Source organism: Heterodontus francisci, chromosome 35 (genome assembly GCF_036365525.1).
Source record: "Heterodontus francisci isolate sHetFra1 chromosome 35, sHetFra1.hap1, whole genome shotgun sequence".
Lineage (NCBI taxonomy): Eukaryota > Metazoa > Chordata > Chondrichthyes > Heterodontiformes > Heterodontidae > Heterodontus > Heterodontus francisci.
The window spans coordinates 26,018,557-26,090,645 of NC_090405.1; the positions used below are offsets into that span (position 1 = coordinate 26,018,557).

Genomic DNA, 72,089 nt, shown 5'->3' on the forward strand with positions numbered 1-72,089 from the left:
GTACAATGTCTTTGACCCTGAAATTGATTCCACAATCGCAGTCCCTCAGACAATTTCGGCTCAGTTCTGATGAAAGGTCACAGATCTGAAACGTTAACTCTGTCTCTCTCTCCACAGATGCTCCCAGACCTGCTGAGTATTTCCAGCATTTTCTGTTTTTATTTCAGATTTCCAGTATCTGCAGTATTTTGCTCCTGTGTTACTTTGAAAGTTAAAACTGACCCACCTGTTTACAATTCACACTGGGGTCTCCCATGAAATGATTCTGTATAATGTTGATGGAAGGAATACAGACTCCAAGCACAGAGCTTCCTGTGGGGAATTGGGGATACGAAAACCAGCAGACTCTGCAGGAATTTCCACTGGGAGCACAAATTCACAAAATCTACCTTTTATATATCGATTCATTTTGATTGTCCTTCTGGAAAATTATTTTGAAACAATTTAAACATCAACCCACAGCTCCATGACTGGGTCAATTATGAGGTCATCCCCTGACAGGTCATGTGACAGCTGGAGCCAGAAGACATCAGAACCAGATTTGTGACTGGATAAAAACCCGGAATCCTGTCCCAATGGCTTTTCAAATAAAGCTGTTGCTGTTTGAAAACACAGCAGTTAAACTTTCTGCCTGACCATGAGGGGAGCGAGGGAGAAATTTACAAAACTAAATCCTTTTACAAAATAGTTCAAAAAACATTCACTGAGAAATCATGTGAGGACTCAGATGCAGTAGAGAAACAAGCAGAATACAGAAAGAGCAGAGGAGAGTTGAAAAAGGAAAAGAGATCAGCAAGATGTATGAGAAAAGATTAGCAGGTCACATAACTGGGAACACTGAAGTCTTTTACCAAACATATGGACAGTCAATGAAAGGGTGGGTCAATTAGGAGATCCTGTGGAGGCAGAGGGTGTGGCTGAGGTACTAATTAAGTACATTTCATCTGTCATCACAAAACAAACGGATGATGCAAATGTCACAGTAAAGGAGGAGGAAGTGGAGAATTTGGAGGGGATGAAAATAGATAAAGAGGAGACAATTACAAGGTTAGCAGTGCTCACAGTAGAAAGGTCACCCGGTCTGGATGGGCTGCATCCTGGGTTGCTGAGGGAAGTCAGGGTGGAAATAGCAGAGACTCGAACCACAATCTTTCAATCCTCCTTGAATATGGGAATGATGCCAGAGGACTGGAGGATGGAGGGAAGCTTGGGTAGTTCGATCTCAGTTTAACTTGACCATTTTTATAATGTATCCATTGTCATAACTAACAACGTTAAGAAAGCCATTTTATAATGAACACATGACCAAAGGAACCATTTTGTGTTCAGTACTAACGTTTATATCCTGTATAATTAATGAGTAGCTACCCATCCTGAAACAGATGATTGTAAAAGTAATGAACCTTGATTGAGTTATAATTAATGAATCAATAAACATTTTAGAGAGAATGGGTTTTCATTTAAAGTTTGTTCAATCTAATTACTGTGAGTTTCTGTGTCTTTGTGGGAAAGGGCAGTTTCAGCTAAATTTATTCAAACAATGGACCTTTCTCGGACCCCTGATAAAACCCATGGTCTGGTACATCATGACCTTCAAGAGTCTCGATTTAATGAACAGGAAACTTGTTTCAGATCAGATTGGGAGACAGTGTGAAACCACTCCATTGTACTCATGTCTGAGATTCTGAGGACAGGTGACTGTTAGTGGAAGACATTATTAAGAACTAATTAAATGTACCTCGCAATAGCTAGGACCAATTATTATTTTACAAGGTGGTGTGATGGCCATCCAGGGGTTAAAAGTAGGGATCTTGTAAGGTTTCAGTGTGCAGGAACACTAGAAGGCCTCATGGGTAAAGGCTCAGATCATCAACCAAGTTCTCCACCTGATGAGGGATCTAGACTGGACAAAGAGGACCGTGACACTCTGAGACCAAGCTCGACCAGTCCCCAGAGCTGTAAAGTTATATTCCCCAAGTTTGTTAAGTATAATTTTACTTTCAGTTATGAAGTACTATTTTACTCTCAATAAAAGTTCTGGACTTATTAATCAAGTATCCTGTTGCTTTAATTGGTTAAAGTCATGCCCAAAGTGATTGTCTGCAATAGACTTTCCAGAATTAAAAGATAAGTCTGCAAGGGTTGTGAATATTACAGCCCTGTTTAAAAAGAGAGATAAACCCAGGAACTACAGACCAATTAGTCTAATGTCGGTGGTGGGGACACTTTTAGAGACAATTATCCAGGAGGAAATTAACTGTCACTTGGTAGAACATGGGCTAATAAATGACAGCCAGTACAGATTGGTTAACAGAAGATTGTGTCTGAAATAATTAATGAATTAATTTCTTTGATGAAGTTTCAGAGAGAGTTGACGAGGGTGGTGAGGTTGATGGTACGTGTCTGGACATCAAAATTGTGTTTGAAAAGCTCCCATAAACTAGACTTGGGGCAGCACAATGGCACAGTAGTTGGCATTGCAACCTCACAGCTCTCGCAACCCAGGTTCAGTTCTGGGTACTGCCTGTGCAGAGTTTGCAAGTTCTCCCTGTGACTGTGTGTGTTTCTGCTGGGTGCTCTGGTTTCCTCCCACGAGCAAAGACTGCAGGTTGATAGGTAAATTGGCTGTTGCAAATTGCCCCTAGTGTAGGTAAGAGAATGGTGGGGATGTGGTAGGGAATATGGGATTATGGTGTAGGATTACTATAAATGGGTGGTGGTTGGTCAGCACAGACTCAGTGGGCCGGATGGCCTGTTTCAGTTTTGCATCTCTCTATGACTTGCTAACAAAATTCAAGCAGATGGGATTAAAGGGGCAGTGGCAGTGTGGATCCAAAATTGGCTGCAGGGTAAAAAGTAGGGTGAATGCTTGTTTTTCAGAATGGAGGGAGTTATACAGTAATGTCCTTGTTGTTGCAATGTGTTCAATGTCAGACCCTGAGCTGTCCTAGGGATGGGGCAATTTGTGATGTTCCTGTGGTTGCAATATTTGCAGTGTCTGACCTTGATCTGTCACAGGGACGTGGCATTTATGAGGTCCCTGTGGGGTGCTGTTTGTTTGGTGTATCACACTGACCTGTCCCAGACAGCGGGAAGGTTGTGATGTCCTTGTGGGTTGCAATCTGTTCAGTGTCTGACTCTGAGCTGTCCCAGGGATGGGGCAGTGTGTGATATCCTTGTGCATGTCATACAGGCCCACTGGTGTGTGGTTCCATCCTGATGCCAAGAAACAGAGCCCCATCTCTGGGCAAAAAGTCTCACTTCTCAAGGGGTGTCTCGAGAAGACACAGTGGCGCAGTGGTTAGCACCACAGCCTCACACCTCCAGTGACCCGCGTTCGATTCTGGGTACTGCCTGTGCAGAGTTTACATGTTCTCCCTGTGACTGCGTGGGTTTCTGCCGGGTGCTCTGGTTTCCTCCCACAGCCAAAGACTTGCAGGTTGATAGGTAAATTGGCCATTGTAAATTGCCCCCAGTGTAGGTAGGTGGTAGGGGAATTGAGGGGATGTGGTAGGAATATGGGATTAATGTAGGATTAGTAAAATTGGGTGGTTGATGGTCGGTACAGACTCGGTGGGCTGGAAGGACCTGTTTCAGTACTGTATCTCTAAATAAATAAATAAGAAGGCTGAGGCAGTAAACCTGGACAGTAAATCCGGAGTGGAGTCCTGGAGGCGGTTACCTGTGACTGATCAGGCAGTTTTCCAGCAACTCCTACAGCAGAACTGGTAACAAACAGTACTGGTTTTTCCTTTCCTTTGGACAATACGAGCAATGCTGAGAGGGGGTCCTGATACTCAGGGTCTCCATACTGTTTGCCCAGGCCTGTGCCCTAGAGAGGACACTCCAGCTTCGTGGTTAAACATGAGCACAACCCGGGAATAAACAGTTACTGATTATAAGCTCTCATTCAATTGGTGTAGAGTATGAGCGCCAGGGGTTACTTCGGACAGTGGGAGAGCTCTTAGTGTCTCATTGGATAGCTACCATTCACTCCAAGCTGGGCAGCCCCCAGTCAGTTAGGTGCTGTGAAGCCACGACCTGCTTGCTTCAATGGGTGCTTGGAGCTTAGAGAGTCATCTCTCAACCGGCGGATTGATAATCTATGCACCAAGAAAAACAAACTCAACAAAGAAGACACCAGTCCTTCGCATCACAAGCTGGAATGTAAGGACCCTGTGTCCTGGCCTTACTGACAACCTTCTGCAGGTTGATGACACACACAAGACAGCTGTGATTGACAAGGAACTCACAAGGCTCAATGTGGACATTGCTGTGCTGCAAGAAACTAGACTCGTTCAAAGTGGATCCCTCAAAGAGAAACACTACACCTTCTTCTGGCAGGGGAAAGCCCAAGAGGCAACTCGTGAGCATGGAGTGGGTTTCACAGTAAAATACACGCCACTTGAGATGAGTGAACCACCCACAGTAGGCTCAGAGAGACTTCTTACTCTTCACTTGTCAACAAGTGTGGGCCCAGTTAATCTCATGTGCATCTATGTCCCGACACTCACCTCCACCCCAGATGTCAAGGATCAATTCTATGTGACACTTGACACTGCCATCAGTAGAATTCCCAGCACTGAGGGACTGTACCTTCTAGGAGACTTCAACACAAGCTTGGGTACTGACTACACAGCTTTGCCAATGTGCATAGGGCACCAGGGGATTGGCAAGATGAACGAAAATGGACAGAGGTTGCTGGAGCTATGCTGTCACCATGGATTCTGTGTGATGAACAGCTACTTCCAGGTCAAGCTGTGCTACAAGGTGTCCTGGAGACATCTGAGATCATGCCATTGGCACCAGCTAGACCTTATCTTCACCAGACATAACACCCTCAGCAGTGTCCTCATCACTCGCAGTTATCACAGCACTGACTGTGACACTGACCACTCCCTGGTGTGTAACAAGGTCAGGCTTCAGCCAAGGAAGCTTCATCCATCCATGATGAAAGCTCGTCTTCTGATCAACACTTGCCGAACCACTGATCCAGAAAGGACACAGGAGTTCCTCAACATCCTCGATCAGGCTCTTTCAGACAACAATGCTCAAGGCCTCAGTGCAGTGTCAAAGTGGAATCATCTGCACACCACCATCTATAACTCTGCACTCACTGTGTATAGGAAAAGAGATGGGAGGAATGCTGACTGGTTTGAGGCTTATTGGACTGAAATGGAGTCAGTTACTGTAACTAAGAGGAGAGCCCTCATGAACTACAAACAAGTCCCCAGCAAACAACATCTAGATGCTCTCAGAGCTGCCAGAAACAAGTCTCTGCAGACTGCTCAGCACTGCACCAATCAATGCTGGTTAAAACTCTGCTGATGAATCCGGGGATGCTAGAGGGATGTATGAAGGAATTAAGAAAGCAATGGGCCCAGTAGTAACTATATCAGCACCTTTTGAAGACAAAGAGAGGGGTGATCATCACTGAACCTAACAAGCAGATGGAAAGGTGAGTGGAGCATTATCTTGAACTCTACATAACGGAGAACATTGTCATTGAAGTAGCTCTCAGTGCCATTCCAGACTTCCCTGTCATGGAGGAACTGGACAGTGAGCCCTCCATAGTCCAGCTCAACAAGGGCTCAAAACATGCGTGATGCAAACATTGTCACCTTGTACAAAATTAAGGGGGATCGCAGTGACTGCAGCAATTATCGGAGCCAGCTACTCAGTTCCACTCACCTGCTCGATCCCTTTCCTCCTGCAAGTTCCTTTGCTTCAAGTATCCATCCAATTTCCTTTTCAAATCATTGATTGTCTCTACTTCCACCACACTCGTGGGTCAGGACATTACCACTCACAGCATAAAAAAATTCCACCTCACCCAAGGATGGGAAATATTTATATCTTCTATATTTAGCTTATTCTCTATCTCTATGAGAATAGAATGGCAGTCAACATGAAAGGGAACCCAAAAATCTTCGAGCAGTATATAAATAATAAGCAGGTAGTCAGCGGTGAAGTGGGCCCCATTAGGGACAAAGAGGGTAATATATACTTAGAGCTGCAGGGCAATGTTAATCTAGTTAATAAGTACCTTGTATCAATGATCACTAAGGAAGTGGAATTTGACAAAATATCAGTAGAAGTGGAGAGTGTAGAGGCAATGGAGAGGGTACAAATTGAGAGAGGGAGGTACTGAAAAGGCTGGTTATGCTTCAGGAAGATAAATTACCTGGTTCGGATGGCTTTCATCCCAGATTGCGAAAGGAAATGTGGATGCAGATAACAGAAGGGCTTGCTATAATCTTCCAATCTTCCCTGGATATGGGGGAGGTGTCAGAGGATTAAACAGTTGCAAATGTGACACCCTTATTCAAGAAAGGGCGGAAGGACAGTCCGGCTAACTACAGGCCAGTTAGATTAACAGCAGTGGTGGGTAAGGTTTCAGAAAGAACAATCAGGGAAAAAATCAACAGTCACTTGTAGAGGTTTGAGTTAATTAAGGAGAGTGAGCATGGATTTATACATGGGAGTTCATGCTTGACTAATCTAACTGCATTTTTTGATGAACTTACAGAGAAGGTTTATGAAGGGCATGCAGTGGATGTTGTTTATATGGATTTTAAGAAACGACACATAAAAGGGTGATTAACAACATTGAGGTTCATGGAATAGGAGGGTCAGTGTCCAATTGGATAGAAAATTGGCTTAAGGACAGAAAACAGCAAGTCGTAATAAATGATTCATTCTCAGACTGGAAGGTTGTCGACAGTGCTGTTCCCCAAGGGTCACTGCTGGAACCACTGCTTTTTACTTGCGACAGATAAATGACTTGGATCTTGGAATATAGAGTAGAATCTCAAAATATGCCGATAACACCAAACTTGGAGAAGTGGCAAACAGTGAGGATGAAATGAACCACCTGCAACAAGACAGTGATAGACTAGCAGAATGGGCAGACAGGTGCAGATGGATTTTAATAGTGACTAGTGTGAGGTGATGCATTTTAGCAGAAGGAATAGGGAGAGGCAATATATACTTAATGGCACAGTTCTAAAGAGTGTGCAGGAATAGAGGGACCTGTTCACTGAACAATGAACAACGTGAACAATTACTTCTTGTTGTGTGCTCTCAGATTTGTCACCTTCACTGTACTGGAGTGAGGTGACATCGACTGGCAGGAAGCAAGAACTGCAATCAAGCAGCAGAAATTCCATCGTCTGTCAGGGTGAAAGAAACATTGCAATGTGAGGAAATAGTGAATGGGTTTGATTGGGTTGATGGAGACATGATTCCACTTGTGGTGGAGTCCAAAGCAAAGGCCAGAAATATAAAATTGTCATTATTAAAAGATATGAGGAATTCATGATAAATGTATTTTGGTAGTGAGTGGGTGGAATCTAGATAAAATAGAAAGTGAGATTGGGTGGACAGAAGCAGTGTGAAAGGATGGCTCAAACAAAAGGGAAACGCCCTGAAAGGTGAACTCTGTTTCTCTCTCCACAGATGCTGCCAGAGTTTCTGAACATTTCCAACACTTTCTGTTTTTATTTCAGAATTTGCAAGATGTTGCTTTGCTCTGAAAAAAAAATGGATGGTCGGCTTTGGCTGCCAGTGAAATTCCACAGGAGCTAAAAGGAAGTTCTGATATCAGTGGCATGTTAATCTAGGGGTATGATCCTTGCTTAGGGTGAGTAATTAATTAATGTGTGAGAGATCCCGGGTTCAAATCCTGGACAAGCCCTTCTTCTTTGGCATTTTTAGTTTAAGGTCATTGATTGGTTTCAGCCTTGCAGAAGGCGGAATTGATTTCCATATGGAGCCTGCTTGAGGACCAGAGAGCTGGATTCAAAGAGCTTGATTAACTAAATGTACAGATAGCCAAGTGGGAATATAAAGTTGTTGCAGTAATTGTGACCTGACTCCAAAAACAACAGGACTGGGTTCTGGACTGGAATGGAATGGAATTCTTCAGTGTTTCTGTTGTTTGGCTTGCATTGACTCATCGATTTTCTTGTTTTTCACTTTGTCGATGCCTTTGAATAATTGTGGATCCTTCTTCAGATTGTCTTCTTTCACCAGGTAGTTCTGACCTCTGATGATGATGATCGTAATGAGCTTCAACTCACTGATAGTTTTGGAACTGAACAGATTTCCTTTGCTTGAGTCTACAACATGGAACTCAGTCTGACATGTGGACCCATGGGAGGATTTGAATGCCACCCCTGCGTTGGAGAATACAGTTGCATCCATCCAATAAGAGACCGAGTAGAAGTGACAGTTCAGTCAGTCAAACATTAAACTTTTAATTTCAGGGTGGTGAGTTTGAGTGCCATTTTGTTTTTCCCTTTTTTAAGGCTTCATTAGCAGAGAGTACAAGGAGTGTTTGAAATGAAATTCAGCAAAAGTATGAGAAAGTCTCACTTTGATTCGGGACTCATCTCTCTGCAGCATCTCGCTGTGAAAGATTGAACTTCATCTCATTTCATTCCCAGCTCGGGGTCAGTGCGGCTCAGTGGGACTTCTGGCTGTCTCCTGCTTCACAATCCATCAGTGCTGAGAAAGCAATGGGGAATATTATTCACGGCTCTGTAACCTGAGGACACCGATTTAAGGTGAATGGCAAAAGAACCAAAGGCAACATGAGGAAAAACTTCTTTTGCACAGCGAGTGGTTAAGATCTGATATGCACTGCTTGAGAGTGTGATGGAGGCTGATTCAACCATGGCTTTCAAAATGGTATAAGATAATTATCTGAAGTGGAAAAATTGCATGTTTTCATGGAATACATGAGTCTGTGGCATGAGCTGAGTTGCTCGTGCATAGAAGCAGCACAAGCACAATGAGCTGAATGGCTTCCTTTTGTTCTGTAACTATTCTATGATCTATGATTCTTTTCAGAGTGAAATCAACACTCACATACAAGAAACTGACAGGTACACTGTAACCTTCGCATCACCAGACAAGAAATTGACAGATACAGTGTGAAACCCACAGTCACGCAGCAGCAGTTGGCAGGTAACGTGTAAAAATCTTTCTTTCATATCCCAACTGCAAGGTACAAAGGAAATTAGGTACAAACCCAGGCTCACACTTCAAAGACTGAGAGATACAAAGCAAAACACATATTCACCGACAAGTACAGAGACGAAGACACACTCAGAGGAGGTGCAGATTAAAGACACATGCATGTAACAGAAACTGATAGGGATAGAATCAAACCCTTTCTCACTTCTCAGAAACTGATAGATATAGACAAAGGCTGATGCTCACATACATGTTGTTGAAAGATATGTGGTGAAACTCACAGAGCAATAGCAGAAACAAACAGGTACTGAATAATACCCACAGTCACAGACCAAAAACTGAAATGTACTGAGTTAAACACCACTTTCTCACACCAGAAACTCATGGCTACAAAGTGAAGCTGACTCTATCCTCCCAGGCACTGACAGGTGCAAAAGAAAACACTCACGACGATTCCAGGTCATGAAATGTACGGAATCAAACCTTTCAGCTGAAAGAATAGCATTAATGACAGGTGTGATACCCAGAATGCTCAACGGCCTAGAATCCGCCCTATCTGTGACAGGAGCGGGGCGCGCAGGCGCGGTAGAGAGCTTTGTCAGCAGCTGGAGCTGCGGGTTCGGAGTTGGAGCGGGATATTCACAAAGTGCGAGAAGACTTTGCGGGCTCACACAGCTGGAGCAGGGCCTCAGGGCCACAATAAGATGGAACAATCCCATCTGTATCCCTGCGGATGGCGGTGGTGAAGCTTTTCCCGGTGAGGCTTCCCGAAACGGCGTCTATAAATGGATAAGAATTGGGGACTGGGCAGGGAGCGTCTCTAAATGAATAAAATTTGGGTACTGGTCAGGGAACGTCTGTAAATGGATAAGAATTGGGGACTGGGCAGGGAGCGTCTGCAAATGGATAAGAATTGGGGGACTGGGCAGGGAGCATCTCTAAATGAATAAGATTTGGGTACTGGTCAGGAAGCGCCTGTAAATGGATAAGAATTGGGGGACTGGGCAGGGAGCGTCTCTAAATGAATAAGATTTGGGTACTGGTCAGGAAGCGCCTGTAAATGGATAAGAATCGGGGACTGGGCAGGGAGTGTCTATAATTGAATAAGAGTTGGAGACTGGGCAGGGAGCGTTTCTAAATGAATAAGATTTGGGGACTGGGCAGGGAGCGTCGATAAATGCTTAAGAATTGGGGACTGGTTCGGGAGCGTTTTTTTATTCGTTCGTGGGATGTGGGCGTCGCTGGCTCGATCTCAGCTCGAGTAATGTGTCCAGTTCTGGGCACCAGGCTTTAGAAAGGACATCAAAGCTTCTGAGACAGTTCAGAGGAGATTTACTAGAATGATACCAGAGATGAGGGGTGTCAGTTCTCTGGACAGGCTGGTGAAGCTGGGATTGTTCTCCTCAGAGTAGAGAAGGTTAAGGGAAGATTTAATAGAGGTGTTCAGAATCATGAAGGATTTTCACAGGGTAGAGAGGGAGAAACTGTTTCCACTGTCCTGGGGGTCAGTAACCAGAGGACACAGATTTAAAATAATTGGCCAAAAATGTCAAGGGGAGGTGAGGAGAGATCTTTTTACCCAGTAACTGATTCGGATTTGGAATGAATTGTCTGACAGGGTGGTGGAAACAGATTCAATTATAACTTTCATAAAGGAATTGGACAAATATTTCAAAGTGAAATTCTCCAGGATTATGGGGAAATAGGCAGGGGGTTGGACTAATTGCATCTTTTTGTTAGAGAGTCAGCAGAGGCACAATGGGGCCGAATGGCCTCCTTCTGTGCTGTGTGATTCTCTGAACATAAGAACGAGGAGCAGGAGTCGGCAATTCAGCCCCTCGAGCCTGCTCTGCCATTCAATACAATCATGGCTGATCTCATCACGGCAGTTCTTGTTTCTTGCCAGTAGATGTCACTTCACTCCAATGCAGTGAAGTTTACAAATCTGAGAGAGACACAACAGGAAATAATTGTTCACATTATAGTGAATGTGTGGGATTTAGAAATACTAGGAGTGGAGACGAGTTATTACTTGTCTGCTCGATCCCCATAGCCCTGTAAAATTATTTCCTTCAAGTGCCCATTCAGATTCCTTTTGTAATCCTCGATTGTCTCCATTTCCACCGCCCTCGTGGGCAGCGAGTTACAGATCATCACCAATCACTGTGTAAAAAAAGTTCTTGCGCACATTCCCCCTGTACCTCCTGTCCAAAACCTTCAATCTGTGTCCCCTAGTCCTTGTACCAATAGTTAACGGGAACAATGTTTCCTTGCCAACTTATTTAAAACTGTCATAGCCTGAAACACATCTATCAATTCTCCCCTCACTCTCGTTTGATACAGGCAGAACAACCCTAGCTTTTCCAACCTAACCTTGTAACTAAAATCCTCCATCCCTGGATCCATTCTGGTGAATTTCCTCTGCATCCTCTCAAGGACCCTCACATTCTTTCTTAAGTGTGGTAAGCAAAACTGGAAGCAACACTCCAATTGGGGCCTAATCAGAGCTTTATAATGGTTCAGCATAACTTCCCGGCTTTGTACTCAATGCCTCTATTTATAAAGCCCAAGATCCCATATACTTTGCTAACCACTCTCGCAATATGTCTTGCCACCTTCAAAGATTGATGCACATGAACCCCAAGTCCCTCTATTCCAGCACACTCTTTAGAACTGTGCCATTAAGTATATATTGCCTCTCCCTATTCCTTCTGCCAAAATACATCACCTCACACTTGTCACTATTAAATTCCATCTGCCACCTGTCTGCCCATTCTGCTAGCCTATCATTGTCCTGTTGCAGGCAGTTCATATCATCCTCACTGTTTGCCGCTCCTCCAAGTTTGTTGTCATCGCGATATTTTGAGATTCTACTCTGTATTCCAAGATCAAAGTCATTTATCTTGAGCAAAAAAAGCAGTGGTTCTAGCACTGACCCTTGGGGAACACCACTGTCGACTATCCTCCAGTCTGACAAAGAACCATTTCATAAGACTCGCTGTTTTCTGTCCTTAAACCAATTTTCTATCCAATTGGACACTGACCCTCCTATACCACGAACCTCAATTTTGTTAACCGCCCTTTTATGTGGTACCTTGTCAAACGCTTCCTTAAAATCCATATAAACAACATCCACTGCATTCCCTTCATCAACCTGCTCTGTTAGTTCATCAAAAAATGCAGTTAGATTCGTCAAGCATGAACTCCCATTTATAAATCCATGCTCACTCTCCTTAATTAACTCGAACCTCTCCAAGTGACTGTTGATTTTTTACCCTGATTATTCTTTCTAAAACCTTCCCCACCACTGCTGTTAATCTAACTAGCCTGTAGTTACCCGGACTGTCCTTGCACCCTTTCTTGAATAAGGGTGTCGCATTTGCCACTGTTTAATCCTCTGGCACCTCCCCCGTATCCAGGGAAGATTGGAAGATTATAGCAAGCCCTTCCGTTATCTGCATCCGCATTTCCTTTCGCAACCTGGGATGTGAGCCATCCGGACCAGGTGATTTATCTTCCCTAAGCACAGCCAGCCTTTTTAGTACCTCCCTCTCCTAATTTGTATTCTCTCCATTGCCTCTACTTTCTTCACTTCAACTGATATTTTGTCAAATTCCACTTCCTTAGTGATCACTGATGCAAAGTACTCATTAAGTAGATTAACATTGCCCTGCACCTCTAAGCTTATATTATCCTTTTTGTCCCTAATAGGCCCGACTCAACCTCTTACTACCTCTTACTTATCATTTACATGCTGCTCGAAGATTTTTGGGTTTCCTTTCATGTTGACTGCCAGTCTATTCTCATAGAAATAGAGAATAAGCAAATATAGAAGAAGTAAGTATTTCCCATGCTTGATGAGGTGGAATTTTTTATGTTGTGGGTGGTAATGTCTTGGCCCACGAGTGTGGTGGAAGCAGAGACAATCAATGATTTGAAAAGGAAATTGGATGGATACTTGAAGGAAAGAAACTTGCAGGAGGAAAGGGATCGAGCTGGTGAGTGGAACTGACTAGATTGCTCCGGGGAGAGCCAGCATGGACGTGATAGGCCAAATGACCACCTTCTGTGTTGTAAATGATTCTGTGTTGTTTCTCAAATTCAATCCACTGGTGCTTGGTAAATAATCTCAAAGTAAATTGTGCAACTGGAAAATCAGAACCAAGGCAAGGGACACATAAGGAAGCGAAATTGCTGAAACCCAGGATTGAACAAGGGACCTTTCGATGTTCAGTCTAACGCTCTCCCAACTGAGCTATTTCAGCCCTACATTAACAATAGCTTGGTGTCCTTGTTTTGGAAGAAAATACATACATTCGAGTTTTCCAAAAAATTAAAGAACACAACATGTGAGTAATATTCCCCATTGCTTTCTCAGTACTGATGGATTGTGAAGCGGGAGACAGCCAGAAGTGCCACTGAGCCGCACAGACCCCGAGCTGAGAATGAAATGAGATCAAATTCAATCTTTCATAGTGAGATGCTGCTGAGAGGTAAGAGTCCTGAATCAAAGCGAGACTTGCTCATTTCAAACACTCCCTGTACTCTCTGCTCATGAAGCCTTAAAAAAGGGAAAAACAGAATGGCACTCAAACTCACAACCCTGCCATTAAAAGTCTCATATTCGACTGACAGAACTGTCACTTCTACTCGGTCTCTTATTGGATGGATGCAACTCCAATGCAGGGATGGCATTCAAATCCTCCCATGGGTCCACATGTCAGACTGAGTTCCATGTTGTAGACTCAAGCAAAGGAAATCTGCTCACTTCCAAAACTATCAGCGAATTGAAGCTGATTACAATCAACATCATCGGAGGTCAGAACTACCTGGTGAAAGGAGACACCCTGAAGAAGGATCCACAATTATTCAAAGGCATCGACAAAGTGAAAAACAAGAAAATCGATGAGTCAATGCAAGCCAAACAACAGAAACACTGAAGAATTGCATTCCATTCCAGTCCAGAACCCAGTCCTGTTGTTTTTGGAGTCAGGTCACAATTACAGCAACAACTTAATCTTCCCACTTGGCTATCTGTACATTTAGTTAATTGCAATTTTGTCGACAAGCTCTTTGAATCCAGTTGTCTGGTCCTCAAGCCAGCTCCGTATGGAAGTCAATTCCACCTTCTGCAAGGCTGAAACCAATAGATAACCTTAATCTAAAAATGCCAGCAGACCAGGGCTCGTCCAGGACTGGAACCCGGGATCTCTCGCATGTTAATTAACCATACTCCCTAAGCGAGAATCATACCCCTAGAAAAAAGAGCCACTGACAAGTCAGGCTTTATTAGCTGCTGTGGAATTTCACTGGAACCCCCCAGCCAATCATCCATTTTTTTTTCAGATCAAAGCAACATCCTGCAAATGCTGAAATAAAAACAGAAAGTGCTGGAAATGTTCAGCAGCTCTGGCAGCATCTGTGCTGTGAGAAACACAGTTAACGTTTCAGGGCACTCACCTTTTGTTTCAGCCATCCTTTCAGACTGCTTCTGTCCATCCAATCTCACTTTCTATTCTATCCACATTCTAACCATTCACTACGTTACTACATTTTTCATGAATTCCTCATTTCTTTTATTAATGACAGTTTTGTATTTCTGGCCTTTGCTTCAGACACCACCACAAATGGAATCATGTCTCCATCTACCCAATCAAACCACTTCGCTGGATCCTCACATTGCAATGTTTCTTTAACCCTGACAGACTGTGGAGTTTCTGCTGCTTGATTGCAGTTCTTGCTTCCCGCCAGTAGATGTCACCTCACTCCAATACAGTGAAGTTTACAAATCTGAGAGAGACTCAACAGGAAATAATTGTTCACATTATAGTGAATGTGTGGGATTTAGAAATACTCGGAGTGGAGACGAGTTATTATTGCACTCTGCTATTACATCTTTTATAATGGACTCCAGCAGTTTCCCCACGACTGATGTCAGGCTAACCGGTATATAATTCGCTGTTTTCTTTCTGCCTCTTTTTTTAAATAGCGGAGTTACATTAACTACCGTCCAATCCATTGGAACTGTTCCAGAGTCGATAGAATTTTGAAAAAAGACCAGAAATGCATCTGCTATTTCAAGGGCCACTTCCTTAATTACTCTGGGATGTAGATTATCAGGCCCTGGGGATTTATCGGCCTTCAATCCCATCAATTTCCCAAACATTCCCTACTAATACTGATTTCATACAGTTCCTCCTTCTCACTAGACCCTATGTTCCCCAACATTTCTGGGAGATAATTTGTATCCTCCTTTGTGAAGACAGATCCAAAGTATGTATTTAATTGGTCTGCCATTTCTTTGTTCCCCATTATAAATTCCCCCGTTTCTGACTGTAAGGGGCCCACATTTGTCTTCACTAATCTTTTTCTCTACACATATCTATAGAAGCTTTTCCAGTCAGTTTTTATGTTCTTTGCTAGCTTACTCTCATACTCTATTTCCCCCTTCTTAATCAATCCTTTTGTCCTCCTCTGCTAAATTCCAAACTGCTCACAATCTTCAGGTTTGCTGCTTGTTCTGGCCATTTTATATTTCTCCTCCTTGGATCTAATACTTTCCTTAATTTCTTTTGTAAGCCACAGTTGAGCCACCCTTCCTGTTTTACTTTTGCACAGACAGGAATGAACAATTGTTGTAATTCATCCATGCGCTCTTTAAATGCTAGCCATTGCCTATCCACTGTCAACCCTTTAAGTAACGTTCCCCAATCTATCATAGCCAACTCCCGCCTCATACCTTCATAGTTTCCTTTGTTTAGATTCAGGACCCGAGTCTCGGAATCAACTCTCTCACTCTCCATCTTAATGAAGAATTTTATCATATTATGGGCGCACTTCCCCAAGGGACCCCACACAACAAGATTGTTAACTAATCCTTTCTCATTACACAATACCCAGTCCAGGATGGCCTGTTCTCTAGAGGTGTTTTATACCTCTATCAATTCTCCACTCAATCTCCTTTGATATAGGCAGAATAATCCTAGCTTTTCCAACCTAACCTTGTAACTAAAATCCCCCATCCCTGGATCCATTCTGGTAAATCGCCTCTGCGTCCTCTCAAGGACCCTCACATTCTTTCTAAAGTCTGCTGAGCAGAACTGGAAGCAACACTCCAATTGGGGCCTAACCAGAGTTTTATAATGGTTCAGCATAACTTCCCTGCTTTTGTACTCAATGCCTCTATTTATAAAGCCCAAGATCCCATATGCTTTGCGAACCACTCTCGCAATATGTCTTGCCACCTTCAAAGATTGATGCACATGAACCCCAAGTCCCTCTATTCCAGTACACTCTTTAGAACTGTGCCATTAAGTATATATTGCCTCTCCCTATTCCTTATGCCAAAATACATCACCTCACACTTGTCACTATTAAATTCTATCTGCCACCTGTCTGCCCATTCTGCTAGCCTATCACTGTCCTGTTGCAGGCAGTTCATATCATCCTCACTGTTTGCCACTCCTCCAAGTTTGTTGTCATCGGGATATTTTGAGGTTCTACTTTGTATTCCAAGATCCAAGTCAATTACCTTGAGCAGAAAAAGCAGTGGTTCTAGCACTGACCCTTGGGGAACACCACTGTCGACTATCCTCCAGTCTGACAAAGAACCATTTAATAAGACTCGCTGTTTTCTGTCCTTAAACCAATTTTCTATCCAATTGGACACTGACCCTCCTATATCACGAACCTCAATTTTGTTAACCGCCCTTTTATGTGGTACCTTGTCAAACGCTTCCTTAAAATCCATATAAACAACATCCACTGCATTCCCTTCATCAACCTGCTCTGTTAGTTCATCACAAAATGCAGTTAGATTAGTCAAGCATGAACTCCCATTTATAAATCCATGCTCACTCTCCTGAATTAACTCGAACCTCTCCAAGTGACGGTTGATTTTTTACCCTGATTATTCTTTCTAAAACCTTACCCACCGCTGCTGTTAATCTAACTAGCCTGTAGTTACCCGGACTGTCCTGACACCCTTTCTTGAATAAGGGTGTCGCATTTGCCACTGTTTAATCCTCTGGCACCTCCCCGGTATCCAGGGAAGATTGGAAGATTATAGCAAGCCCTTCCGTTATCTGCATCCGCATTTCCTTTCGCAACCCGGGATGTGAGCCATCCGGACCAGGTGATTTATCTTCCCTAAGCACAGCCAGCCTTTTTAGTACCTCCCTCTCCTAATTTGTACTCTCTCCATTGCCTCTACTTTCTTCACTTCAACTGATATTTTGTCAAATTCCACTTCCTTAGTGATCACTGATGCAAAGTACTCATTAAGTAGATTAACATTGCCCTGCACCTCTAAGCTTATATTATCCTTTTTGTCCCTAATAGGCCCGACTCAACCTCTTACTACCCACTTATCATTTACATGCTGCTCGAAGATTTTTGGGTTTCCTTTCATGTTGACTGCCAGTCTATTCTCATAGAAATAGAGAATAAGCAAATATAGAAGATGTAAGTATTTCCCATCCTTGATGAGGTGGAATTTTTTATGTTGTGGGTGGTAATGTCTTGGCCCACGAGTGTGGTGGAAGCAGAGACAATCAATGATTTGAAAAGGAAATTGGATGGATACTTGAAGGAAAGAAACTTGCAGGAGGAAAGGGATCGAGCTGGTGAGTGGAACTGACTAGATTGCTCCGGGGAGAGCCAGCATGGACGTGAGAGGCCAAATGACCACCTTCGATGTTGTAAATGATTCTGTGTTGTTTCTCAAATTCAATCCACTGGTGCTTGGGAAATAATCTCAAAGTAAATTGTACAACTGGAAAATCAGAACCAAGGCAAGGGACACATAAGGAAGCGAAATTGCTGAAACCCGGGATTGAACCAGGGACTTTTAGATCTTCAGTCTAACGCTCTCCCAACTGAGCTATTTCAGCCCTACGTTAACAGTAGCTTGGTGTCCTTGTTTTGGAAGAAAATACATACATTCAAGTTTTCCAAAAAATTAAAGAACACAACATGTGAGTAATATTCCCCATTGCTTTCTCAGTACTGATGGATTGTGAAGCGGGAGACAGCCAGAAGTGCCACTGAGCCGCACAGACCCCGAGCTGAGAATGAAATGAGATCAAATTCAATCTTTCATCGTGAGATGCTGCTGAGAGGTAAGAGTCCTGAATCAAAGCGAGACTTGCTCATTTCAAACACTCCCTGTACTCTCTGCTCATGAAGCCTTAAAAAAGGGAAAAACAGAATGGCACTCAAACTCACAACCCTGCCATTAAAAGTCTCATATTCGACTGACAGAACTGTCACTTCTACTCGGTCTCTTATTGGATGGATGCAACTCCAACGCAGGGATGGCATTCAAATCCTCCCATGGGTCCACATGTCAGACTGAGTGCCATGTTGTAGACTCAAGCAAAGGAAATCTGCTCACTTCCAAAACTATCAGCGAATTGAAGCTGATTACAATCAACATCATCGGAGGTCAGAACTACCTGGTGAAAGGAGATACCCTGAAGAAGGATCCACAATTATTCAAAGGCATCGACAAAGTGAAAAACAAGAAAATCGATGAGTCAATGCAAGCCAAACAACAGAAACACTGAAGAATTCCATTCCATTCCAGTCCAGAACCCAGTCCTGTTGTTTTTGGAGTCAGGTCACAATTACAGCAACAACTTTATATTCCCACTTGGCTATCTGTACATTTAGTTAATTGCAATTTTGTCGACAAGCTCTTTGAATCCAGTTGTCTGGTCCTCAAGCCAGCTCCGAATGGAAGTCAATTCCACCTTCTGCAAGGCTGAAACCAATAGATAACCTTAATCTAAAAATGCCAGCAGACCAGGGCTCGTCCAGGACTGGAACTCAGGATCTCTCGCATGTTAATGAACCATACTCCCGAAGCGAGAATCATACCCCTAGACCAACGAGCCACTGACAGGTCAGGTTTTATTAGCTGCTGTGGAATTTCACTGGAACCCCCCAGCCAATCATCCATTTTTTTTTCAGATCAAAGCAACATCCTGCAAATGCTGAAATAAAAACAGAAAGTGCTGGAAATGTTCAGCAGCTCTGGCAGCATCTGTGCTGTGAGAAACACAGTTAACGTTTCAGGGCACTCACCTTTTGTTTAAGCCATCCTTTCAGACTGCGTCTGTCCATCCAATCTCACTTTCTATTCTCTCCACATTCTAACCATTCACTACGTTACTACATTTTTCATGAATTCCTCATTTCTTTTATTAATGACAATTTTGTATTTCTGGCCTTTGCTTCAGACACCACCACAAGTGGAATCATGTCTCCATCGACCCAATCAAACCACTTCGCTGTTTCCTCACATTGCAATGTTTCTTTAACCCTGACAGACTGTGGAGTTTCTGCTGCTTGATTGCAGTTCTTGCTTCCCGCCAGTAGATGTCACCTCACTCCAATACAGTGAAGTTTACAAATCTGAGAGAGACACAACAGGAAATAATTGTTCACATTATAGTGAATGTGTGGGATTTAGAAATACTAGGAGTGGAGACGAGTTATTATTGCACTCTGCTATTACATCTTTTATAATGGACTCCAGCATTTTCCCCACGACTGATGTCAGGCTAACCGGTATATAATTCGCTGTTTTCTTTCTGCCTCTTTTTTTAAATAATGGAGTTACATTAACTACCGTCCAATCCATTGGAACTGTTCCAGAGTCGATAGAATTTTGAAAAAAGACCAGAAATGCATCTGCTATTTCAAGGGCCACTTCCTTAATTACTCTGGGATGTAGATTATCAGGCCCTGGGGATTTATCGGCCTTCAATCCCATCAATTTCCCAAACATTCCCTACTAATACTGATTTCATACAGTTCCTCCTTCTCACTAGACCCTATGTTCCCCAACATTTCTGGGAGATAATTTGTATCCTCCTTTGTGAAGACAGATCCAAAGTATGTATTTAATTGGTCTGCCATTTCTTTGTTCCCCATTATAAATTCCCCCGTTTCTGACTGTAAGGGACCCACATTTGTCTTCACTAATCTTTTTCTCTGCACATATCTATAGAAGCTTTTACAGTCAGTTTTTATGTTCTCTGCTAGCTTACTCTCATACTCTATTTCCCCCTTCTTAATCAATCCTTTTGTCCTCCTCTGCTAAATTCCAAACTGCTCACAATCTTCAGGTTTGCTGCTTGTTCTGGCCATTTTATATTTCTCCTCCTTGGATCTAATACTTTCCTTAATTTCTTTTGTAAGCCACAGTTGAGCCACCCTTCCTGTTTTACTTTTGCACAGACAGGAATGAACAATTGTTGTAATTCATCCATGCGCTCTTTAAATGCTAGCCATTGCCTATCCACTGTCAACCCTTTAAGTAACGTTCCCCAATCTATCATCGCCAACTCCCGCCTCATACCTTCATAGTTTCCTTTATTTAGATTCAGGACCCGAGTCTCGGAATCAACTCTCTCACTCTCCATCTTAATGAAGAATTTTATCATATTATGGGCGCACTTCCCCAAGGGACCCCACACAACAAGATTGTTAACTAATCCTTTCTCATTACACAATACCCAGTCTAGGATGGCCTGTTCTCTCGAGGTGTTATACACCTCTATCAATTCTCCACTCAATCTCCTTTGATATAGGCAGAATAATCCTAGCTTTTCCAACCTAACCTTGTAACTAAAATCCCCCATCCCTGGATCCATTCTGGTAAATCGCCTCTGCGTCCTCTCAAGGACCCTCACATTCTTTCTAAAGTCTGCTGAGCAGAACTGGAAGCAACACTCCAATTGGGGCCTAACCAGAGTTTTATAATGGTTCAGCATAACTTCCCTGCTTTTGTACTCAACGCCTCTATTTATAAAGCCCAAGATCCCATATGCTTTGCTAACCACTCTCGCAATATGTCTTGCCACCGTCAAAGATCGGTGCACATGAACCCCAAGTCCCTCTATTCCAGTACACTCTTTAGAACTGTGCCATTAAGTATATATTGCCTCTCCCTATTCCTTATGACAAAATACATCACCTCACACTTGTCACTATTAAATTCCATCTGCCACCTGTCTGCCCATTCTGCTGGCCTATCACTGTCCTGTTGCAGGCAGTTCATATCATCCTCACTGTTTGCCACTCCTCCAAGTTTGGTGTCATCGGCATATTTTGAGATTCTACTCTGTATTCCAAGATCCAAGTCACTTACCTTTAGCAAAAAAAGCAGTGGTTCTGGCACTGACCCTTGGGGAACACCACTGTCGACTATCCTCCGGTCTGACCAAGAACCATTTAATATGACTCGCTGTTTTCAGTCTTTAAAACAATTTACTATCCAAATGGACACTGACCCTCCTAATCCATGAACCCCAATTTTGTTAACCACCCTTTTATGTGGTACTTTATAAAATGCTTTCGTAACATCCATATAAACAACATCCACTGCATTCCCTTCATCAGTATTCTCAGATAGTTTATCAACAAATGCAGTTAGATTCGTCAAGCATGAACTCCCATTGATAAATCCATGCCTACTCTCCTGAATTAACTCAAACCTCTCCAAAGGACTTGATTTTTTTCCCTGACCTGTTGATCTCATGCTGATAGCAAGCTCACCATAGAGCATGTATTTGGCAATGTGACCGTCATCCATTTGGCCCAGTCAACAGAGTCACCGCTGACTCAAGAGGGCAAACATGCTGCGGATCCCTGCACGCTGGTGTACTTCCGCATTCGGCACTCTGTCCTGCCAGGAGATGCCCAGTATCCATCTGAGGCAGTGGAGGTGGAAGCTGTTCAGCCGCTTTTTTTGGCTTGTATAAGTTGTTGATGCTTCTCTACTATAAAGGAGGGTGCTGAGAACACAAGCCTGGTACACGTGGAGCTTTGTATTTTCGGTCAGTTTGCTGTCGGTTCACACTTGTCTTCTCAACTTTGACATGACAGCTGCAGCATTGGCAATCCTGGTGCTGATTTCAGCATCAAGGGCCAGATTGCTGGTGATTGTTGATTGAAGGTATGTGAAGCTGTTGACAACCTCCAAAGTGAGGTTGTCGATGTTGATGGAAAGTGGAGTCTCTACGTCCTGGCCCGTAACTTTCATCTTCCTGATGCTGATTGTCAGTCCAAACTCTTTGCAGGCCAGGGAGAACCGATCTACAAGCTGCTGTGACTGAACTTCATTATGGGATGTCAGCACAGCATCATCAGCAAATAGCAACTCACAGACTAGGAATTTACCCACTTTGGTCTTGGCGCACAGTCTTGCCAAGTTGAACAGCTTGTCGTCAGCTCTGATGTGCAGGTGAACACCTCTTTCTGAGTAATTGAAAGTGTACAATAGCAGCATGGAGAAGAATATGCCAATTATAAAGGATGTGATAACTAGACAGTTCGAAAATGATGACATGATTGGGCAGAGTCAACATAGATTTATGAAAAGGAAAACAGGTTTGAAAAACCTGTTGAGATTTTTGAGGATGTTACCTATAGAACAGATAAAGGAGAACCAGTGGATGTGTGGTATTTGCATTTTCCTTTGGTAAGGTCCCACACAGGAGGTGAGTAAACAAAATTAGAGCACATAGGCTTGGGGATAATATACTGATACGGATTGAGAATTGGTTAACAGACCGAAAACAGAGAGCAGGAATAACGGGTCCTTCTCAGGATGGCAGGCTGTTACTATTGGGGTACTGCAAGGATCAGTGTTGGAGCCACAGCTGTTAACAACCTATATAAATGATTTGGATGTGGGGATTAAATGTAATATTTCCAAGTTTGCAGATGACACAAAGCTCGGTGAAGTGTGAGTTGTGAGGAGGATGCAGAGAGGCTTCCAGGGGACCTGGAGAGGCTAAGTGAATGGGCAAGAACATGGAATATAATGTGAATAAGTGTGAAGTTATTCACTTTGGTAGAATAAACAGAAAGACAGAGTATTTCTTAAATGGTGAGAGGTTGGGAAGTGTCGATGTCCAAAGGGACCTGGGTGTCCTTGTTCCTGAGACACTAAAAGCTCTTGTGCAGGTGCAGCAATCAATTAGGAAGGCAAATGGTATGTTGTACCCACACGAGGGGTCATGAGTACAGGAGTAAAGATGTCTTGCTGCAATTGTATAGAGCCTTGGTGAATCCGCACTGGAGTATTGTGTACAGTTTAGTCTCCTCATCTTATGAAGGATACACTTGCCATAGAGGGGGTGAAACAGAGGGTCAACAGACTAATCCTTTTTTTGCATTTATTTCATTTCATCTCAGTTTGTTCAGTTTGCTTACCTACTGTTTTTTTTCAGGTTTGTACTTCCTGCTGTTCAATATTCAGTCCATTAACACCTAATCTGTACTAATGCTTTGTCTTTCAACACACCATTAACATATTGTTTGCCTTTGCTGCATGACCTTTTGGTCAGCTATGTGGCCTTGTCCAATCTACACCTTCTCCTTTGTTATCTCTTGCCCCACCCCCACCCCACTTGCTTATAACCTGTGACTTTTCTAATATATGTCAGTTCCGAAGATGGGTCACTGACCTGAAACGTTAACTCTGCTTCTCTTTTCACAGATGCTGCCAGACCTGCTGAGTGGTTCCAGCATTTCTTGTTTTTATGTCACCAGACTAATCCCTGGGATGGTGGGATTGTCTTATGAGGAAACTGGGCCTGTATTCCTTAAAGTTTCGAAGAATGAGAGGTGATCTGATTGAAACTGACAAAATTCTTACAGGGCGTGACAGTGTGGATGTAGACAGGATGTTTGCCCTGGTTGGTGAGTCTAAAACCAAAGGACATCGTCTCAGAATAAGGAGTAGGCCATTTAAAACTGAGATGGGTGGAATTTCTTCACTCAGACGGTGGTGAATCATTGGAATACTGTGCCCCAGAGGGCTGTGGCAGCTCAATCATTGAGCATGTTCAAGACAGAAATTGATAGAAATCTTGATACTCATGACATCAAGGGATATGGGGATAGCACGGGAAAGGGGCTTTGAGGTAGGTGATCAGCCATGATCGAATTGAATGACAGAGCAGGCTCGACGGGCTGAATAGCTTACTCCTATGTTCCTCTGTTCCTAAGAGAGTTGGCGCCAGCGCGCAGCCCTGCTTTACCCCACTGCTGATCTTGAAAGCGTCTGATGTTGCTCCATTGTAACTGATGGAACTGTGCATGTTCTCGTGGAAAGAAGAGATGATGCCCAAGAGGTCAGGAGGGCAGCCTATGTTCCATTGCAGTTTGAAGAGGCCGTCTCTGCTGACAAGATCAAAGGCCTTAGTGATGTTAATAAAAATGTGTGAGGCTCTGTGGCGCAATGGATAGCGTGTTGGACTTCTAAATAATGATTAAGACGATATTCAAAGGTTGTGGGTTCAAGTCCCACCAGAGTCAGATTTTGGACCAGAAACAGAGGAGCACAACGGAACAACAAATGAAGAAATGCGCCAAAAGCACAGACTCGGAGACAGAGCGAGAGAGAGAGGAGCACGGCAGGAGCAGAGCAGGGGAAAAAAATCGAGGAGTGACGTCACAATGGAGAGTGAGAGCAGGGAAACAGAGAGCCGCTGGGGTGAGGATACAGGATTTGGTTCTTTCTTCGGTGCAGTGGAAGGAGCTGTTTGGTGAGGATCTGGTAAGCTGTGACATCACAGGCAAGCAGGTAGTTGATTGGTTTGGAAGAACCGACCTGCTTGATGCGCATCTGGTAAGTGATTAAGATCCATTTTAGTCCTAACGTTTAAAATAATAAACAAACTAGTGGTAAGTTTAATAAAATATGCAATAAAATGAATAATTGAATAAAATATTTAAGTAGTTAATTGAAACACGTTAAGGATGACAGGACAGGTGATGTGTCACAGCTGCAGCATGTGGGAGTTCCTGGATGCCAGTGTGATCCAGGGCAAACACGTCTGCAGTAAGTGTTTGCGGCTCAAAGAGGGAGAAAAAAGGAATGTAGTGGTAGTAGGGGACAGTATAGTAAGGTGGATTGACTCTGTTCTCTGCAGCAAAAGCAAGAGTCCAGACGGCTGTGTTGCCTGCCGGTGCCAGGATTCAGGACATCTGCTCAGGGCTGGAGCGAAACATACAATGGGAGGGGGAGGATCCAGTCGTCGTGGTCCATGTCGGTACCAGCGACATAGGCAGGACAAGGATAGAGGTTCTGCAAAGTCAGTATGAGGAATTAGGCACCAAATTAAGAAGCAGAACCTCAAAGTTAATCATCTCTGGATTATTACCTGAGCCATGTGCAAATTGGCATAGGACAAATAAGATTAGAGAAAGTAATGTGCGGCTGAAAGACTGGTGTGGTAGTAGTGGGTTCTGGTTCATGGGGCATTGGCACCAGTACTGTGGAAAGAGGTGGCTGTACCGTTGGGACGGTCTACACCTGAACCGTGCTGGTGCCGGTGTTCTAGCGAGCCACATAACGAGGGAAGTAGAGACGGTTTTAAACCGAATAGTGGGGGCAAGGGATCAAATTCGGGAAGATATGGTGAATCAAGGAGGAGAGACAAGGCAAGAGAGAAAGGTATAAATATGGGAAATGATAAACAGACTGTGACAGGAAGGGACAGAATGTACAAATCTAAGAGTAAATCGACAGATAAGGCTAGAGGTGACAAAAATAATAAAAGGACAAAACTAAATGCTCTGTATCTGAATGCATGGAGCATTTGAAACAAAACAGATGAACTGGGAGCACAAATAGAATAAATAAGTACGATCTGATAGTCATTACAGAGACATGGCTGCAGGGCGACATAGATTGGGATGTGAATATTGGAGGTGACATGGCATTTTGGAAGGACAGGAATCTAGGAAAAGGTGGCGGGGTAGCTCTGTTAATTAATGATGGGATTAGCGTAATAGAGAGGGATGACCTGAGTTCTGGAGATCAGGATGCAGAAGCAGTTTGAGTACAAATGAGAAATCATAAAGGCAAGAAGTCACTTGTGGGAGTGGTGTACAGGCCACCTAACATTAACCACACTGTCGGATGGGATATAAAAGAAGAAATAATGGCAGCTTGTCAGAAAGGTACTGTGATAATTATGGGGGATTTTAATCTACATATAGATTGGAAAATTCAGATGGGCAGAGGTAGCCTAGATGAGGAATACATAGAATGTTTTGGGGATAATTTCTTGGAACAATACATTCTGGAGCCAACCAGAGAGCAGGCTATACTAGACCTGGCATTGTGCAACGAGATAGGATTAATTAATGACCTCATAGTTAAGGTGCCCCTAGGTAGTAGCGATTATAATATGATTGAATTTTACATTCAGTTTGAGGGAGAGGAGAGTGGGTCCCAGACTAGTATTTTAAATTTAAATAAGGGCAATTATAAGGTCATGAAAGCAGAGCTAGCTAAAGTGAACTGGCAAATTAGGTTAAGGGATAAGTCAATAGAGATGCAGTGGCAGACATTTAAGGGGATATTTCAGAATACACAGAATAGATACATTTCAACGAGAAAGAAAAGTTCCAAAGGTGGGACTCACCATCCATGGTTCACGAAAACAGTTAAAGATACTATCAAACTTAAAGAAAAAGCCTATAATTGTGCAAAGGTGGGAGGCAGGTCAGAAGATTGGACAGAATATAAAAAAAACAGCAAAGAATGACTAAAAGATTGATAAGGAAGGTAAAATTAGAGTATGAGAGAAAGCTCGCAAGAAATTTCAAGACAACTAGTAAGAGTTTCGATAGATATTTTAAAAAGAAAAGAGTTAACAAAGCGACTGTTGGTCCAATAGAAAGTGTGTCTGGGGAATTAATAATGGATAATTAAGAGATGGCAGATGAATTGAACAGATACTTTGCATCGGTCTTCACTATTGAGTATACAAATAACATCCCAGTATTAGTCGTATATCAGGAAATTGAAGGGATGGAGGAACTCAAGAAAATTACAATCACCAGGGAAGTGGTACTAAACAAATTGTTGGAGCTGCGGGTTGACAAGTCGCCAGGTCCTGAATTGGCTAGTGAGATAGTTGATGCGCTGGTTTTAATATTCCAAAATTCCCTAGATTCGAGAAGGTTCCGTTAGATTGGAAAAGAGTGAATGTAACTCATTTATTCAAAAAGGGAGGGAGACAGAAAGCAGGAAACGACAGGCCAGTTAGCTTAACATTTGTCTGAGGGAAAATGTTTGGAGCTATTACAGAGGATGTTATAGCAGGGCATTTAGAAAAAATTAAGGTAATCAGGCAGAGTCGACATGGTTTTTTGAAAGGGAAATCATGTTTAACCAATTTATTGGAGTTCTTTGAGGGAGTTACATGTGCTGTGGATAAAGGGGAACCAGTGGATGTATTGTATTTCGATTTCCAGAAGGATAAGGTGCCATATCAAAGGTTATTGCAGAAAATAAAAGCTCATGGTGTCGGGGGTAACATATTGGCATGGATAGAAGATTGGCTAGCTGACAGGAAACAGAGAGTCAGCATAAATGGGCCATTTTCTGGTTGGCAAGAAGTAACGAGTGGTGTGCCACAGGGATCTGTGCTGGGGCCTCAACTTTTTACAATTTATATAAATGACTTAGATGAAGGGACCGAAGGTATTGTTGCTAAATTTGCTGATCACAAAGATAGGTCGGAAAGTAGGTTGTGAAGAGGACATAAGGGGGCTACAAAGGGATATAGATAGGTTAAGTGATTGGGCAAAGACCTGGCAAATGGAGTATAATGTGGGAAAGTCGGAAATTGTCCACTATGGCAGGAAGAATAAAAAAGCATATTATCTAAATGGTGAGAGATTGCAGAGCTCTGAGATGCAGAGGGATCTGGGTGTCCGAGGGCATGAATTGCAAAAGGTTAGTATGCAGGTCCAGCATGTAATTAGGAAAGCTAATAGAATGTTATCATTTATCACCATGGGAATTGAATACAATAGTAGGGAGGTTATGCTTCAGCTATACAGGACATTGGTGAGACCTCTTCTGCAGTACTGAGTACTGTACTGGTCTCCTTATTTGCGGAAGGATGTAAATGCATTGGAGGTAGTACAGAGAAAGTTTACGAGACTAATACATGGAATGGGTGGGCTGTCTTACGAGGAAATATTGGACAAGCTAGGCTTGTCTCCGCCAGAGTTTAGAAGAGAAAGAGGCGACATGATTTGTTATTTAATTTATTAATTAACAAATTAGCTATCCTCCAGTCTTCCGGTACCTCACCCGTGGCTAACGATGATACAAAAATCTCTGCCAGCGCCCCAGCAATCTCCTCCCTTGCTTCCCATAGCATCCTAGGATACATCTGATCAGGCCCTGGGGATTTATCCACCTTAATGCGCTTCAAAACCTCCAACACCTCCTCCTTTGTAATGTTGATATGCTGCAGGATATCGCTGTTCCCTCCCTTGAACTCACTAGCTTCCATGACCTTCTCCACGGTAAATACAGACGAGAAATATTCATTTAAGACCTCGCCCATTTCGCGTGGCTTCACACATAGATTGCCACACTGATCCTTAAGGGGACCTACTCTCTCCCTAGCTACCCTTTTACTCTTAATACACTTAGAGAATCTTTTAGGATTCTCCTTTATCTTATCTGCCAGGGAAATCTCATGGCCCCTTTTCGCCCTCCTAATTTCCTTCTTAAGTATACTCCTATATCCCCTATACTTCTCGAGGGACTCGCTCGATCCCAGCTGCCTATACCTGACGTATGCCTCCTTCTTTGTCCTGACCAGACCCTCAATATCCCTCGTCAACCAAGGTTCCCTAAACTTGCCAGCCTTGCCCTTCCATCTAACAGGAACATGCTGGCCCTGAACTCTTCCTATCTCACTTTTAAAAGCCTCCCACTTGCCAGACGTCCCTTTACCTGTAAACAGCCTCTCCCATTCAACTTTTGAGAGTTCCTGTCTGATGCCATGGAAATTAGCCTTCCCCCAATTTAGGACTTCAACCTGAGGACCAGTCCTATTCTTTTTCATAACTATCTTGAAGCTAATAGAGTTATGGTCACTGGTCCCAAAGTGCTCCCTCACTGCCATATCAACCACCTGCCCATTCTCATTTCCTAAGAGGAGATCGAGTGTAGCTCCTTCTCTAGTCGGGCCATCCACGTACTGCTTCAGAAAACGATCCTGGACTCACTTAACAAATTCTTCCCCATCTGATCCCTTAGCACTAAGGCAGTCCCAGTCAATATTAGGGAAGTTAAAATCACCTACTATTACAACCCTATAATTCCTATACCTATCTGTGATTTCCCTACATATATGCTCCTCCACTTCCCTCTGACTATTGGGGGGCCTATAGTATAATCCCATCAAAGGGATCACCCTTTTATTATTTCTAAGTTCTACCAGTATGGCCTCACTGGACATTCACCCCGGGATATCCTCTCTAAGTACTGCCGTGATGTCCTCCCTAATCAATAGTGCAACTCCCCCTCCTCTCTTACCTCCACCTCTGTCATGCCGGAAGGATCGGTACCGCGGAACATTGAGCTGCCAGTCCTGCCCATCCCTCAACCACATTTCCGTAATAGCTACAATACCACAATCCCATGTACCGATCCATGCTCTGAGTTCATCTGCCTTACCTGTAAGGATACTTGCATTAAAGTAAATGCAGTTTAGCCCACCAGACCTTCCACGCTCCCTGTCCTGCCCCTGCCTGGCCTGCCTACTGGACTTGCTTGCTTTAACCTCTCCATTTGCCTCAACTATCTCATCGGAGAGTCTACTACTTTGGGTCCCACCCCCGCTGCAAGACTAGTTTAAACCCTCCAGTGTATTACTATAAAATCTCCCTACAAGGATATTGGTCCCCTTCCAGTTCAGATGCAACCCATCCTTCTTGTACAGGTCACCTCTGCACCAGAAGAGATCCCAATGATCCAAGTACCTGAAGCCCTCCCGCCTTCGCCAGTCTTCAGCAATGCATTCATTTGCCTAATCCTCCTATTCCTACCCGCACTAGCACGTGTCACAGGGAGTAATCCTGAGATTACAACCCTAGAGGTCCTGCTCTTTAACCTTCTGCCTAACTCCCTATATTCACTTTGCAGAACCTCATCTCTCTTCCTGCCTATGTCGTTCGTACCAATATGGACCACGATCTCTGGCTGCACACCCTCCCCTTTCAGAATTTCCGGCAGCTGCTCCGAAACATCCTTGACCCTAGTATTAGGGAGGCAACATACCATCCTGGAGTCTCGTTTGCGGCCACAGAAACGCCTATCTGCACCCCTTATGATAGAATCCCCTATCACAATAGCTCTTCCACCCCTTTTCCTCCCCTGCTGTGCGGCAGAGCCCTCCGTGGTGCCACGGACCGCGCTGTTGCTCTTTTCCCCTGGGAGGTCTTCCCCCCAGCAGGAACCAAAGCGGTGTATCTGTTTGAGAGGGGGATGGCCACAGGGGACTCCTGCACTACCTGCCTGCTCCTACTATTCCATCTGGTGGTCACCCATCCCTTTTCTGCCTGTGCATCCATTACCTGCGGTGCGACCACCTCACTAAACATGCTATCCATGACGCCCTCAGCTTCGTGGACGCTCCACAGTGAAACAACCCGCAGGTCCAGCTCCATAATGCGAGTAGCCAGTAGCTGCAGCTGGATACACTTCCTGCACACATGGTCGTCATGGAGACTGGGAGGGTTCCTGAATCCCCACATAGCGCAGGAGGAGCATATCACGGGGCTGAGCTCTCCTGCCATGACTTACCCTTAGATTAATTAGTTACTCCCTTAATTAAAAAATACTAATGACACTAGGGGCCTTGTTCTACCCACTACAATCTAAAGTCCTTCATAAGCTACACTGAATAAAAAAAACACTTTATCTTATCTTATCTTATCTTATCAGCAGAGGTTTTTTTTTCAAGTAAAAAAACTTTGCCCTTTTCTTTAAGATATTTAAATACACTAACAGCAGTGACTCACCAACCAATCACCTTGCAGCTCTCCTCTGACATCACAGTTGGCTTCTTTTTTTTCAAAACTCCAGCACACTGGAAGATCTCCACTCCACTCCCGGAAGGTAAGAGACTGGGCCTCGATCCTCGGATTGGATTTATAGGCTCCGCTCTCAACGTTCTCCTCATATCGGTCCATATAGGTCTGCTCCGCACCGCTCCTCTCCGCTCCCGGAAGGTAATTCACCAGCTTTTGCAGAAAAGTCGGTCTTAAGCTGTTGCAGTACCTGTTAGAAAGATAGTCTAAGCTATTCTGAAGTCATCTTCCAATGTCATCTACATGGAAGCAGGATTTTAAAGGATAAGATGTAGTTTTTAAAAGTCACTTCAATCTTGCTCAAGAGTCTTTGCAAAGAAGCCAAGTAAATCTTGATAAAAAGTCATATACATTTAGAGATCTTTTAAAAGCACTTCAATCTTGTTAATAAAAAGTCAGATGTAAATTTAAGAACTCTGATCAGGCTATGCTAAAAAGTTACATACAATTAAGAAATAAAATACAACATTTAAAAGCTCTGAACTCCCTCTGAAAGTTGACCACTGCTGCTGCCGGTGTCTTCCTGGAATAGTGGAGCTGTTGTGTCAACAGAAAAGTCCTTCCCGAGCAGCCCTGAGCCTGTTGGTACCGGCTTTAATCCAACCCAGGTAAAAATCAGGGTACATTGTGGGCAATGAGCCCAAATTGCTGAACTACAGGTCCCTGTCACTTTAAAGAGTGGGCTGGTGCGATTATGATCAGAGGCTCCTTCTAAGCACATTTCTCACCACCACAACTTCCAGATGCTGGTGTTAGTGTGTGCATGTACCAGCAGTTGCAGTGCTGTTCAGACCCTCAATAGCAGTGAAAGTCTCAGAATTCACCGCTATTGGGGCTGTAAAATCCAGGCCGATATCTCACAGTCCTGTTAGATTTGCTCTCCCTCTGTACAAAATCAAACTCCACACATTGTCTTTCACTCACTCCTGTTTCCAGCCCTGATGGTGCAGAAATCCCCTCTCAAAGGTACACAATCCAGTTGATTTCTGATCAAATACCTCCTTCCTCATTCAATAGAGGAAACAGAGACATGAACAGGAGTCAGGTGCAAGAAAGTTTCACCAACAGAGCAAAGAAAGGCACCAACAAAAGTCACACCTACTTTCCAAATCATTTCACTGGAATATTCTTTCACTTGTTTTGTCGGATGACTGCAATAAATCTGAAAATGAGCACCACGAGGTTTGTGTTCACTAGTCACTTGTTCTCCTGTGTTTGTCTGTCAGGTTTGTAATTCAATTTGTATTGGATATTGAAGAGAATCTCTTTTCAAGATGATAACACATCGTACTGTGTTTAAAGCAACCAACTTGTAAAATGGAAGATAATGAATGTTTCAATACCTGTGTGACCAGATCCTTCCAATGCTTTTCAACAGCTCGATTGATGATGCTTGTAATCTGTATCCTGTGGAGAATGGGAGAGGAGAATAAAAACATGGTGCATGAACAGGACAGACTGTGTAAAATGGGAGCACAGAAATACTGCCACCTCATTGAAAGTTAATGAGATTTATTCTAAGTCAGACACCTGTCCACAATGAACAAGTGAATACATTAATTGTCCACTTTCAATCTAAATGGGACTGAGGTTCCAACAGAGAAGTTTTCTGGAAAATACCTGCTGCAGTTTTAAAATTGATGAACTGGAACATCTTATACTAACTTTCAAATAACTGGAGTGATTGTATAGTTCTCATAGTGGAGAGAAGGAGTTGTTTATAAATATAAGCAGAAAAACACATTTGTGGATTGGTGAATGAGCTTTATCTTTCTGAAATGTATTTGTCCATTGGTTGCAGGTCACTGGAAATTCTTTTTTACATTTCAATTGTAGCAGCAGCAGTTAGCAGCAAAATGTCTGATTAATCAGAGTAGTGGGTCTGGGAAATACTTAAACAGCCGAGACCCTGTAAAACAGAACTCCAAGTAATAGTTTAAATAAGGCACTGAACTGACAGAGCGGTAAAGGCCTGCTCAGGTCAGGAAAAAAAACCTGACACGAACCTGACAGAACCACATTGGACCCGAGCCCGACCCGGCCCGAGTATCTCCATTTATTCCCGTGCCCGAACCGACCCGAGCCTTACCCGACCACCGGAATGTTCACTTTATCTACCTCCTGATTCCGAATCCACAGGAAGCTGCAGCATGAGCGCAATGACGTCATAGAGATGCTCACTTGCTCACTGAGCAGACTCAGAGTTTCCCTCCTTGATGACCCGGACTCCCAGCTTAGGTTGGCTTTTCAACTTTTGACACTTATTAAACTCAACTTCCCAGCAGAGTTAAATGTAATACTTACTGTGTGTGTCCGACACGGACTCAGCCCGACCTGGACCCAGCCCGACCCGAACCTGGCCCGACCTGACCCGAGCCCGAAAGCCAGACCCGGAAGAGCGACCCAACACGACCCGGACCCGACACAGGTCGTCGGGTCCCGTTGGGTTCAGGTCGGGTGGCAGGCCTTTACAGAGCGGAGGTCAGATGAGGATTGAATTAATTTCAATCACTGAATCTAAACAAGAACTAAATCTGCCAGGAATGGAAGACTTTGCTTTATCTGTGAGCTTGTGGCGCAACGGTAGCGCGTCTGACTCCAGATCAGAAGGTTGTGTGTTCAAATCACGTCAGGCTCAGTTGTATTTTACAGCAGTTCAAGTTCCTGGATTTTATATCAGAAGAGAGTTCGTTCTCTTGGAATGTTCGTGCATGGTAGAATTTCAAGATCAACTTTAATAGATTAAAGTCCTGATTTCTGGTTCCGTTCCATTTCCATGCTCAGTTCTTATTTCACACTGTTTTATATCAGAACAATGATTCAGGGATGTGATGTGTCCATTGTTTGTACAATCGCTCTGTCACCCAGTGTGAGAAATAAAACACAAACCGCACAGCGTGCGGCTCAAACCCATACCTGGCTCTGTCTATAGGCCGCTTAGTTCAGTTGGTTAGGACGCAGTGTTGATAACAACAAGGCTGTGGATTTGATCCCCATGTGTGCTGTCACATGGTCAGTCATTAATTTGACACATTTTTGTAACACTTAAAATCCAACTTTTAGATGCAAACAAGTTTACATCAAATGTCAAAGGGAATTTATTTTGAATAACATCCATTGCATCTTTGTCACTGGTCTGGAGTAACACAGAATTCTTTCCAATTATCTTCCGTTTGCTGATAAACGTTGAACTCGTGGCCTGTTCTCGTTAATGGTCACGAGCAGCAAAAACAGACAGAGCGAGTCTGACCACCCAGAGATGTGGAAAAGGCTTCAGTTTGGGACATATGCAGCAAATCAAATGTTCACCCGGCCCCGAAAGATTCAAAAACTGGGGAAAAGGACACAAGGAGATAGAGAATAAGCTAAAGCTGACAATGTAAATATTTCCCATCCTTGATATCTCTCTATTCCAATCCAACCTTCAGAGTTGGGTAAATAATTTCAGTGTAAATTGTGCAGCTCAAGAGTCAAAACCAAAGGGCGATGCAGAATAAAGGAGAACTGCCAAAACCCCAGATTGAACCAGGGATCTTCAGTCTAACACACTCCCAACTGAGCTATTTCAGTCTCACAGGCTTGGGATGATAAGTGGCAAGTAACATTCGCACCACACAAGTGCCAGGCAATGACCATCTCCAACAAGAGAGAATCTAACTATCTCCCCTTGACATTCAATACCATTACAATCACTGGATCCCCCACCATCAACATCATGGAGGTTACCATGGGTAGCCATACAAATAATGTGACTAGAAGAGCAGGTCAGAGGCTTGGAATCCTGAGGTGAGTAATTACAGTGCAGCTGTTGGCTCCACCCCAGGGGCTGAATTTGTTCTGTAAACCATGAAGCAGCTTCTTCTCAAATCCCAGGTTTATCAATAAATCCTCTTACAAAAGCCCCAAAGTGTGATATATTCCTCTCACTCATCCATGACTCCTGACTCCCCAAAGCCTGTCCACCATCTGCAATTCACAAGTCAAGAGTGTGATGGAATACTCTCCACTTGCCTGGATGGGTGCAATTCCAACTCAAGAATCTCAACACCGTCCAGGACAAAGCAGCCCACTTGATTGGCACCCCATCTACAAACATTCTCTCCCTCCACCATCGGCACACAGTGGCAGCAGTGTGTACCGTCTACAAGATGCACTGCAGCAATGCACCAAGACTCCTTAGACAGCACCTTCCAAACCCAGCGACCTTTACCACCGAGAAGGGCAAGGGCAGCAAATGCAGGGGATACCACCACCTGCAAGTTCCCCTCCAAGCCACACACCATCCTGACTTGGAACTATATCGCCGTTCCTTCACTGTCGCTGGGTCAAAATCCTGGAACTCCCTTTCTCACAGCACTGTGGGTGTACCTACCCCACATGGACTGCAGCGGTTCAAGAAGGCAGTTCACCACCACCTTCTCATGGGCAGTAAATGCTGGCCTAGCCAGCGATGCCCACATCGCATGAATGAATGAATAAAAAAGTGAAGTATCCCTTGTGTCATTGTTTTGGTAGAAAATATAACCCTGGTGGAATTGCCCCTCCCAATCACACCTCACTTCATAGAACATAGAAAATGGAGAACATTTATGGCACAGAATGAGACCATTTAGCAATCGTGTCTGTGCCAGCTGAAAAAGAGCGATCCAGCCCAATCCCACTTTCCAGGTCTTGGGAAGGGGATCTGAACAGATCTCAGAGCTCACATTATGTGAATGTTCTGTTGAAGTGTTGGTGAGCTGATATACCAGGGGAGATTCACACTGTTGGACACAGTGTGAAATACATTCAAGTATTTATAAAACATTACAACATGTGAGTAATATTCCCCATTGATTTCTCAGCACTGATGGATTGTGAAGTGGGAGACAGCCAGAAGTCCCAGTGATCCACACTGACCCTGAGCTGAGAATGAAATGAGAAAAAGTTCAATCTTCAGCAGCGAGATGCTGCAGAGAGGTAAGAGTCCTGAATCAAGGAGAGACTTTCTCATCCTGCTGTTGAATCTCATTTCAAACACTCCTTGAACTCTCTGCCGAGGAATTCAGAGCTGGATAACGCCTGTAAAATCAGCCTAAAAAGGAAATAGAAAACACCCACCGTGGGCTCAAACTCAAAAACTTGAGATTCAGAGTTTCATGCTTTCATCGACTGAGCTCACCAGGCCTGAGACAGTGTCCCCGTCCTGTCTGTTATTGGACGGTGCAGCTGTTGGCTCCACCCCAGGGGCTGAATTTGTTCTGTAAACCATGAACCAGCTTCCTCTCAAATCCCAGGTTTATCAGTAAATCCTCTTACAAAAGTCCCAAAGTGTGATATATTCCTCTCACTCATCCAGAATAAAAGTTACATCTTTTGCTCTTTTTACCTTCCAAACATTGACTTCTATTTTACTCAGCATTTATTTCTCTCCCCTTTTTATGTTGTGCATTTCCTAATAAACATTTCATTTCAATTATTTATGAGGGATGAAATGAACAGAAAAGATTTTCTGCAATGGTACCAGGGGTGTCGGACAGAGTGAGTGGTTCGGATCTGGAATACACTGCCTGAGAGTGTGCTGGAGGCAGATTCAATCGTGGCTTTCAAAAGGGAATTGGATAAACACCTGAATAGAGAAAATTTGCAGGGTTACAATGAAAGGGCAGAGGAGTGGAATTAGCTGATCTGCTCTTGCAAAGAGCTGTCATGGACATGATGGACTGAATGGTCTCCTTCTGTACTGTAACCATTTGATTCCTTGATTCTAACTCTGTCAAAGTTGTTCTGAACTTGCTCTGCTCCAAGGAGCACAACCCCAGCTTTTCCAGTGTCTGCACATAACTGAAGTTATGAGGAACCATGGGGAACCCACTGTAAACCTTCCTCCAGACAGAAATACAACTGTTCACCACCACACTGTGACCCAGCTATTCACATGATTTGGATGTGGGGACCAAATGTAGTATTTCCAAGTTTGCAGATGACACAAAACTAGGTGGGAATGTGTGTTGTGAGGAAGATGCAAAGCGGCTTCAAGGGAATTTGGACAGACTTAGTGAGTGGACAAGAAAGTGGCACATGAAATATAATGTGTAAAAATGTGAGGTTATCCACTTTGGTAGGAGAAACAGATGTGCAGATTATTTGTTAAATGGTAAGAGTGTGAATGTACAAAGGGGCCTGGGTGTCCTTGTCAATAAGTGACTGAAAGCTAACATGCAGGTGCAGCAAGCAATTAGGAAGGCTAATGATATGTTAGCCTCTATCACAAGAGGATTTGAGTAGAGGAGTAGTGAAGTCTTGCTTCAATTGTATATAACCTTGGTTGGTCTGCAGTTTGGAATACTGTGTGAAGTTTTGTTCCCCTTACCTTAGGAAGGATATCATTGCCATCGAGGGAGTGCAATGAAGGTTCACCAGACTTGTTCCCGGGATGGCAGGACTGTCCTATGAAGAGAGATAGGGGAAACTGGGCCTGTATTCTCTAGAGTTTCAAAGAATGAGAGGTGATCTCATTGAAACTTACAAAATATTTAAAGGGATAGACAGGTAGATGAAGCTTAGATGTTTCCCCCGGTTGAGGAGTCTAGAACCAGGGGACACAATTTCAACGTAAGGGGAAAACCACTTTGGACAGCGATGAGGAGAAATTTCTTTACTCAGTGGGTTGTGAATCTTTGGAATTCTCTACCTCAGAGGGCTGTGGAAGCTCAGTCATTGAGTATGTTTAAAGCAGAGATTGACAGATTTCTAAATACAAATGACATAGGGGATATGGAGATAGTGTGGGAAAAAGGCATTGAAGTGGATGATCAGTCATCATCATATTGAATGGCAGGGTGGGCTCGACGGGCTGAATGGCCTACTCCTGCTCCTATGTTCCGATCAGTCTGCAACTTCATATGCATGCTGTCATTGTCCCTTTTATTCCATGGGCTTCAGTTTTACTGGCAGTCTGGTATGTGACATCATCAAGAAGGTTTTCAATAAGTTAAATAAGGAGAAATGGTTTCCAGTGGCAAAAGGGTCAGTAACCAGAGGATGTATTTATCAGGTGATTGAGAAAAGAACCAGAGGCGAAATGAGGAATGATTTTTTATACAGTGATGTGTTGTGATCTGGAATGCACTGTCTGATCAGGACTTGAAAGCAGATTCAGTCGTAACTTTGAAAAGCAATTGGGATAAATACTGGAAGGAAAAATGTACAGATTACAGGAGACAGCACTGACACAACTGACCAAATGGTCTCCTTCTTTGGGTATCATTCTTTGGTTTTTTGAACATAATGTTGATACAATTCGCTGAATTGGAAGGGAAGTGAACCCAGATTCCGGGTATTCTAAACACCAGACCCAAACCAAATGAACAAACACGTTGTTTAATCTCAGTTTTTCACACCAGCTTCTCCTCGCTCTTTCTGTGTTTCCTGCCTGGTCTGTTCCTCTGACCTTCATTCCTGACACTCTATTGAGAATGGCCAAATCACTGCGCCTCTCACTCACACCGTCACTCCACCCCTTCACCCACTTCTAAACCTCTCTGTTCAACAGTACCTCACATCTGCTCCTCTGCTCCATTAATATAACAGGAAAACATTTTCAAACAGACATTTCCAGACAGTGAACGTTCCAGTAAGACAAGGTAAAGAGCAGATTCATTCACTTTAAACACAGAGAGAGCAGCTCTCCCTGTTCAGTCTAAGGAGCAGATGTAGTTTCTCTCCCATTAGTCTTAGAGACATGGGCCAGAATTTTAAGGGACCGTTGGAGACGGGAATGGAGGCCGGGGACGGGGAGTGGGGAGGGGGTGTATAAAATAGGGATGGAAGACGTTGGACCGGATTTTTCTGTCGGCGGCTGACATGGAGGGCAGACTTCGCACATCCACACGGCAAGAAGGCATTTAAAGTATTTATGAGTCCAATTGTCAGCAATTTTATTCACTGGATCCAATTGAACTAATAGCACACGGGAACCACGGGGCTTCAGTGCCTCGCCTGGTTAAAGGAGGCAACTGCAAGGTGGTAGCTGAGTGTTGGCTTCACTGGGAAGCTATCGGGTGAGGCAGCGTCACTTGGCAGCAAGGGTAGAGGGGGAAAGGGCATCGGGAAACACTGTCAGGAGTGGGGGCCAATGTGCCAGCTCTGCAGAGGGAACAACACCAGGGTGCCATTGGGGCAGTGCCACTTCATTGAGGATGACAAATGAGGTAAATGTGGCTGGGTGTTGTTTACTGTGAAGGCCTTGCACTCAGGGAGGGGCAACCTGTCATGGGCCTCATTCGAGGCTCCCATTGAGGAGGAGGAGGAGGAGTAGAGAGGAAGGGAGGGAGGCGCAGGCACCAGCAGGGGCACCACAGCAGCTTGGGGGCCCACAGGAAGGCCAGCCTCGAACAGGAGGCTGGAGAAGGAGGCAGAGGAACACGTCAGCCGAGGTTCAACTACCTGCAGATGTCCGAGTGACAGTGTCTCCGCAGACTGCACCTCTCCACGGAGGTCGTCACTGATCTCTCTGCCATGATGCAGCTGTGCCCCATGCGACTTGGTGGGCACCTGATGCCAGTGTCACTGAAGGTCACCGTGCCACTGAACGTCTGCACCACCAGATCATTATGGGGATCCACTGGAGATATGTGTGGAATCTCACAGTCTGTTGTGAATCAGTGCATCAAGGAGGTCACCAATGTCCTGTTCAGGAGGGCCGGTGACTATGTGCACATTGATCCAAACAGTCAAGCTGAGAGAGCTATAGGATTTGGGGCCATGGCTGGATTCCACCAGGTGTAGGGTGTCATTGACTGCACCCATGTGACCATCAAGGCTCCTGCAGACCAGCCAGCAGCCTTCAACAGGAAGGGCTTCCACTTGCTCAGTGTGCAATTGGTCTGCGACCACTGCAAATGGATCCCATAGGTGTGTGCACAAATCCCGGGAAGCAGCCACAACGCCTGCATACCAAGGCACTCCCAGGTGCCAGAACCTTTCCGCGGCCACATCCGCTTTCAGAGATGGATCCTTGGAGACAAGGGCTACCCACTGAGGACATGACTACTGACGTCTGTGAGGAACCCACGCACGGATGCAGAGGAGAGGTAGAACACCTGCTGCGGGTCAACCCGAGCGACCATCAAGGAGGCCATTGGTCTCCTGAAGATGAGATTCAGGTGCCTAGATCGATCCAGTGGAGCCCTTCAGTATGTCCCGGCGAGGGTCTCGCATATCGTGGTGGTTTGCTGTGCACAGCACAATCTGGCATTACAGAGGGGTGAGGTGTTGACTAGTGAGGATATCGTGGAGTGTGATGTCTCCTCTGATGATGAGGATGTGGAGGAGGATGCTGCCCAAGCAGTGCCAGATGAAGAACCTCATGCACAGCAGGAAAGGGGCCATGAGATACACACAAGGGAGACATGAGACACCCTTATACATTCAAGTTTCCTTTGAGCCTTACCACCTTCTGGAACCACAGCAATAAAGTCTTAGCTTTAAGCAGCCCTGTTGTCGCCTCCTTCCTTCTGCACTGCAGAGTCCAGGTACACATCGCACAGTGACAAGGCTGAAGCTTTGTGAACTCAGGGCTTGGTCCCTCACTTCCAGCCCCTTGGGAGGAAGGGTTTAAATGAAGTCCCAAAGGGCATCAACAATAGGAAGGAGACATAGTGAGAGAACATCATTTCTTTCTTCCGTGTGACAACAAACGCAACCCTATCCATCTGGAATGCACATTCACCATGAACCCTAAGTGAATCTAGGTGCTCTTCTGCTCCCCCTGCTCTGTCAGCTGAGATGGAGACAGGCTGCTGACCTTGCTGCCCCATGGCTTGGGGTGACATTGGTGGCCGTCCTCTTGCTGCCTGAGGCCTGGAGGGCCCCGGCACACTGAGGGCCTCCTGCACAGGTACAGAGACCCCCCTCTGTCATCGAGGGTGATGGAGGCAGGCACTGGCATCACTGGTGTCACTGGCAGAGGGGCTTTAGAGCTACTGTCCACACCAGGAGCACCCAGAGAGGAGACCCCAGATGTAGCAGCCAGCTGCTCCTCCCCAGTTATAAGACACACTTGTACCTCCCTGCTGACCTGAGAGGGACGTGGACCTGGTGGAGAGTTCAGGTGCCTCGTCCCCCCTCTCGCCTTGTCACCACTGGATGGAGCTCATGGACAAAGTGATGGAGTGCAGGTCTGCGCACATCTCCGGCAGCCACTGATTGGTCGGCTGGATCTGGCTCTCCATCAGAGTCACCAATCTCTCAAGGAAGGAAGCCAGACACACCCCCATCGGAGACTGTACAGCATGCAAGGCCTGGATGGACTCCTCCATCATCCGAGCTTGGGTACACATAACCTCCGGCAACTCTGCCAGATGTTGCCTGACCTCTTGCTGCAGCTGCAGCATTTCCCGTGTTGCTGGTGACACCAGAGGCACGTCATCAGCCTGGGACTCAGCATGGGCCTGGCCTCCCACAGACTCCCAACTGCCAGTGGCCTCGGCTGTCACAGCCTCCGTCAGCTGCCCGGGCCTGTCTGTGACGTGCTCACCAGCTTGTGTGACCAAATCTAACAGCGAGTGGATTCCCACCGAGTGAGGGTTTCTGTGCTGGTGGAGGGTGCAGGGGAATGATGTGACGGTGCACCCTCTGAGGCTCCCACCTCCTCCTCAGAGGTGTCCGGCTGTCCCCCAGTCTCTCCAGCTCTTCATGCTTGTCGTTCATCCTAGCCTGCATGAAAAAACAGTGACATTGAAGGGTTAGGGTCTGCCCATCGCGACATTCCAACCACCCCTACTGTGCAGCTCCATTGATGCAGTGGTGAACAGATGTGCAGTGTGGTTCCTTTGCAGCGGATGCTCCCTTGTGCCCCAGGAGATGTTCAGTCACTCTCTTGGGTAGGTGACCCTGTCTCTCCATCAGCTATGGAGCAGCTGCCTTGCTGCCCGGCTAGTTCCATGGCCTCCTCCTCCATCGGGATGAGAACACGGAGATAAGGCACTCCACCGCCAGTCTTGACACGCTCTTTCCGATTGTGGGCTGTCTTCTCCTGCAGCCACTATGATGAACAAAGTTAGTCTCCCAGCGGGGACAAGCCCAACATCTCTGATGGTGATAGTCCAGCAGTCCATGATGGGGACACACGTATTCCTCCTGCATGTGGCCCCCTCGCGAGGGACTGTGTGAGTTTATACAATGACTGACGTGCACCTCTCACCGAGATGCAGCCAAGCCTCAGGCAGCATGTCCTGCTGCCCTTCCCCAATACACATGACTTAGTGGTCACTCCCTTTCCACCAAACACTCCCTCTCACTCTGCCACATGCAATGTCCAAAGGGTCCAAAGTGTTTGGAGTTCTCACCTGAGCAGCCTGGATCAGGTCATTGACCCACTTCCTGCACTGGATCCATGTCCTGGGGGTGACCCCACAGCTGCTGACTTCACCTACTATCTCCAGCCAGCTTTACTTGGTCAGGTGGGCAGGTCTTCACCTCCCATCCCTGGGAAAGAGGATCTTCCACCTATCTCTTGCCACCTGGAGGCGAACCTGCAGGAAGGCATCGCTAAACTGTGGGACCATGGTCACTGCAGGCTCGCATTCAGCTCCTTACCTATCAGGCAGCAGAGGCAGCAGAACGGGTCCTGGGGCAGCAGATGCAGCAGAACAGGTCCTGGGGCATCAGAGGCAGCAGAACGGATCCTGGGGCAGCAGAATGGGTCCTGGGGCAGCAGAACGGATCCTGGGGCAGCAGAGACAGCAGAATGGGTCCTGGGGCAGCAGAGGCAGCACAACGGATCCTGGGGCAGCAGAATGGGTCCTGGGGCAGCAGAGGCAGCAGAACGGGTCCTGGGGCAGCAGAACGGGTCCTGGGGCAGTAGAGGCAGCAGAACAGATCCTGGGGTAGCAGAGGCAGCAGAACGGATCCTGGGGCAGCAGAGGCAGCAGAACGGGTCCTGGGGCAGCAGAGGCAGCAGAACGGGTCCTGGGACAGCAGAGGCAGCAGAACGGATCCTGGGGCAGCAGAGGCAGCAGAAGGGGTTCTGGGACAGCAGAGGCAGCAGAACGGGTCCTGGGACAGCAGAGGGCTCTCAGGAAGACACTCCTTTAAACCAGGCAGCAGTGAATGCAGGTCTGGCAGCCCTTTCAATATGGTGCCAGCACCTGCCATTGTGTCAGATGTCGGTGCCATCGGTGCCTCGTTCCCTGCCTCTGGTCCTTGTTTACATGGGCCCCACGCCTCCCCTTCATTAATTGGTCGGCTGCTCCGTGATCGGGGTCGGTCGGCCACATTTCACTCGTGTGGTGATGACACCCGCTTCCGGTGCCTCTGCCGAGAGCCGCACCGTTAGTTTAAAATTCAGCCCATGGGATCAAGAGTGGAAAATCTCCCCTCTGATTCTCTCTACTTAAACTGATGGAGACACCAAATTAAAACTGATGAAACCAGGGATTGTATCCTGGTTCTTCAATCTAGTGTTCTCCCAACTGAGCTATTCCATCCTCACTGTGAACTCATCTTCATTGGAGACAAATATAACTCCAGGTGGAATTTCCCCACGCGTTCATTCCTCACTTCAGGGGAATGGGACCCGACCAGATCGCGGAACTCAGATTATGTTAATGTTCTGCTCTTGATATCTTAATATTATCTTGAGTTTGAGCCACTTTTAATCAGGTTCACGGACAAATTCTTCCATCATCCCTTCTCCCACATTCTCTCTCTCTCATTCATTCTTTATTCCTCACAGTCCAGAAAGGGTTAGGAATCAGAGCTCACCTCCAAACCCTCTGCACACAGACCTCTGTCTGTTACCCTGTTTGATCCAAGAGACCAGTCAATAAATTACACTCTTTATAAACACAGAAAGCTGCCTCACAGTGTTGGACAGAGTTAAATACACTGAAGTCTTTTGAAAAAAGTTCATCTTACGGGTTGTTACTGAACCCACAGAGCAGGACGGGCCCAGGCTCCAGCTCCAGCCCCAGCCTGTGCTGTGTTAGCTGATGCCACCTGGTGTGATACTGAGCCACACGGAGCAGGAAAGGGCCTGGTTATATTCATGGCCTGTGTTGAGTTAACTGATCCCACTCAGTGTGGTAGGAGCCACACAGAACAGAATGGGCCCAGGCTCCTTCCTCAGCCTGAGGGATGATAGTTCTTCTCACACGTTGTTGTACAGAGCCCCACACAGAACAGGGAAATCTCAGGCTCCATCCCCGGCCTGTGGTATTTTACTTCATCGCACCTGGTATGGTACGGAGTCCCCAGAGCAGGAAAGGTCCAGCTTCCATCTCCGGCCTGTGCTGAATTAGCTGATCTTACCTGGTTGGCACTGAACCACAATCAGAGAAGGATGGGCCGAGGCTCCATGGCCTGTGGTGTGTTAGTTATTCTCATTTGGTGAGGTACTGAGCACCATATAGAGCAGGATGGGCCTGTGCTCAGTGAGCTGATCTCACCTTGTTTGGTCCTGCGACCCATACACAGAGCAGGACAGGCCTAGGCCTAATCCTCAGCCTGTGTTCAATTAGCTGATCTCATTCAAAAGATTTTGATAAGGTTCCACACAAGAGGCTTCTCTATAAGATTAAAGTCCCTGGTATCAGTGGTAATATATTGATCTGGATTGGGAACTGACTGGCACGACGTAGGCAGAAAGTAGTTACAGATGGATCTGGATCTGTTTGGAGACCAGTCACCAATGGTATCTCACAGGGATCGGTGTTGGGACTGTTGCTCTTTATTATTTTTATTAATGATCTGGATGTAGGTGGAGGGGGCACCATCTGTAAATTGACAGATGATTTGAAGATCTGTGCGAGTGTTTAGACTGTAGACGATACTCGACTGTTTCAGGCTGATCTTAATGTGTTGGGAGATTGGGTTCATGACTGGTAAATGATGTTTAATTTGGGTAAGTGCAGTGTTATTCATGTGGACAGGGCGAATGCTCAACATTCATACACCCTTCAGGGAAAAACATTAAAGCAGGTGGAAAAAAGAAAATAATTTTGAGCAGAGATCTGGATGTTCTAGTGCACAGATCTCTAAAGGTACAGCAGCAATGCTGTGAAGTGATAGTTGGAGCAAATAGAGGGTTGAGCTGCATTCAGAGGATAATTGAGTATAAGATGAGGCATATTCTTTCATGGGATGTGAGCGACACTGACAAGTCCAGAATTTGTTACCCATCCCTAATTGTCCTTGACAAGGTGGCGGTGAGCTCCCTTCTCGAATTGCTGCACTCCATGTGGTGTAGGTACACCCACAGTGCTGTTAGGAAGGGAGATCCAGGATCTTGACCCAGCATCAGTGAATGAACAGCGATATATTTGCAGATCAGATGGTGTGTGACTTGGAGGGGAGCTTGCACATGGTGGTGTTTCCATGCATCTGCAGCCCTTGTCCTTCAAGGTGGTGGAGGTCTTCGGTTTGGAAGGTGCTGTCTGCGGAGCCTTGGTGAGTTGCAGCAGTGCATCTGGTAGATGGTACACACTACTGCCACTGTGCGTCAGTGGTGAAGGGAGTGAATGTTTAAGGTGGTGAATGGGGTGACAATCAAGGCGGCTGCTTTGTCCTGAACAGTGTCGAGTTTCTAGAGTATTGTTGGTGCTGCACTCATCCTGGTTTGTGCCTTGTAGATGGTTGACAAGTTTTGGAGAGTCAAAAATCACAAAATTATTACAGTGCAGAAGGAGGCCATTCAGCCCATTGTGTCTGCATAGAATCATAGAACATAGAAAGTTTACAGCACAGGCAGGCCAAAAAACGAGCCACCCAGCTGAATCCCATTGCCCAGCATTTGGACCGTAGCCCTGCAGGTTCAGGTACTTGAGGTGCACATCCAGACACCTTTTAAATGAGTTGAGGGTTTCTGCCTCAGCTACCCTTACAGGCAGTGAGTTCCAGACTCCCACAGCCCTCTGGGTGAAAAAACCTTTCCTCATCTCCCCTCTAATTGTTCAACACATCACTTTAAATCTATGCCCTCCAGTCATTGACCTCCCTACTAAGGTAAATAGACCCTTCCCATCCATTCTATCCAGACCCCTCACAATTTTGTACATTTCAATCAAATCTCCCCTCAGCCTCTTCTATTCCAAGGAGAACAACCCCAGTCTATCCAATCTTTCCTCATAGCTGCATTTTTCCAGTCCTGGCAACATCCTCGTAAATCTCCTCTGTTACCTCTCTAGTGCAATTACATCCTTTCTGGAATGAGGTGACCAGAACTGCACACAGAACTCAAGTTGTGGCCTAACTAATGTTATATACAGTTCCAGCATAACCTCCCTGCTCTGATATTCTATACATCGGCTAATAAAGGAAAGGATTCCATAAGCCTTCTCAACCAACTTATCAACCTGTCCTGCTACTTTCAGGGATTTGTGGACATTCACTTCAAGGTCCCTCACTTCCTCTACACCTCTCAGCATTCACCCATTAATTGTGTATTCCTTTGCTGTGTTTGACCTCACCAAAGGCATCACCTCACACTTCTCCAAGTTGAATTCCATTTGCCACTTTTCTGCCCACCTGACCAGTCCATTTCTCCAGCTCTCCTAATGAGCATTTCACCACGTGCCTTGAGCTGAGTTACTCATCACAGAATTCCCACTATCTGATTTACTCTTGTAGCCAGAGTATGTATATGAATGGTCCAGTTAAGCTTTTGTCAATGGTAACCCCCAGGATGTTGATGGTGGGGGGATTCAGCGATGGTAATGCTGTTGAACGTCAAAGGGAGATGGTTACACTCTCTCTTGTTGGAGATGGTCATTGCCTGGTACTTATGTGGTGTGAATGTTACTTGCCACAGCAGCCCAAGTCTGAATGTTGTCCAGGTCTTGCTGCTTCTGGACACGGACTCCTTCAGTATCTGAGATGTCCCGAATTTGTCCTTTTATGAAACCTTGGTCAGGACTCACTTGGAATATTGTATCCAGTCTTGGTCTCCTCACATGATGGGTGATATTGAGGCTTTGGAAAGGGTACAGAGGAGAGACATTCGACGAATTCCCAGTATAAGACATCTTGGTTATCAAGTTAGACTAAAAGATTTGGGACCCTACACCTTAGAGAAACCTAGACTGAGGGGTGATCCGATTGAGGTTCATAAATAATGAAGGGTCCAATTTAGCATGGGAGAGGAGTCATAACTTTATATTGGAAAAGGCCAGATGGCACCCGGATCACATTAAATTTCATTTTTAGTGATGAGTTAATGTACCAGGATGGCCGAGTGGTTAAGGCGTTGGACTTAAGATCCAATAGACATGTGTCTGCGTGGGTTCAAACCCCACTCCTGGTATCTGTGCTTACAAAATGTTACTTATTCTGTCCCTGACTTTTGCCTTGCACCATCATCTCTTCTGTCATTTAATCACTCTTGCCTTCCAACTGATCACAACTGCCGATTATTTGATCTGCCCCAGCACCGTTCCTTGGCTCTGCGCTTGCTTATAAACTGGTAAATCTTTAACTTAATCTCCTCTGTACCCTGACAATGACCTTCTCATCCTTCCTTGATTGTGGTTCCTCACAGGATCCGCTGCCTCTCCGACTCCCCTCCAGGTCACTGAAAGCCCTGAGCCTTGGTCTCGCTTTATACGCTAGCTGGTAGTTGATTCCTTGCAGGTCTGCCACCGCTCAGGAGAAGCTCAAGACCCAGATCAAGCGAAGTATCAAGAGGAATGTGAACAAAGGCTCCCTGGTGCAGAGCAAGGGACAGGGCGCCTCCGGCTCCTTCAAAATCAGCAAGAAGGAAAACCCAGGGAAAAGTGGGAAAGAAGGTGAAGAAACCAGCAGCCAAGAAATCTTTAGTGAAGAAACCAGCAGACAAGAAATCTTCAGTGAAGAAACCAGCAGACAAGAAATCTTTAGTGAAGAAACCAGCAGACAAGAAAGTGACAACAAAGAAAGTAACAGCCAAGAAAACGAGCAGCAAGGCGGCGGCAACGCCAAATAAGGCGGTGAAGAAAGCAGCGCTTCAGAAAAAGTCTCCTGCGAAGAAGGTCAAAAAAGGCAAGAGTGCGGCGGGCGGAAAGGCGCTGAAGAAAGTGCAGACATGGAAGAGCAAGGTCAAGCCGAAAGCAGCGAAGTCTCAGAAAGCAGGGTCTGGAAAGAAGTGAAAGCGCGGGAAACTTGTAAACATCTGAACACAAGGGCTCTTCTCAGAGCCACCCACATCTCTCAGGAAAGAGCTGATCCCCTGATCAAGTGATCCCTGTCCCGGCCCCGCCTGCAGATTCCACATGGAAATGATTTGGAGTAAATCCAGGATCCCTGGTGACTCGCTGACATCCACTCCACCCAGCCCTTTCCCCACTCTCTGTAATAAAACAGAGGGATACCCGGCCCTCACTCTAACTGGGGATGTCTTCGGTGCAGTCTCAGTTCACAAATTCAGGGGGAGAGTCTGTAAGACAGTAACACTGGCGGAGAAACCCCACCTCACAACTCAAACCCCAACACATGAGTTTCTCCAATTCAGCTGGAGTCGGGTGACAACAGGAGCTGGGATAGGCTGTGATCGGGAATGTTAGGAATGGATTTGTTCAGGGAGGAACGTACCTGGAATCTCCGAATATAATAGTTCCTTATTTCCCCAGATGACACATTCTGCAGTGAGAGTGAAAAGTCTCTTCACTGCTTCACATTTACTAATTGTTTGGTTCTAGATGAATAATGAGTCAGAGAGTAATGACAGGATCTGAAGCTTCTCTCACACCAGCCCTTGAATGACTCAGTGTGAAGTGTCCAATGTGTGAAGCTACTGCCAGGGTTTGTCAATCTGAACAGTTTCAGCTCAGTTACTGGGGGCCTGGAATCCCCACAGTTTGACTCTGTCTCTGATTGGTCACCCGCTTCTCAATCCAATTCTTAACCAATAGGAGAATCACATATAAGTAAATAGAAGTTCTCATTGGCTTAGATTTTCCAATTGGAAAAAGCCTGGCAATTCCAGAGCAGGAAGGAATTGAAGTGATGGAAAATTTCAATTTTCAGGCAACAATTTTAAAACCTCTCATTTTATGTTCTGTTTTATTGTATTTACCGTCACAAAATCCTGACGCGATTTTAGGAATCGTTTTCATTTGTCAATCTGTTAACTGTAAGCGGCGGGAGGAAGGTCCGGTTCAGCAATTTAAAACGGGACAAATATCAGCTTCCTCTCTGTAAAAGGAACAAATTAGCGACTAACCGCTTCTCACAGGCTTCTCGGGGACTGACAGAAACGAGCGGTTTCTGATCTTTTCTCCTGAAAGAGGCGGATAATGCTGCAGGGAGCAATGAACTGCCCTTCACTTTCTGGCTGCTAATACACCCCTGACTTTAAACAGTTCAAACAGCGACTGATGCTTCTGCCGGAAAATGAGCAGATTCACCAGAATGATCCCGGTCCATCATGGCCAAAGACATCCAGCTGGCCCGCCGCATCCGCGGGGAACGCACCTAAAACCCAGCTTCAGTAACAAGTGTAACAAGGGCTCTTTTCAGAGCCACCAAATCAGCAAAGGAAAGAGCTGCCATCTCTGTTCATCATCAAACCCATTAGATTGGAGGGGAGGCCACATGGTTTCTGTTTTGTCACATCACTTTCCCGAAAGGCCTGTCGGACTGAGAGCTGATCTGGAATTTAGAAAGCAGCATTACCGGAGACTCATTGCTGCTCAGCACAATCTAAACCCCGCTCCTGGGATCCGTTAGCTGGCATTTGGGGAAAAGAAATGGATCCCAGTTTTATTTGGAAGGCATTAATGGAGCCGGGTCCGTTCACATGAGGGTTATTTACAAACATTACCCAATGAGTTCACTAATATTTGAATCCATTGGAGATTAGTACACAGGATATGTAAGGCAGCTCGGTCACTCTGACTGAAACCGCCAGTTCCCCGGGGTTGCAGACCCTGACACTGCGGGGAGAGAATCCCCGACTCTATCCCGCCGCCGGGGGAAACAGACAGCTCTGTGTCCGGAGAATAGGGAGGGCCGGGGAGAAGGCACATATTAAAGCGCTGCAATGGACTCAGCTCCTGTGTGTGCACAACTCTCACTGATTCCGTCCTCTGGGAACAGTGCGGTCGAAACAGATCAGGTTAGGAGAGAAACACACAGCCCGAGAATGGCCTCTTCCTTCCTGCATTTACTCTGTTCCGGGAGCAGATTCTCATTGAGAAGCGGCGCTCAGATCACCAGAGAGAAAAAAAAACACAATTCAAACTGTCCAAATGAAAAACAGAGAATTAACCCGGACACTTCCATTATTAAATTAATTCATCAGCTCCGAACCAGTTCCCGTTAATGTACCGGGATGGTCTCGGGATTTATAAAATCGAAGGCAGCGGGATTTATTAAATTGTTGATTCTGACACCCTGTAGTTCAGTTCTTCACTTAACTGGAGGGGGAGATGTGTGAGCAGAGAAACAGAGCGAAATCCAGAGAGGGAACTGAAAACACACCTGGACAGATGTGAAACAGGTCAATCCACTGTTCCAATAACTCCATCTCTGACTCCCTCCTGACAGTAACCAGCCCTTTCACAGAGACTGTGAGTGGCTCTGAAAAGAGCCTTTGGTTTATTAGATGACATTTTGGCCGCTTTACTTTTTCTGGGAGCTCTTGAGTGCTGGTTTTCTTGGGCAGCAGCACAGCCTGGATATTAGGCAGCACCCCGCCCTGAGCGATGGTCACCCCTCCCAGCAGCTTGTTGAGCTCCTCGTCGTTGCGGACGGCCAGCTGCAGGTGTCTGGGGATGAAGCGGGTCTTCTTGTTGTCCCGGGCCGCGTTACCGGCCAGCTCGAGGATTTCAGCGGTCAGATACTCGAGCACAGCAGCCAGATAGACCGGGGCTCCGGCACCCACACGCTCAGCTTTCTCAGGAGCCTGTGAACACGGCCCACCGGGAACTGCAGTTCAGCCCGGGAGGAGTGAGACTTGGCCTTGGCCCGAGCTTTCCCGCCGGTCTTTCCTCTTCCAGACATTTCCACTATCTCACAAATACTTTCTCAAAGAATGAATAATTTCCTTAGCATTGATAGCACATCACAGGCAGTTAGGATGGCCGAGCGGTCTAAGGCGCTGCGTTCCGGTCTCAGTCTCCACTGGAGGTGTGGGTTCGAATCCCACTTCTGACAAATTGTGTTTTGACTGAACTGGAGGCGTTTGGGAGCAGCGGCAAAAAGCAAAGAAAAAGCAGGAAAGAACATGGACAAACAAAGTAACAATGGACCCAAAGATGTTGCAACAAAACATGAGAGTAAGAGGCAGCTAAGCAAACAGCAGGGCACATAAAAGATCAAAAATGTAACCTTTGTATCGGGGTGGAAGATGTTGCCAATATCCTTAATGAATACTTTACTGTTTTCCCGAATGAGAGGGTGATGCAGATATTGTTATTAAGGAGGAGGAGTGTGAAGTATTGGACGTGATAACTTAAGGAGAGAGGAAGTCTTAATGGGATGAGCATCCTTGAATGTGGATAAATCATCAGGACCAGATGAAATGTACCCCAGGCTGTTGAAAGAAGCCAGGGAAGAAATAGTGGAACAAAAACAAGAAATGCCGGATTCACTCAGCAGGTCTGGCAGCATCTGTGGAAAGAGAAGCAGAGTTAACGTTTCGGGTCAGTGACCCTTCTTCGGAACTCCGAAGTTCCGAAGAAGGGTCACTGACCCGAAACGTTACCTCTGCTTCTCTTTCCACAGATGCTGCCAGACCTGCTGAGTGAATCCGGCATTTCTTGTTTTTGTTTCAGATTTCCAACATCCGCAGTAGTTTGCTTTTAAGAAATAGTGGAAGGTCTGACCATCATTTTCCAATCCCTCACTGGATACAGGTGTGGTGCCAGAGGATTGGAGGTCTTGTAACGTTGCAATAAAAGCAAAATACGAGGCAGATCAAGCATGGCTGATCCTTTCGAGTAGAGAAACAGGGCTGAATTCCCTGAACCAGTGCTACAGCTTTCAGAATAGAAGGAGCCTATACACACCTGATGGGTTCCACTTAAACAAAAGAGCTGGAGGTGTTGACGGTCAGAACAGATAAAATGTGGAGGAGTGTTTGAAGCAGATGCTGTGTGGTTACTGTAGTTGTACTATGGAGTTATTTCAAGGAGGTGATTCTGAATGTAATGGATCAACGTGGACCCGTCCAAGGCAAAGGTTCTAAGCTTCCCTGTGGTCCAGCCTGGTTGAATGGAACTGAAGCAAACAAATCATCCAGAAGAGGAAAAGATATGTAAGGCCATGAAAGCACAGAATTCAGATGGATGCAATACCAGATGGTATGGCAAGAGTGTAAAACAGCAACAGACTGGTGAATAAAACTTTCCCATTGAACGAGACAAGAGAAAAGAAGGGTAATAATAGTGTCAGAGGTGAGTTGTGACACTATTCACATTCCACCTTGATCTGAATAGGACTGTTGAAGGGAGTGATTGAGAAGAATAGAGGAGAAATGAAAAGAAAGGAGAAATAAACAAAAGGTCTTTTGATTTTAGAATGCTTGTTTTTGGAAATGACAGACTGTAAAGTGTGTGTGTCAGAAGATATAGAGCGAAGTTGGGTATGACAAGATCACAGGAAAGTTGTGCCCTGAGACAAGGTGTGTGTTGACAGGAAAGCTGCTTTCTTTTGCACAATATGTATTTTATTCGTATAATTTGTGCAATTACATTGCAAAGCAGTTCAATTTTAATATTACATAAGGTATAATACAGATCAGTTTCCTTCAATAAGGTACATGATGTATCTCACTATCCCTGCCTGCACAGGTTATATTTACAGTATTTACATTACACATCAAACATTCTCTGGTGCAAACAGCCCGAGGGGTTTTACACGGGTTCCAGCCCCTCACTGTACTATGGCCTACTAGGGCCTTAGACTGCAGCCTTTCCCCATTGAGTCTCCATGGTGGCTTCCCCAAGCTTTAATGCCGTCCCACAGCACATAGTCTTGGACGTTGCAATGTGCCAGTCTGCAACACTCGGTCATGGACAGCTCTTTGCACTGGAATACCTGTCCCACGGCCGGGCTCGTTCTCAATAGGGATCATTTCAAATGAACATTTCCTAAATCCGTGCTTTCTCTCTCGCAATAAAGAGAACAGGATATCTAGCAGATTCAGTGTGAGACAATAACACTGCCGGGTAAAGGCCGCTTTCCAACTCCAATCTTAACACAGGAGATTCCCCAAACAGCTGCAGTAAGGTGCTGTAAACTGCTGGAAGCGGATGTGTGTGGAAATGGTGATGTTACTGAGGAGGTTTCTTGTTAAAGAATGGACTGTGTTTAGGTGGGAATATTACTGAGTGTTAATTGCATCGGGACCATATTTAAAAGCTCCGGCTTTCTGGAAAGCCTTGACTATGAAGACCGAGTCTGGAAGGGTTTGTGTGGAGAACTGGGTTTCGGTTCTACTGTTAATAAAGGGTTTGAAATTGGCAGCCCGGAGTAAAATGGAGGTGGAGCTGAAAGATGAGGGGCCGTTCTCTCTCTGTCTGTCACTCTGGGTGTCTCCTCCATCTAGCTCTCTGTTTAATCTTCACTCTTGTCTCCTCCCCTCCCTGCTCTCACTCTACCTTTCTCAGCCAGGTCCGGGTGGCCTGTATAAAAAGGAGCCTGACGGAATCAGTGTCTTTTATTGTGCACTGATTTGAGGCAAGAATCAACATGTCTGGCAGTAAACAAGAGTATGCTCCAGGCTGGCAGTATGTTAGAATCCATGAGGAAAGGCATCATCACCCTCATCGACAAGCGGAAGGGGGAGAGGACAGAAATAAGAAATTGGTGGCCCATTTCACTGCTTAATGCTGACTACAAGATTCTGTCAAAAGTCATAGCCAGTCGATTCAAGTCTGCTCTGGAGTTGGTGATTCACCCTGATCAGACCTATACTATACCAGGCAGGACAATCTCTGATAGCATTGCGCTACTCAGGGATATGATCACCTATGTACGGGACAGGAGGGTGGACACCTGCCTCATCAGCCTGGACCAGGAGAAGGCTTTTGACAGGATATCGCACACTTACATGATGGATGTGCATTCCAAAACGGGGTTTGGGGAGGGAATCTGCAATTGGGTCAAACTACTCTACACAAACATCAGTAGTGCAGTCTCAATCAATGGGTGGGAATCAGAAAGTTTCCCGATCCAATCTGGAGTCAGACAGGGCTGTCCTCTCTCCCCTGTCTTGTTTGTTTGCAGTATTGAACCCTTTGCTGAGTCTATTAGGAAGAATGCGAGCATCAGAGGGGTGACAATCCCAGGCAGCGGAGGCACTCAGGTGAAAACCTCCCTGTACATGGATGACATCGCCATTTTATGCTCGGATCCACTGTCTGTGCGCAGACTGATGAGCATCTGCGACCAGCTCGAACTGGCCTTGGGAGCCAATGTTAAACACGGCAAGAGCGAGGCCATGTTCTTTGGGAACTGGGCTGACCGATCCTTTGTCCCCTTCACCGTTAGGTCAGACTACCTGAAGGTGCTGGGGATATGGTTTGGAAGGGCTGGGACGTGCACCAAAACCTGGAAGGAGCGAGTAGCCAGGGTACAACATAAACTGAGCATGTGGGAGCAGCGATCTCTCTCCATTATGGGTAAGAACCTGGTCATCAAGGGCGAGGTGCTCACATTGCTGTACGTGGTGCTGGTCTGGCCCATACCGCATTCCTGCACTGTGGCGATCACCTGAGCCATTTTCCGCTTCATCTGGGGATCCAAAATGATCCGAGTCCGGAGGGACACGATGTTCAAACCTCTGGATAAGGGCGGGAAAAATGTACCTAACGTCGCCCTCATCCTTATGGCTACCTTTGTGTGCGGCTGCATCAAGCTGTGTGTAGATCCCCAGTTTGCAAACTTCAAGTGTCACTACGTGTTGAGGTTCTATCTGTCCCCGGTGTTGCAAAGGATGGGCCTGGTCATATTGCTGCGGAATGCTCCATCCAGTTGGACTGTGCCGTACTGCCTATCCTTCATGGAAAAGTTTCTGTGGAAAAACACCTTTGACCACCAATCCATCAGGCAGTGGTCTGCACGGAATATCCTCAAGGCCCGACGGGAAAAGGAGATGGTGGATCCTGTCGGATGGTCCCCTGAGCAGAAGTCCAAAGTCATTTGGCAGAATGCCTCATCACCAGAACTTTCAAACAAGCACCAAAATGTAGCCTGGCTGATGATGAGAAGAGCCCTCCCTGTCAGATCCTTCCTGCACACCCGAAGTCTCACCCCATCCACACGCGGCCCTCGAGGTGGCTGTGGTGGAAAAGAGACGTTGCCCACCTCTTTCTGGAATGTGTCTTTGCAAAGCAGGTGTGGAAGAGATGCAGTGGTTTTTGTCGAGGTTCATCCCAAGCAGCTCTGTAGCACAGGAGTCTGTGCTCTGTGGGCTGTTCCCAGGGACGCACACCAAGATAAACATCAACTGTTGCTGGAGGACTATCAATTCGGTGAAAGATGCCCTTTGGTCTGCCCGAAACTTGCTGGTCTTCCAGCGCAAAGAGTTGTCCACGACCGAATGTTGCAGACTGACACATTCCAAGGTCCAGGACTATGTGCTGAGGGACGCACTAAAACTTGGGGCAGCCGCAGCAAAGGCTCAATGTGGAAAGACCACTGTGTAAGGTCCCCTCACCAAGCTGAACTGAGGGGCTGGATCCATGGGAAACCACTCGAACTGTAGCCAGAAAATATTTGTTTGCTGTAAAATGTACATGGCATGACAATGAAATGGAAGGGTTGTGAGGCAACTCACTCCTGTATTGAAGGAAACTGATCTCCTTTGCACTCTTTGTATTGTTTGACTTGGTGCTTTTGGGAACTGTTTTGTAATGTATTTTTTTTTTACAGATTTTTATGAATAAAGTATATTTTGGAAATTAATAAAAGAAAGTCTGGCAGAGGTAAAGGAGGGAAAGGACTGGGCAAAGGCGGAGCAAAGCGGCACCGCAAAGTGCTTCGTGATAATATCCAGGGCATCACCAAACCAGCAATCCGCCGCCTGGCTCGCCGTGGCGGGGTCAAGCGGATCTCGGGTTTGATCTATGAGGAGACTCGCGGGGTGTTGAAGGTTTTCCTGGAGAATGTGATCAGGGATGCGGTCACCGACACTGAACACGCCAAGCGCAAGACGGTCACTGCCATGGATGTGGTGTACGCTCTGAAACGGCAGGGCCGCACTCTCTACGAATTCAGCGGCTGAACAACTCGACCCTTTCCAGCAAACACACAACAAAGGCTCTTCTAAGAGCCACCCACCGCCTCACAGAGAGAGCAGTGACCTGGAAACGGGAGCTGGGATAGGCTGTTTAGAACTGTCTGGAATAAATCTGTGCTGTGTTCGAGATACAAAACTAGAATCCCCAAATTTGACATTTCATTTGTAGCAAGGATGTGCAGTGGATTTGATTTTCTAAACGGGCTGTGTAAACAGTGCCCGAGACTCTACACTTAGTTATTTCCCCAGTCGACACATGCCCTCAGTGAAAAGCCACATCACTCCTCCAGAATCACTCATTGTTTTCATAGAATTTCAAAATGATTTCGCTGCAATGAGGGAATCCGGGAGTTTTGCAGCAGCCGTTGAATCGGTCACTGGAACCAGACCCACTTGTGATGTTATTTCCCCCGAGACGGTGTTTCCTGCACTGAAACTGACAGGGTTTGTGAAACTGATCAGTTTCAGCTCAGTCATTCAGGGACCTGGAATTCCCGCAGTTTGAGCCCGCGCTATCCAGAGCCCACTTCTGATTGGTCACCCTCTTCCCATTCGCATGTCTTAACCAATTGCCGAGCCTCGAATTAGAAAATACAGCAAATCATTGGCTTAAATTGTCGTCCTGGCAGAAAGGTTGAATTCAAAAAAGCCGCCAATTTCAGTGCTGGGCAGAATCGAATTACTCAACGAATCTCAATAACGAAATTGGCGGCACATTTTATACTTTCCCCGATTTTCCTTTCCATCGATTGGGGTGCTAATTCACTCGGGTGCGTTTGCTAATACTAACTGTAATCCTCAGATCCATTTAACATTTCAGTAATCCTATTAAATACAAAAGGAATTTTGTGATTGAATTTCCATTGGAAGATAGTGAATTAGCACCCCGATCGATGGAAAGGAAAATCGGGCAGAGGATAAAATGTGCTGCCAATTCGTTATTGTGATTTGTTTATATAACTGACCAGGACTGACTTCACCCAAACGCAGCTACTAGCTCCCACCTCACTGACCGCTCTCCCCCCTCTGCAACTCGCTTTCTCCCCCTCCTCCCTACTGGCGAAATTCCGCACTCTGGCTGTTCGCTCTCCGCACCCCCACCCCCCACCCTGTCCCAGCCCAGCCCACAGCTGCTAGCTCTGGCCGTGACACTCGCTCCCACATTTCTTCACCAGGCGCCACCTGTAGAAGCAGGAGGGCCGCAAGGGGTGACAGGGCGACGGAGGAGTGAGTGGCTGAGAGGAGGGAAGCGGCGCGGCCTGGAGCGAGTGGCCAGAGAGTGGGGTAGTGCGAAGCGAGGAACAACTGGCCAGGGGAGTGGGGGGGTGGGGGAGCAGCGTGGTCTGGAGCGAGCGACTGAGGGGGGGAATCGTCGAGGCCTGGAGTGTGTTGCCGAGGGGGGAGAGCTACAGCTTCAAAATCTCCCATTCAGCCACTTCCTCCAGCCAAGTGGTGGGGGGATGGGGTGGCTAGATACCCAATGACGCTTTATCACGCATGCACGAAGATGGATTTGTTGCGGAAATGTGATGACGTTGGCGCTGCAAAATGACATCATCCCGTGCACGCGCCACTCAATCCTGGCAAGATGTCAAAAATCACTGTGATTTTTTTGGTCTTTTCAGTGCACTCCTCTTTCTTTAGTTGCCTCTTACCTTAATGTATTGAAGAAACATCTTTGGGTCCATTTTCATTTTCCTTCTCAATATTCTTCCATGCTTTCCCTTCACCGCTGCTCCCAAATCCCTCCAGTTCAGTCAAAACACAACTTGGTAGATTTGGGATTTGAACACACGCCTCCAGAAAACACTACGACCTGAACACAGCCCCTTAGACCACTCAGCCATCCTGACTGTTTTAAGCTTATGACAAAAGCTGAGAAATTATCCATTCTTTGTGAAAGTATTTGTGAGATTGTGGAAATGTCTGGAAGAGGAAAGACCGGCAGGAAAGCTCGGTCCAAGGCCAAGTCTCGCTCCTCCCAGGCTGGACTGCAGTTCCCGGTGGGCCGTGTTCACAGGTTCCTGAGAAATGGCAACTATGCTGAGCGTGTGGGTGCTGGAGCCCCGGTCTATCTTGCTGCTGTGCTCGAGTACCTGACCGCTGAAATCCTCGAGCTGGCCGGTAACGCGGCCCGGGACAACAAGAAGACCCGCATCATCCCCAGACACCTGCAGCTGGCCGTCCGCAACAACGAGGAGCTCAACAAGCTGCTGGGAGGGGTGACCATCGCTCAGGGCGGGGTGCTGCCTAATATCCAGGCCGTGCTGCTGCCCAAGAAAACCAGCGCTCAGAGCTCCCAGAAAAAGTAAAGCGGCCAAAATGACATCTAATAAACCAAAGGCTCTTTTCAGAGCCACCCACAGTCTCTGTGAAAGAGCTGATTACTGTCAGGAGGGAGTCAGTGATGGAGTTATTGTAACAGTGGATTGACCTGTTGCACATCTGTCCAGCTGTGTTTTTTAATTTGCTCTGTTTTTCTGCTCACACATCTCCCCCTCTAGTTAAGTGAAGAACTGAACTACAGGGTGTAGAATCAACAATTCCCAGGATCGGGGGTGAGATTGTGCTGAGCAGCAATGAGCCTCCAGTAATGCTGCTTTCTAAATTCCAGATCAGCTCTCAGTCTAACAGGCCTTTCGTATTTTAAATATCACAACAGAGCTGAGCGGGGGTGAGCGCAGCCTCAGCTGCACCGAGTCTCAGGGGCTCTCAGGACCCCAATCAGAGCCGCCAGGCCTGGCGGGCGTGCAGCGAGGACCCCGGGGGAGGGAGGGTGCACCATTAAAGTGAGGGTGCAGCACCTCCCCCATCCTCGCCTCCACTTCCCGGTTTCTTCTCCCGTTTATCTCAACATTAAGAAGACGCTTTTGCTCTGGACTACACTGGTTATAAAGTAAGACCCAACTTTGTCTCTGAAAGTGATGAATAGCAGCAACAACAGCAGAATCCAACCCCTGCAGTTACATGTGAACTTGCTGATGTTGCAGCAGATTGAATGACTGAGTGAATCCCTTCCCACACACATGGCAGGGGAATGGCCTCTCCCCAGAGTGAATGTGTTGGTGTTTCAGCAGATCATTACTGCTTTTAAAGCTCTTCTCACAGTCAGGACATTAAAAAGGTCTCTGATCAGTGTGAACAAGTTGATGTTCAGTGAGGTTGGATGACTGAGTGAACCCCTTCCGACACACGGAGCAGGTGAATGATCTCTCCCCAGTGTGAACTCACTGGTGTTTCAGCAGGTTGACTCTGGCTGGATTCAGTTCGACACTCACTGGTTCCTCTCTCTCTCTTCCCCTGAAGGTGCTGATTCTGACTGTATGTACATGCTCTCTCCCCCTCCGACCCTCCCTGTCCAATGTAGTATCTCTCAGTTTTGGTGATGTGCTCTCCCTGACCTGTCTCCATTTCTCCTTCTTATACAGACTTGCCCTGACTGTCACTATTTCATAGAATCATACAGCACAGAAGGAGGCCAATCGGTCTTTTGTGCCTGTGCTGAATCTGTGAAAAAAATGATGCAATTAGTCCAACCCCCTGCCTATTTCCCCATAGTCCTGGAGAAATTCACTTTGAAATATTTGTCCAATTCCTTTATGAAAGTTATAATTGAATCTGTTTCCAGCACCCTGTCAGACAATTCATTCCAAATCCGAATCAGTTACTGGGTAAAAAGATCGCTCCTCACCTCCCCTTGACATTTTTGGCCAACAATCCCAGCTTCACCACCCTGTCCAGAGAACTGAAACCCCTCATCTCTGGGATCATTCTCGTAAATCTCCTCCGAACTGTCTCAAAAGCTTTGATGTCCTTTCTGAAACCTGGTGCCCAGAACTGGACACATTACTGCAGCTGAGATCGAGCCAGCGCCGCCCACATCCCACGAACGGACGAAAAAACGCTCCCTGCTAAATCCCCAATTCTTATCCATTTACAGACGCTCCTTGCCCAGTCCCCAAATCTTATTCATTTAGAGACGCTCCCTGCCCAAGCCCCAATTCCTATCCATTTACAGACGTTCTCTGATCAGTTGACCTTGCTGGCGGGCAGTTTCGGGAAGCCTCACAGGGAAAAGCTTCACCACCACCCGCAGGGACACAAACGGGATTGTTCCATCCTATTGTGGCCTTGACGCCCTGCTCCAGCTGTGTGCACCCGCTACGGGCGCGGTCTCCCTGCACTTTGTGAATATTCCGCTCCAGCTGCAGATGGAGCTCAGCCACAACCGCGCCTGCTCCTTATCAGAGACAAGGCAAATTCTGGAGCGCAGAGCATTCTAGGTACCACAACTGTCATTAATGCCAATCTCTGACATGATAATCAGGTTTTATTTCCTACATTTCATTTCCTGATATGTTAGTGCGTGTTTTCTTTTGTACCTGTCAGTGCCTGGGAGGAGAGAGTCAGCTTCACTTTGTAGCCGTGAATTTCTGGTGTGAGAATGTGGGTTTTTACTCTGTATGTTTCAGTTTTTGGTTTGTGACTGTTTCTGCTATTGCTATGTGAGTTAACTTTGTGGAAAGAGATGCAGTGGTTTTTGTCGATGTTCATCCCAAGCAGCTCTGTAACACAGGAGTCTGTGCTCTACGGGCTATTCCCAGGGACGCACACCGAGACAAGCATCAACTGCTGCTGGAGGACTATCAATTCGGTGAAAGACGCCCTTTGGTCTGCCCGAAACTTGCTGGTCTTCCAGCGAAAAGAGTTGTCCACCACCGAATGTTGCAGACTGGCACATTCCAAGGTCCAGGACTACGTGCTGAGGGACGCACTAAAGCTTGGGGCAGCCGCAGCAAAGGCTCAATGGGGAAAGACCACAGTGTAAGGTCCCCCCACCAAGCTGAACTGAGGGGCTGGATCCATGGGAAATCCCTCGAACTGTATCGGAGAAATTTTGTGTGCTGTAAATGTAAAAATGTATATGGCATGACAATGAAATGGAAGGGTTGTGAGGCAACTCATGATTGTACAGAAGGTAGCTGATCACCTTTGCACTGTTTGTATTTTTTGACTTGATGCTGTTTTAAACTGTTTGGGAATGTAATTTTTACAGATTTTTATGAATAAAGTATATTTTGGAAATTAAAAAAAAATGTGAGTTTCACCACATATCTTTCAACAACTTGTATGTGAACATCAGCTTTTGTCCAGATCTATCAGTTTCTGATATAGAGTCATAGAGTTATACAGCACAGAAACAGGCCCTTCAGCCCACTGTGTCTGTGCTGGCCATCAAGCACCTAACTATTCTAATCCCATTTTCCAGTATTTGGCCTGTAGCCTTGTATGCTATAGCATTTCAAGTGCTCATCTAAATACTTCTTAAATGTTGTGAGGGTTCCGGCCTCTACCACCTCTTCAGGGAGTGCGTTCCAGATTCCAACCACCCTCTGGGGAAAATTTTTTTCCTCAAATCCCATCTAAACCTCCTGCCCCTTACCTTAAATCTATGCCACCTGGTTATTGACCCCTCCGCTAAGGTAAAATGTTTCTTCCTATCTAACCCATCAATGCCCCTCATAATTTTGTAAACCTCAATCTTATCTCCCCTCAGCCTTCTCTGCTCTAAGGAAAACAACGCTAGCCTTTTCAGTCTCTCTTCGCAGCTGAAATGCTCCAGCCCAGGCAACATCCTGGTGACTCTCTTCTGCACCCTCTCCAGTGCAATCACATCCTTCCTATAGTGTGGTGCCCAGAACAGTACACAGTACTCCAGCTGTGGCCTAACTAGCATTTTATACAGCTCCGTCATAACCTCCCTGCTCTTATATTCTCTGCCTCGGATGATCTATATTGGCCTGTAATCTAAGGCTTTCCTCCTCACTATTTACGACACCACCAATTTTCATGTCATGTGTGAGAAAGGGTTTGATTCTATCCCTATCAGTATCCATTACATGCATGTGTTTTTAATCTGCACCCCCTCTGTTTTATTCTCTGTACTTGTCAGCCTCTTGTAGGTGAGTCTGTGTTTTGCTCTTTATCTCTCAGTCTTCGAAGTATGAGCCTGGGTTTGTACCTAATTTTCTTTGTACCTTGCAGGATGGATATTGAAGAGAGGTTTTTACACATTAACTGCTAAATCCTAAAAAGTGATTTTTGGGTTTCACACAGTATCTGTCAGTTTCTTGTCTAGGACTGTTGGTTTTACTCTGTCCCTGGCATTTGCTGGTTTGTTAGTGTGGGGTTTACACTGTACCTGTCAGTTTCTCATATGTGAATGTTGGTTTCACTTTGTATAGAATCATTGATCACAGAATACTTGCAGCACAAAAGGAGGGATTCAGCTCATTGTGCTTGTGCTGCCTCTCTGCACAAGCAACTCAGCTCATGCCACATCCTCATGTATTCCATGAAAACCTGATTTTTTTTTTCCCTTCAGATAATTATCATATATCCTTTTGAAAGCTATGGTTGAATGTTCCTCCGTCCGTCTCAGGCAGTGCATATCAGATCTTAACCATTTGCTGCATAAAAAAGGTTTTTCCTCATGTTGCCTTTGGTTCTTTTCCCATTCAACTTAAATCGGTGCCCTCTGCTTACTCAGCCATGAGTAATATTCCCCATTGCTTTCTCAGCACTGATGGATTGTGAGGTGGGAGACAGCCAGAAGTCCCACTGAGCCGCACTGACTCCCAGCTGAAAAAGAAATGAGATAAAGTTCAATCTTTCACAGCGAGATGCTGCAGAGAGTTAAGAGTCCCGAATGAAAGAGAACGTTTCTCATACTGTTGTTGAATTTCATTTCAAACACTCCTTGTACTCTCCGCTAATGAAGCCTAAAAAGTGGAAAAACTAAATGGCGCTCAAACTCACAACCCTGAGATTAAAAGTCCCATGATCGACAGACTGAACTGAATATGTCACTTCTACTGTACCTCTGTTTGGATGGATGCAACTGGATGCTCCAATGCAAGGGCAGCTTTCAAATCCTCCCATGGGTCCACATGTCAGACTAAGTTCCATGTTGTAAACTCAAGCAAAGGAAATCTGCTCACTTCCAAAACTATCAGCAAATTGAAGCTGATTACGATCAACATCATCAGAGGTCAGAACTACCTGGTGAAAGAAGACTCCCTGAAGAAGAATCCACAATTATTCAAAGGCATCGACAAAGTGAAAAACAAGAAAATCGATGAGTCAATCCAAGCTAAACAGAAACACTGAAGAATTCCATTCCAGACCAGAACACAATTAGAGGCATTTTTTGTATTCAAAGCTGGGCATTAGTATTTAATAGTTGATATATAATTTTGAATATATTTGAATTTCTTTATTCATTTGGCACTGCTGAACATGAAGCAGTCTTAAATCATTTAATTTTTTTTTGTAAAATCTGACTTACCAGATTAAAATATTAGATCAAGGGAGAAATTTCAAAGATTACTGGACCAGTAATCCAGAGGCCTGGACTCAAGAACCAGTGACAGCCAGGACGTCAAGGCGGGAAACACTCCGCACTAGTCTGCAGTGAGCGATTCCATCGAAGGTAGAGCACAATCTCTTTAATATAAGAATCTATATTTTATACTAATTAATCACTCAAGACCTTACTGGTCTCTGCATCTCAGCTGCTCTCTGGATAAACTTGCAGAAAGTATTTCAACCTGTAAAGCAGGAGTCTAGGGAATGTATAATGATATTTTCTAGCCTTCGGGCAATATTTTAATCAATACAGTGTGGGACAACCTGTCTGGGCACAACTCCATGACTTTCTCTTTAACTAGTGACCTAACAATCACTAACTTCTATGGTAACAATCTTCAGCTCATCACCTCCGGTACGTAGCTCTAATCTTAATGTACATTTCAACAACCTTTCAAGTCCAGTTACAGTTTTTGTTGCCTGACCTGCACAAGCTTAAAAAGTGAAAAACGGAAGCAAGTTTAACTGAACATTCTGGTGGTCAGTTCGGGCACGGGAAAAAAATGAAAGGACTCGGACCAGGTCGGATGTGGTGCTGTCAGGCTTGGGTCGGGTTTCATTTGCTGACCCGAGCAGGCCTTTAGTTACTGTTGCAACCTTATATTCCCACTTGACAATCTGTATATTTTGTTCATTTCAATTTTGTCGACTAGCTCTTTGAATCCAGTTCCCCGGTCCTCAAGCAGGCTCAGTTTGGAAATCGATTCCGCTTTCTGGAAGGCTGAAAGCAATTGATGACCTTAAACTAAAAATGGCAACAGAGAAGGGCTCGTCTGGGATTTGAACCCAGGACCTCTCACATATTAATCACTTATATACCCAAAGCAAGAATCATACCCCTAGACCAACGAGCCACCGTTGGCATGGTTTTTATTGGCTCCTGTGGAATTTCACTGGCACCCACAGCTGATCATGCATTTTTTTCAGATCAAAACAATATCCTACAAAGCTGAAATAAAAACAGAAAGTGCTGGAAATACTCAGCACCTCTGACAGCATCTGTGGAGAGAGAAACAGAGTTAACATTTCAGGGTTTTCACCTTTTGTTTGAGCCATCTTTTCAGACTGCTTCTGTCCATCCAATCTCACTTTTTACTCTATCCACATTCTAAGGGTGGTGCAGTGGTGAGCACTGTAGCTTCACAACTTCAATGACCCCGATTCAGTTCTGTATACTGCCTGTGTGGAGTTTGCAAGTTGTTTATGTGGGCTTCCACAAGGTACTCTGGTTTCCTCCCACAACGAAAGACTTGTGGGTTGATAGATAAATTGACTGTTGTAAATTGGCCCCAGGGTAGGTGATAGGAGAAATGTGGGGATGTGGTAGGGAATTCTGGGTTAACATAGGATTAGTATAAATGGGTGGTTGATGGTCAGTGCAGACTCAGTGGGCCAAAGGGCCTATATCAGTGCTGTATATCTCTATAACCATTCTCTAAGCAAATGCATTTTTCATGAATTCCTCATTTCTTTTATTAATGACAATTTTATATTTCCGGCCCTTGCTTCATACGATACCACAAGTGGAATCATGTTTCCATCAACCCAATCAAACCCCTTCACTATTTCCTCATATTGCAATGTTTCTTTAACCCTGACAGACTGTGGAGTTTCTGCTGCTTGATTGCAGTTCTTGCTTCCCGCCAGTAGATGTCACCTCACTCCAATATAGTGAAGTTTACAAATGTGAGAGAGACACAACAGGAAATAATTGTTCACATTATAGTGAATGTGTGGGATTTAGAAATACTAGGAGTGGAGACGAGTTATTATTGAATTTGTCAAACCAAACATATGTTATAATGTTGTGTTAAATCTGTCACTCTGTTGTCTTGATTCTGAGAGTGACATAGACTCATCGAGTCATTGGGTCATTTGTGGTATAGAAGGAGGCCATTCGCCCCATCGAGTACAGGCCAGCTCTCCATGGAGCGATCCAGTCAGTCCCACTCGTCTGCTCGATCCCCCTAGCCCTGTAAATTTATTTCCTTCAAATGCCCATCGAAATTCCTTTTGTAACCAACGATTGTCTCCACTTCCTCCGCCCTCGGGGGCAGCGAGTTACAGATCATTACCAATCACTGTGTAAAAAAGCTCTTCCGCACATTCCCCCTGCGTCTCTTGTCCAAAACCTTCAATCTGAATCCCCTAGTCCTTGTACCAATAGTTAATGGGAACAATTTTTCCTTGCCAACTTATCTAAAACTGTCATAGCCTTCGACACCTCTATCCATTCTCCCCTCAATCTCCTTTGATACAGGCAGAAAAAACCCTGTTTTTCTAACCTAACCTTGAAACTAAAACCCTCCATCCCTGGAACTATTCTGGTAAATCTCCTCTGCATCCTCTCAAGAATCCGCACATCCTTTCTAAAGATTGGTGAGCAGATCTGGATGCAACACTCCAATTGGGGCCGAACCAGAGTTCAGCATAACAACCCTGCTTTTGTACTCAATGTCTCTATTTATAAAGCCCAAGATCCCACATGCTTTGCTAACCACTCTCGCAATATGTCTTGCCAACTTCAAAGAATGATGGACATGTACTCCAGGTCCCTCTATTCCAGCACACTCTTCAGAACTGTAGCATTGAGTATATATTGCCTCTCCCTATTTCTTCTGCTAAAATGCATCACCTCACACTTGTCACTATTAAATTCCATCTGCCACCTGTCTGCCCATCCTACTAGCCGATAACTATCCTGTTTCAGGCAGTTCATATCATCCTCACTGTTTGCCACTCCTCCAAGTTTGGTGTCATCGGCATATTTTGAGATTCTACTCGATATTCCAAGATCCAAGTCATTAATCTGTAGCAAAAAAAAGCAATGGTTCTAGCACTGACCCTTGGGGAACACCACTGTCGACTATCCTCCGGTCTGACCAAGAACCATTTCATATGACTCGCTGTTTTCTGTCCTTAAACCAATTTCCTATCCAAATGGACACTGACCCTCCTAATCCATGAACCTCAATTTTGTTAACCACCCTTTTATGTGGTACTTTATAAAATGCTTTTGTAAAATCCATATAAACAACATCCACTGCATTCCCTTCATCAACTTTCTCAGATAGTTTATCAAAAAATGCAGTTAGATTCATCAAGCATGAACTTCCATTTATAAATCCATGCCCACTCTCCTTCATTAACTCAAACCTCTCCAAATGACTTGATTTTTTCCCTGACCTGTTGGTCTTGTGCTTATAGCAAGCTCACCACAGAGCATGTATTTGGCAATGTGACTGTCATTCATTTGGCCCAGTCAACAAAGCCGCCTCTGACTCAAGAGGGCAAACATGCTGTGGATCCCTGCACGCTGGTGTACTTCCTCATTCGGCACTCTGTCCTGCCAGGAGATGCCCAATATCCATCTGAGGCAGTGGAGGTGGAAGCTGTTCAGCTGCTTTTCTTGGCTTGTATAAGTTGTTGATGCTTCTCTACTATAAAGGAGGGTGCTGAGAACACAAGCCTGGTACACATGGAGTTTTGTATTTTCGGTCAGTTTGCTGTCGGTTCACACCCGTCTTCTCAACTTTGACATGACAGCTGCAGCATTGGCAATCCTGGTGCTGATTTCAGCATCAAGGGATAGATTGCTGGTGATTGTTGATCCAAGGTATGTGAAGCTGTTGACAACCTCCAAAGTGAGCTGGTCAATGTTGATGGAAAGTGGAGTCTCTACGTCCAAATCTCTACGTCCAAGTGGAGTCTTGCCAAGATGAACAGCTTGTCGTCAGCTCTGATATACAGGTGAACACCCCCATCTGAGTCACTGAAAGTGTACAATAGCAGCATGGAGAAGAATACACCAATTATAAAGGATGTGATAACTAGACAGTTAGAAAATAATGATATGATTGGGCAGAGTCAACATAGATTTATGAAAAGGAAAACAGGCTTGAAAAAACCCGTTGAGTTTTTTGAGGATGTTACCTGTAGAACAGATAAAGGAGAACCAGTGGATGCTTTGGTAATGTCCCACACAGGAGGTGAGTAAACAAAATTAGAGCACATAGGATTGGGGATAATATACTGGTGTGGATTGAGAATTGGTTAACAGACCGAAAACAGAGAGCAGGAATAACGGGTCCTCCTCAGGATGGCAGGCTGTTACTATTGGGGTACTGCAAGGATCAGTGTTGGAGCCACAGCTGTTAACAACCAAAATAAATGATTTGGATGTGGGGGTTAAATGTAATATTTCCAAGTTTGCAGATGACACAAAGCTCGGTGAAGTATGAGCTGTGAGAAGGATGCAGAGAGGCTTCCAGGGAACCTGGAGAGGCTAAGTGAATGGGAAAGAACATGGCAGATGGAATATAATGTGAATAAGTGTGAATAAGTGCAGTTGGCTGCCATGTGACCAGATTTGCCACAGGTGCGGCAAACTCTGGGCTGCCCAGCGTAGACCAAGAAGCCTCGATACCGGAAACCCCTCCACTTCCACTTTGGTGGAATAAACAGAAAGACAGAGTATTTCTTAAATCGTGAGAGGTTGGGAAGTGTTGATGTCCAAAGGGACCTGGGTGTCCTTGTTCATGAGACACTAAAAGCTCTTGTGCAGGTGCAGCAATCAATTAGGAAGGCAAATGGTATGTTGGCCTTCACACGAGGGGTCTTGAGTACGGGAGTAAAGATGTCTTGTTGCAATTGTCTTGAGCCTTGGTGAAACCGCGCTGGAGTATTGTGTATAGTTTGGTCTCCTCATCTAAGGAAGGATATACTTGCCATAGAGGGAGTGAAACAGAGGGTCACCAGACTAATCCCTGGGATGGTGGGACTGAAATTGGGCCTGTATTCCTTAAAGTTTCGAAGAATGAGAGGTGATCTCATTGAAACTGATAAAATTCTTCCAGGGTGTGACAGTGTGGATGTAGATAGGATGTTTGCCCTGGTTGGTGAGTCTAAAATCAGGGGACCAAGTCTCAGAATAAGGAGTAGGCCATTTAAAACTGAGATAGGGTTGAATTTCTACACTCAGACGGTGGTGAATCATTGGAATTCTCTACCCCAGAGAGCTGTGGCAGTTCAATCATTGAGCATGTTCAAGACAGAAATTGTTAGAAATCTTGATACTCATGACATCAAGGGATATGGGGATAGCACGGGAAAGGGGCAGATAGAGGTAGATGATCAGCCATGATCATCAGGCTCGACGGGCTGAATGGCCTACTCCTATGTTCCTCTGTTCCTAAGAGAGTTGGCGCCAGCACGCAGCCCTGCTTTACCCCACTGCTGATCTTGAAAGTGTCTGATGTTGCTCCATTGTAACTGATGGAACTGTGCATGTTCTCGTGGAAAGAAGAGATGATGCCCAAGAGTTCAGGAGGGCAGCCGAGTTTCCATCGCAGTTTGAAGAGTCAGTCTCTGCTGACAAGATCAAAGGCCTTGGTGATGTCATTCAAAATATGTGCGGCTCTGTGGCGCAATAGATAGCGTGTTGGACTTCTAAATAATGATAAAAAAGGCTTTCAAAGGTTGTGCATTCAAATCCCACCAGAGTCAGATTTTGGACCAGAGACAGAAGAGCACAACGGAACAGAGAGTTAACAAGTGTGTCAAAAGCACCGACTCAGTGACAGAGCGAGAGAGAGAGGAGCACGGCAGGAGCGGAGCAGGGGTAAAAAAAATCAAGGAGTGACATCACAACGGAGAGTGAGAGCAGGGAAACAGAGAGCCGCTGGGGTGAGTTTACAGGATTTGGTTCTTGCTTCGGTGCAGTGGAAGGAGCTGTTTGGTGAGGATCTGGTAAGCTGTGACATCACAGGCAAGCAGGTAGTTGATTGGTTTGGAAAAAGCTGCATGTTTGATGAATATCTGGTAAGTGATTAAGGTCCATTTTAGTCCTAATGTTTAAAATAGTAAACAAACTAGTCGTAAGCTTAATAAAATATACAATAAAATAAACAATTGAATAAAATAATTAAGCAGTTAATTGAAACACGTTAAGGATGACAGGACAGGTGATGTGTCACAGCTGCAGCATGTGGGAGCTCCTGGATGCCAGTGTGATCCAGAGCAAACACATCTGCAGTAAGTGTTTAGTTTCCGTTCCGGAACGTGGCGGGATGCATCAAGTTCCTGAAGGCGTTCAAGGAGAAAGGGGACCGGGCGCCACTGTCGATCCTCACAGCGGAGCCGCTCTTCACGCTTCCGTCACAACGGGACCGGGTGGTGACGATTCACCTCTACAACCCCCATGTTCAGGTGGATGTACTCACCTTTCTCGCCAGGTACGTCGAGGTGGCCGGCAGCAGCACTGATGTCAAGGACCCCTTTGGGATCTGGACCAGCAAGCGGCAGGTCAAGGTGACCTTGAAGGTAGATCCCAGTGGAGCCATCATCCACCCTCCCTCCAGCTTCGCTATCGGGGGAAGTCGAGGCTTCTTGGTCTACGCTGGGCAGCCCAGAGTTTGCCGCACCTGTGGCAAATCTGGTCACATGGCAGCCAACTGCAGCACGGTTGTTTGCAAGAACTGCAAGGAGGAAGGCCATCAGACCAAGGACTGTAAGCAGACTAAGTGTTGCAACTTGTGCGGTGCAGCAGGCCATCTCTACAAGACCTGCCCCAAACGTTGTCTCAGCTATGCTCAGGCGGCAAGGTCCAAGGAATGGCCGGGCGAAGGTTCGACGAAGGCGTCCGCTGTTCGAAAGGAGACCAGCAACCTTCTCCGCAGTGAGGAACTTCAACCTGAGAAGGAAGGGGAGGCGGCTGAAACCAACGACCCAGCACCTACCCAGCGCCCGGAAACCCCTCCTCCACAGACAGAATCAATGGAGGAGGAGGCAGCAGATGGACAAACAGGTCAGTGGCAAGTGGTCCAGAGGAAAACCACAAAGAAAAAACATCCCAAAGCCACCACCCAAACCAGTGGCAAGAGGAGGCTCTCTTCTGAATCAGACTGCAACAACTCCTCTTCACTGGACGGGGAAATGCTGGAACGACAGCCCCTTCAAAAGAGGCGGCAGAACTCCGAGATGGATGATAAAGCATCCCAGCCCCCGGGCACTGGAAGCTGTGATGGGCCCGGCGTGCCCCAACCCCAATTCCCCACACGTAACGACGTGGCCAACGCATCTCAGCTCTGGGACACCGGGAGCAAAGACACGTCTGGCGCACCTGAGCTCCGGGAGACCGGGAGCTGTGATGTTTTCGAGGAGGAACAGATGGAAGCAGCTGAGGACAACCCAATGCTCTTTGCATACAAGACCCCCCCGATGTCACCCGAGCGGCACAAACCCTGCATGAAAAATCAGGAGGGGTTTCTGAGCCCAACCAACGTGAAACTGCTTGAGCATACGATGGGTATGCAGGAACATCCCGAAGGGGAAGGACTGGGACTAGCGAGGACAAATGGTATGGGAAGCAACAACTAATTTTTAGTAAAAAATGGGTGTAAGAATTGCTTCCATTAATGTGCGTAGCATTAAATCGACGACGCGATGTGTTTCAACCTTGGATTACCTTGCCAAGGTCAAAGCTGACCTACTGTTTCTGCAGGAGTGTGGAATACCACACCTCAGCACCTACAGGCAGTGGTCGCGATGGTGGTCCCACGGGCCATCGATCTGGTCGGGGGGTAATGACTGCCGTTCCTCCGGCCTGGGTATTCTGCTGCGGGGAGGTAACTTCACCATCTCCGAAGTTAAGGAGGTGGTGGGCGGCCGCCTCCTCGTAGCAGACGTGATGTACAACAACGCTCCGCTCCGGTTGATCAACGTGTACGCCCCGGTACAACGCAGCGAGCGGCTGACCGTCTTCCAGCAGCTCCCACTGCTGCTGGCGACGTCCAGGCCGGTCATCCGAGGCGGTGACTTCAACTGCATCATCGATGCGGCTGGACGATCCGGCAGTGACGACAGCAAACTGGACGCTACGTCCAGATTCCTAATAGAAACAGTTAAGGATGCCAAACTGCACGACGTCTTCAGCAAACCTGCAGACGGAGCGCAGCGCAGATACACATGGTCAAGATCGGACGGGTCTGCCCGTTCCAGGATTGACTTCCTGTTTGTGTCCCGTGCGGTCACGGTCGGATCCACCGACGTCAAGCCGGTGTTCTTCTCCGACCACTGCCTCTTACTGGCCGACTGTCACTTACAGGATGACCAGCGGGTTGGCAGAGGGATGTGGAAGCTCAATGCGACACTGCTGACCCCAGAGAACGTTGAGGAACTCAAAAGGGATTACAATGGTTGGAGGACCGTGAAACCCCTCTTTGAGTCTCCAGTTCACTGGTGGGAAGCGATTAAGGAGAACATCAAGAGGTTCTTCATCCACAAAGGTGTTCAGAAGGCGAGAGAGAGACAGAGGGAACTGTCCCGACTCCAGAAAATTATGCAAAATCTACTCCGGTTGCAGTCAATGGGGGTCGAAGTCAAGGAGGACCTCCAAGAGGTGAAGAGCCAGCAGGCCTCGCTCTTTGCCAAGGAGGCCTCCAAGATCATCTTCCGGTCCAGAGTCCGCTCCATCGAGCAGGATGAGACGTGCTCGCGTTACTTCTTCCAAAAGGTACACAGAGAGAGCTCTGTTATCAGCAGCCTGAAGGAAGAAGAT

The 72,089-nt window shown here is 45.8% G+C and overlaps 5 non-coding genes across 5 annotated transcripts; 4 read left to right on the forward strand and 1 right to left on the reverse strand.

Annotated features, from left to right (window-relative positions):
- Positions 1-17,797: 17,797 nt before the first annotated feature.
- trnaf-gaa (transfer RNA phenylalanine (anticodon GAA)) lies at positions 17,798-17,870 on the reverse strand. Its single transcript has one exon. It is a non-coding gene; the product is annotated as a tRNA-Phe (tRNA).
- A 6,351-nt stretch (positions 17,871-24,221) lies between these two features.
- On the forward strand, positions 24,222-24,312 carry trnar-ucu (transfer RNA arginine (anticodon UCU)). The gene is given in 2 exon segments: positions 24,222-24,258; positions 24,277-24,312. It is a non-coding gene; the product is annotated as a tRNA-Arg (tRNA).
- Positions 24,313-33,472: 9,160 nt separating this feature from the next.
- trnaw-cca (transfer RNA tryptophan (anticodon CCA)) lies at positions 33,473-33,544 on the forward strand. Its single transcript has one exon. It is a non-coding gene; the product is annotated as a tRNA-Trp (tRNA).
- Positions 33,545-47,105: 13,561 nt separating this feature from the next.
- trnal-uaa (transfer RNA leucine (anticodon UAA)) lies at positions 47,106-47,188 on the forward strand. The gene has a single exon. It is a non-coding gene; the product is annotated as a tRNA-Leu (tRNA).
- Positions 47,189-50,932: 3,744 nt separating this feature from the next.
- trnar-ccg (transfer RNA arginine (anticodon CCG)) lies at positions 50,933-51,015 on the forward strand. Its single transcript has one exon. It is a non-coding gene; the product is annotated as a tRNA-Arg (tRNA).
- Positions 51,016-72,089: the final 21,074 nt, after the last annotated feature.